Source organism: Erigeron canadensis, chromosome 9 (genome assembly GCF_010389155.1).
Source record: "Erigeron canadensis isolate Cc75 chromosome 9, C_canadensis_v1, whole genome shotgun sequence".
Classification (NCBI taxonomy): Eukaryota; Viridiplantae; Streptophyta; class Magnoliopsida; order Asterales; family Asteraceae; genus Erigeron; species Erigeron canadensis.
This window is the reverse complement of record NC_057769.1, coordinates 32108020-32179957: the sequence shown is the minus strand read 5'-3', so window position 1 is coordinate 32179957 and position 71938 is coordinate 32108020. Positions and strand designations below refer to the sequence as shown.

General features: G+C 32.9%; 8 protein-coding genes and 1 long non-coding RNA gene across 16 annotated transcripts; 4 read left to right on the top strand and 5 right to left on the bottom strand.

Moving 5' to 3' along the window:
* The first annotated feature begins 1996 nt into the window (after positions 1–1996).
* On the top strand, positions 1997–4734 carry LOC122582874 (protein CHROMOSOME TRANSMISSION FIDELITY 7). The gene is made up of 6 exons (XM_043755305.1): positions 1997–2319; positions 2779–3034; positions 3215–3310; positions 3415–3483; positions 3778–4130; positions 4490–4734. The coding sequence occupies exons 1-6, from the start codon at positions 2117–2119 to the stop codon at positions 4623–4625; spliced, it is 1113 nt and encodes a 370-aa protein (XP_043611240.1). The 5' UTR covers positions 1997–2116; the 3' UTR covers positions 4626–4734.
* On the bottom strand, positions 4692–5899 carry LOC122582875 (major allergen Pru ar 1-like). The gene is made up of 2 exons (XM_043755306.1): positions 5682–5899; positions 4692–5084 (listed from the first exon to the last, which is right to left on the bottom strand). Exons 1-2 carry the CDS (start codon positions 5863–5865, stop codon positions 4798–4800), a joined length of 471 nt encoding a protein of 156 aa, XP_043611241.1. The 5' UTR covers positions 5866–5899; the 3' UTR covers positions 4692–4797.
* A 1318-nt stretch (positions 5900–7217) lies between these two features.
* LOC122583862 (major allergen Pru ar 1-like) lies at positions 7218–8390 on the bottom strand. The gene is made up of 2 exons (XM_043756237.1): positions 8207–8390; positions 7218–7548 (listed from the first exon to the last, which is right to left on the bottom strand). Exons 1-2 carry the CDS (start codon positions 8388–8390, stop codon positions 7262–7264), a joined length of 471 nt encoding a protein of 156 aa, XP_043612172.1. The 3' UTR covers positions 7218–7261.
* A 9616-nt stretch (positions 8391–18006) lies between these two features.
* Positions 18007–21498, bottom strand: LOC122581789. Of its 7 annotated transcripts, XR_006321047.1 has the most exons (5): positions 21254–21498; positions 20152–20294; positions 19493–19618; positions 18610–19117; positions 18007–18335 (listed from the first exon to the last, which is right to left on the bottom strand). XR_006321047.1 is itself a non-coding variant. In XM_043754069.1 (2 exons), exons 1-2 carry the CDS (start codon positions 18886–18888, stop codon positions 18313–18315), a joined length of 324 nt encoding a protein of 107 aa, XP_043610004.1. In that variant the 5' UTR covers positions 18889–19478; the 3' UTR covers positions 18007–18312. The 7 variants fall into 7 exon arrangements, 1 of the variants encoding a protein (XP_043610004.1); XR_006321046.1 differs by lacking the exon at positions 18610–19117; XR_006321048.1 differs by lacking the exon at positions 18007–18335 and having other exon boundaries at positions 18410–19117; positions 19493–19614.
* Positions 21499–36907: 15409 nt separating this feature from the next.
* LOC122583596 (NDR1/HIN1-like protein 10) lies at positions 36908–37282 on the top strand. The gene has a single exon (XM_043755982.1). The coding sequence runs from the start codon at positions 36908–36910 to the stop codon at positions 37280–37282; it is 375 nt and encodes a 124-aa protein (XP_043611917.1).
* A 13277-nt stretch (positions 37283–50559) lies between these two features.
* LOC122582666 (NDR1/HIN1-like protein 3) lies at positions 50560–51626 on the top strand. The gene has a single exon (XM_043755091.1). The coding sequence runs from the start codon at positions 50648–50650 to the stop codon at positions 51383–51385; it is 738 nt and encodes a 245-aa protein (XP_043611026.1). The 5' UTR covers positions 50560–50647; the 3' UTR covers positions 51386–51626.
* A 532-nt stretch (positions 51627–52158) lies between these two features.
* LOC122583899 lies at positions 52159–53539 on the top strand. The gene is made up of 3 exons (XR_006321345.1): positions 52159–52293; positions 52941–53052; positions 53255–53539. It is a non-coding gene; the product is annotated as an uncharacterized LOC122583899 (long non-coding RNA).
* Positions 53540–60554: 7015 nt separating this feature from the next.
* LOC122580887 (2-Cys peroxiredoxin BAS1, chloroplastic-like) lies at positions 60555–65333 on the bottom strand. Its single transcript, XM_043753037.1, has 7 exons — positions 65065–65333; positions 64631–64702; positions 64433–64514; positions 64228–64307; positions 63555–63680; positions 62792–62905; positions 60555–60814 (listed from the first exon to the last, which is right to left on the bottom strand). The coding sequence occupies exons 1-7, from the start codon at positions 65269–65271 to the stop codon at positions 60698–60700; spliced, it is 798 nt and encodes a 265-aa protein (XP_043608972.1). The 5' UTR covers positions 65272–65333; the 3' UTR covers positions 60555–60697.
* Positions 65334–67595: 2262 nt separating this feature from the next.
* Positions 67596–71617, bottom strand: LOC122582512 (putative HVA22-like protein g). 2 transcript variants are annotated; one of them, XM_043754916.1, is made up of 7 exons: positions 71406–71617; positions 70914–70973; positions 70585–70683; positions 69910–69966; positions 69751–69814; positions 69458–69661; positions 67596–68028 (listed from the first exon to the last, which is right to left on the bottom strand). In XM_043754916.1, exons 2-7 carry the CDS (start codon positions 70943–70945, stop codon positions 67756–67758), a joined length of 729 nt encoding a protein of 242 aa, XP_043610851.1. In that variant the 5' UTR covers positions 70946–70973; positions 71406–71617; the 3' UTR covers positions 67596–67755. The 2 variants fall into 2 exon arrangements, with proteins under 2 accessions (XP_043610851.1, XP_043610852.1); XM_043754917.1 differs by lacking the exon at positions 70585–70683.
* Positions 71618–71938: the final 321 nt, after the last annotated feature.

The window sequence follows — 71938 nt, the reverse complement described above, 5'->3', positions numbered from 1 at the left end:
TGCATCCCCACTGCGGCGCATTCATCATATGTGTAGAAATTCTTCCTTTTGATCTTGAACTTGCTTAACTCACCGTTTCTTCAACTCGAATCAACTCTTAATATTATAAATCACTTATGGGCCAATAAGTATTCCGAAAATGCACCAAATGAACGCGTAATCTGTTTAGAGCCTGAAAACACTAACAAACACCATAAACGCGCCAAATGCATACGGAATCGACTTAAAACATATAGTAAAATGGCCAATAATAATGTGGGTAATGGGTATAAATTAGTCACATCACCGGTGATTTATTATTGAATTGTAGTCATCATACAACATAAAAATGAAAGAAGTCGGATATAGTATAGGTAAACTTTGTTAAGTTAAAAGTGATGTTTACAATGTAACATAAATCAATCTGTCAATTTAGAAATTCATATAGCATTTAATGATCGTTAAACCATTAGGGAAAAAGACCTAACTCTCTGTTAGAAAAAAAAAACCTTGAGTTGCAACAGTTTTTATAGCTCCCGTTAAACAGTCGAACAAAGCTTAACGACCGTTAGTTGAAGAGGATCTTGTAAGAATATTAAACCATAGGGGCATAAGTAGTAGATGGAAGAAAAGAAGTAAAAAAACATGCACGCAGATCGATTCATTCATTTTAGGATAGTTATAAGGGTGGACGTAGTGCATAGGCACTCAACCGGTACCAGTTTGCACACCATTCCAACCCTCCGGTACCAGTAGGGTGGGGAGTGGAAAGGAGATAGTGGTGTCAGTTTCACTGCCGATTGATGACCGTTTCTAATGTTTTTTAACTAAGTTGCCATTCCATATATATATATATATATATATATAAAGTTGTAGGGTGGGGAGGAGAAGACGCAGCCAAGATTCCAAATAGATAAAATTTTATATATATTTACATTTTACACCCTAAAGTTTTAAACTATTTATTAAATTAGATAAAAGGTTTTCTTTTTATTTTGTATAAAATTATTATTATTTCTTAATAAACTATTATTACTATTATTATTTTTATTATTATTTAAAGAAAAATAAATAACATAGAAAAGGGTGGGGAGGGGCAAGGAGGAGTGACAAAGTATTCCGTGCAATTAGGGAGCGAACAGGTACCTATTGAAAAATCAGGGAGGGCGTGGAGGGGTTGCGAGATACTCCCCCACCCTAATAGATAATGTAGTCGCACATAAGACTATAATTGAATACATGATATATAATACGTTATAACATGATACAAATTAACTTGACATTATTTTTATCATGGTATTAATTAATATATAACATCTTTTATTTATATTTGCCAATTTATGATATCATAACATGATCATGTCAATAAGTATATGTCTACTCGCGTATTACGCGGGATAATACTTTAATCGGTTTTATATACTAATGTTTATCATTACAAGTATGTTGTTATTTTCATATCAAGTTATAATGTATCGACAATAATTTTATATATCTATATCTATATACTAGCCTTGTACCCGCGCGATGCAGCGGGACATTGGAAAAAACGTTGGTTAAGTAGCGGTACCATGTTATTACGTGAATGTATGATTCAACTAAAGTGTTTCTTAGTCCGGCTGAAAGTGCAAACCGTCGTCGTTGTTTTAGAGCGAACGTTTTTTTATGTTGATTGATTATTAAATTCAGTAACGTATGTGTGTTATTTTGGTATACTATGTGAGCAACTTCAGGGAAGGGAAGGACACGCGTAAGATTTTTTTTTAAGGGTAGTTTTGAAATTTCAGGGATGAAGTGTTTGATGGTAGTATAAATTAAAAGGGTAAATTAAAGATTTTAAAGGTAGAGTGTTAAATTTTTAGGGGTAATTTGTTTATATAGATAGTATAGATATAGATTTTTTGGTTTTAGTTTTTTAATTAAGTGAGCCTGGTTGAATCCGGTTACGGAAAATGTAAATTGAGGCATAATAATTCCCGCTATAAAGTTCTTTTTCTTCAAAATTCAATTTCTAACATAAACCCTACCCCCCTTTTCCCCTCCCCAAACACAACAACCACGCATCATCTATCAAATCGTAACTACATTCAGTAATTTTTTAATTAAATATATATTTCTTATGAATCAATAGTTATAAATGCAATCCAAGATTAATTCGTTCTTCAAACCCTGTTCTACTTCTTCTTTTTCGGCCTCACGAAAGAAATCCGTAGATTTGCCGGATCTTTTCGCCCATAATTTACCTCCTGCTGATGATGATGTTGAAAAAGAAGAAGAAGATTTCAGTAGAGAACCCGAAGTTCCGATTTTATACACCCGACGAGCTCCAGACACTTATAGGTATGTATTTGTTGTTTTTAAATCGGAGTTTTTTTATTTTTAGATTCTAAAAGTGGGCCCTCACAATGTGCAGTATTGGATGAGTTTTTAGAAAATGAGAAATTTCGGTTTGAATTAAATTCAAAAATAAGATTTTTGTAAACTTTAGTTACTATATGAAGCAAGTAGCGCTGGTCGTCGGTTATTAGGCCGTCTAACATACGAGAATATAATAATGGTGATTTTCGATAAATTTTGTAAATGGAAATGATTGGGTAGAATAGATATGGAAATATATAAATTTTACGATTTTTTATGTAGTGTAGAATATAGATTGTGTCAGAGAGAGTTTTCAACATCAAATGACATAATTTAGTTTCTATTGTACAATAGATGGAAGATTATGTGTTGTCAAACATTTTATGGAAATAGATGGCTAAAACAAGTCTGTGTTATCTTTATTCGGTTTTGGGTATGCAGGGATGATAATGACGGTGCAGTTGAACGGGGTGATGAAACCAAACTCGATTTTGGACAACAGTCAGTGGTAGCAGATTCTAACAGGGTTTTAAACAAGAAAAGAAAGTATGCACAGTTTCATTTGGATTTGGGTCAATCTGATTTTATGTTTCGTGATTGTAAAACTTGTGGATTCAAGTTTGTGCCTGGAGACGAAGAAGATGGCAAGCTTCACAAAGAATTTCACAAGAATTACACTCATGGTATCCGATTGAAGGTATATATGTTTATGTTTTAACTTGTTGCAGACTTGCAGTATACGAGATTTGGTTATATAATGCTTTTAGATTGTCGACATCTCTTTTGTGACGTAATAGTAGTAATTAAAAATGTTTTACTTTTGCTGTTTTCTTGAATGTTGTTTACTTGATCAAAATTCATGTATTTCATACTTCAGGGTTGGCGTAATGAAAGACTTGTCAATACGGACTCATTAGAAAGCGGACGTGTGATTTTGGTATTGAATGATGATCCCCCTGCTCATGTTAACAAGGTACAATCAACTTATGTTAACTGATGAAATACTTGGCTGATGCTAGAAATAACTTTGTAAGGACATTTGTTCCAAACTCTTCCCTAATGAACTTGTGATGGCAGGTTCAGGAGGTTATCAAGATGATGGAAATGGAGCTTGGTGATGGATGGATTTTCCATAAACACTGCAAGGTAGCTATTTCAATAAACCCCATCTCACCTCTTCTTGATTTTGTTCGTTGACTTACGTTCCACATAGGTGTTCTATTTCACAGCCAACTTCCAGTTAACAAGTGGCGATATGAATAGCTATTGTTGATGTTTCTCGACTTTTAACTGTTATGCTATTGTTGATGTTTCTCGACTTTTAACTGTAAAAACCAGTGTGCTTATCAAAACCCTACTTGAAAATCAAACCTAATAAGGTTCAGTGATTTTAGACCAAAACTTCAAGAGAAATTTGATTCATTGTTTTCATACCTGTAGGTTTATCTTTTTATATCTTCCCAGAGGGTTGCCGGCTGTCTAGTTGCTGAGCCAATAAAGAAAGCTTATCGGCTAGTTACCAACTCAAATGCCAAGTCTGATGTAACAACCATCGCTAGAAGGGATGGAAAATTGACTTCAACTACCCTCCAATTCGGGGGTATTAGTTTCCATAGAGAAATTTTGAGAACAAAACTGTCATCTGAAAGTGAAAATAAATCTGATGATGCCCTCCTTGGAGCTATTATTTGCGAAAAAGATGCAGTGCCTGCTCTCTGTGGCATTCGTGCAATATGGGTCACACCCTCCAACAGAAGAAAGCATGTTGCCACTCATCTACTTGAGGCCACAAGGTAACCTTTTACAAATCATCACCTATTCCTCAAGTTATTTTGTAGAGATATGGTGGGTTGGGTATTAGGTCAAAACCATACACAATTTGTACTGGTTGTTCCAAAACTCCATTTGTCCAATTTTTTTTTACCTTTTTATGATCTACTGTATGAATGATTATATCTATTGAAATAATACTCTTTAATATATTCAACCCACGCCCACTTTACTCATTTAATCCATTTCACTTTTAACTATTATAAACATTACTATTTTGACCCATTAAGGTAGAACATAACCAGTGAATGGGTAAAATAGCCACCTTTGCTATCAGGCAAATTCTGTATTCTTAAAGTTCTAGCATTTTGCATGAATGTAGGAAAAGTTTCTGCTCGGGATTGGTCCTTGAACAATCTCAGTTAGCATTCTCTCAGCCAACGAATGCCGGGAAGTTATTAGCATCCAGTTACACCAAGAATGAATCTTTCTTGGTCTACACAACTAATTCATTGTAAGCCATTAACTTTCCAAGTTTTGAATTCATGACTCTTAATTATATCAAATTATAAAAAAACCTGTTTTAGTTATAATATATTGATGATGTGATGATCATTTATTGATAAATGATAACACTTGGAACCTTGAAATTGCCAATATGGCTACAACACAATTTTAAAGTGAGAATCATTAAACATATGCATCAGGGTTTTTAATTAGGTAGGCTTCCACAACCTTGTAAAGCCCCAAGACCTTATCTTTGCCTGCTTTTAGTTCTTCTTCCTTGATCTCAAAGTCGCCTTGGGTGTAAATAGTCGTGGTCATCTTGGAAATAGTGCCACCATCAGGTGAACTCTCAAACCTAATATCATAGGACACCTTTTCAATTTTGTCTGATATGCCGTTTCCTTCAATCAAAGTATATTTGTATGTGAATGTCTTCTCATTGAGTTCATCTATTTGGTGTTTAACATAACCTGCATACAAGATTTGAATCAGACAAGACCAAGGAAAGTAGTTTTCACCCATTTACATATTAATAAGATAGTTTAACCCAAACATATCAAATGAACAAGTCAAGCTGGAAGAGGAACAATTCACTGTTGTCCCAAAGTCTGAATTAATGCTTATCACTTTATAAATTGTTCTATTTTATTATATCTTTAACACCCGTGATAATTTTGTTTTCAGATCATATTTTGCTGGTTTTGACTTCTCATTCATACTGAAAACGGACATGTTTCAAAACCCAAATTCTTATTTGGTATTAGACTTGCATGACCCGTCCAGCTTCACTTTGTAGTCCGGGTTGTGGGGTGACCTATGTAATTAAGTATTTCTAGTTCACCACTTCACCTTCTAAGCAACCTAAGTATTTAAGCTCGTAACCAGATTAACAAGTAGCAAACAGGTAGATACCAAAGAAACATATAACAGATAACCAGTTCGGCTTTCAAGCAATAAACACAATAAGGCTAAATTCCATCTTGCCACCTCTATATTGAGGTAGCCATCATGGTTAACTGAACCAGTGAATCCAATATAAATACAAAGTTGGTTAGATATTAGTTTACCTCCAGCCAAGTTAATCTGTTTCACACTTCCCTCCCCACCATCGCCTTTGATAAACGTGATGCTTTTAATAGCATCCGGCAGCAGTTTTGGCATCAGATTGTGTGAGTCGAGGATCGCAGCCTTGAATATTCTTTCCGGGAGGACCAGAGAAGTGTGGTTATCGGTATATGTCAAGACACCCATGATTTGCTAGGCTAAAATAGATGGCTTAATAGGTTAGCTGGTGAATGTTTTTGAATATGGACATCCAAGGTTTATGTGCATTATATTTATAGGCTAAAACTACAAGATCTGATGTACATTCCATTGGTGGGATTAAAGACATTCTGTTTTTTGTCCACATTTGATATGCAGCGTAACCACAATGCACCATTTGATTCAAACGAAATCAAGAATAAGTTCACTTATTTTAGTTCTAATGTTTGTTAATGTCATACATCCTTTTTATTGGCTGCTTACCTAATTTGTTGTTTTTTCTAAGTGGGGAATGGGGATAACCTTTAAAAAGACACTTTTAGGTCATGTATTAATAGTATGAAATATACAACTAGTGTCTAAATTTAAAACATTGGTTAGATTACTTCAAATACTTCCACCATTTGTTCAGGTTTAAGTTAATTATAACTTAATTGAAGAAACACGCTCATCTGCTTTGACTCTTGGCCCTGAAAGCAAGTCAGCTCTTGGGATTAGTCTGCTCGCAAAGCGAGTAGGATACCTATGGTTACAAATTTTTTTTGAAGATATATCTAACGTCTAAGTGCATGAAGCAAAGAGTGTACTACTATTGAAACATATAATTATTTTGAAGAGGTGGTAAAACGGGCGGGTTGGGTAGTAGGTCAAAACATATAATTTGTGTTCTAGAATGTCTTTTGTCCAAATGTTTACTTTTTTTGTGAACTACTATATGAAAGATAATTATGGATTGAAATAATACTGACATATTCAACCCACGTCCACTTAACTCATTCAATCCGTTCTCTTAATCATCTTAAATTTTATTATTTTGTCCCATTACTGTAGAGCATTATCATGATTGGGTATGATAGCCACCTTTCACCTTTGCAATCTGGCAACTTCTGTATTCTTAAGTTCTAGCATTTATTCTCGAGCATAGGATTGGTAATTGAGAGATTGAACTAGCCTCTTTTCTATGGGGAATCAATGCTCCGGGCCGAAGAGCTTACTTATGGCACCGGGCTTTCTCTGGTTCATGTTAGCTTAGCTGCGGTTAATATGGCCTTTGCCTTTCTCTCTGGCAGCCTCCATACCTTACCCCCACACATGAATGTAGGAAAAGTTTCTGCTTAGATTTGGTCCTTGAACAATCTCAACTAACATTGTCTCAGCCAACAAATGCCAGGAAGTTATTAGCATCTAGTTACACCAAGAATGAATCTTTCTTGGTCTACAATACCAATTCATTGTAAGTCATCAATTTTCCAAATTTTGATTTCAAGACTTGTTATAGCAAGAAACACTTTAGTTAATTATTATTGATGATTTTATTTAAAGATAACACTTGGAACCTTATAATTGCCAATATGGCTACAACTGAATTTTAAAATGAGAATCATTAAACATATGCATCAGGGTTTGCAATGAGGTAGGCTTCCGCGACCTTGTAAAGCCCCAAGACCTTTTCTTTGCCCGCTTTTAGTTCTTCTTCCTTGATCTCAAAGTCGCCTTGGGTGTAAATAGTTGTGGTCATTTTGGAAATAGTACCACCATCAGGTGAACTCCCAAGCTTAATATCATAGGACACCTTTTCAATCTTGTCCGATATGCCGTTTCCTTCAATCAAAGTATACTTGTAAGTGAATGTCTTCTCGTCGAGTTCATCTATTTGGTGCTTCACATAACCTGTATACAAGATTTGAATCAAACAAGCTCAAAGGAAAGTAGTTTTCACCCATTTACATATTAGGATTATTAGTAAAAACAGTTTAGCCCAAATAGCTCAATTCAGCTAATCAAGCTAGAAGAGGAACATATTTAACGTTTTCCAAAGTCTGAATTAATGCTTTCGACTTTATCTATTCTTTTTATTTTTATGTGTTATACCCGTAATAAGCTTGTTTTCAGATCATAGTTTGTAAATTTGTACTTAAGTACTTAACAGTTAACACTACAATACTAGATTAAATATGGACAAAAAGTTCTGGTGTGTAACCCCCACATGACCCTCATCTCTTATGAATTACTGGTTTTGACTTCTGATTCATACTGAAAACTGACATGTTCTTGATATCCGACTTGCAATTTGCATGACTCGCTCTGAGTTGTGGGGTGACCAATATGATTAAATATTTCTAGTTCACCTTCCAAGCAACCTAAGTATCTAAGCCCCTAATCTCTTAACCAGATTAACAAGTAGCAAACAGGTGGATACCGAATAAACTAAACTTATAACAGATGACCAATTCAGCTTTTAAGCAATTAATGCCACCTCTATGTTGAGGTAGCCATCATGGTGAACTGAATCCCATATAGAGACAAAGGTGATTAGATATTAATATACCTCTAGCAAAGTTAATCTGTTTAACACTTCCCGCCCCACCGTCACCTTTGATAATCTCGATGCTTTTAATAGCATCCGGCAGCAGTTTTGGCATTAGATTATGCGAGTCGAGAATTGCAGCCTTGAAGATTCTTTCAGGCGGGACTGGGGAAGTGTGGTCATCGGTATATGTCAAGACACCCATGATCTTCAAGGCTAAAAAAGATTGTTTAATTGGTTAGCTGGTGAATGTCTTAGATTATGGAGATTGAAGGTTGATGTGGGTTATATTTATAGGCGAAAACTACAAAACTGCTGTACCTCCTTGCACTTATGGGATTATACACATTCTGTTTTTGGTTCACATTTGAAATGGGGCTTAACCACAAAGCACCAATTGATTAAGACAAAATTAAGAATAAGTCACTTATCTAGTTTTAATGTTTGTTGTTATCATATATCCTTTTTATTGGCTGCTTACCTAGGTTATTGTTATCTTCAAACGGAACATTCTTTAGAAAGACACTTTTAGGTCATGATTTTTTTATTTTTTATTTTTTTAGAACGGCAGAAATTTTATTAACTAAATAACAACTAACAAGGTGCTAGTTGCTTAAAAGTATACATACAATAAACAAGTCTGGATATAAACCAATACAACAATTCTAGACTCATACCAACACATTAACTGCGAGGACTACAAAAGGAGTGAAAAAACTCGTGCCGATTATGGTGACCCAAGACACGAGAAAAACTCCCAACCAACGAAGGCCACGCCACCGGTTTTCACTTCGTGGTGTTTTTGATGTAATCCCAACACCATGGGCAATAAACCCGGCGACTTTGATTCAGAACTGACTTTACAAAAATGTTCCTTGGCAAGTTGGGAGTTCGTAATATTTACCCTCCAACTTGAGGGGGAGAATGTTGAAAAAGAAAAAATACCATGTCTGAAGGCAGTATCTCAAATACCATGTCTGAAGGCGGTATATCAAACAAATTGTGAGACTACCATGTTGAAGACGGTATCTCAAATCAAAGACTACCATGTCTGAAGAAGGCGGTAGCCTAAATTAAAAACTACCATGTCTGAAGAAGACGGTAGCTCACACAACCACAACCAAAAATCGAAACCAATTCAAGTTGAATTTCGGTAATCCCGCTATTCAATTTGAGGGGGAGTGTTAGACAATGGGATAAGATCACAAGACTTGTAGCACACACCAAGGAATTAGAGTCGATCAAGGAATTGGAGTCGATTAAAGGAATTAGAGTCGGTTTACAAAACCATGACTTTGTTACCATAATTAGATTTTTATTCTTGTATAAATAGAGGTCATATCCTCATATTGTAATCAATAAAAAAAATCAATCAATAAAAACAAGTTTAATTATACTATGAAATATACAATTTGTATCTAAGTTTAAGATATTGATTAGATTAAATAGTTTTAACCATTTGTAGAGGTCAAAGTTAATCATAACAAAAATGAAGATGCATCAAAATATCTGACGATGAAAAGACATAAACGTTGATGAAGAAAAGAGTGGAGGATCATTGAAACATAAACTCTGGCGAAAAAAGACAACCTTTAAAACTATAAGAGTGGTACCATGAATTTAAAATTGTCTTTTCATCCTCGACATTAAGTGAGAATGATACTATTGTCGTTGACGATCTTACTTCTCAAACTAACTTATAACTTTGGTACTCACAACACAAATCTTGTTCAAAATTTTCTAAGATGAATTATATAATTTTAAGGGTGATCAAACAAGTGAGTGGAGGACAAAAAAAGTTACAGAGTGAAAACTGGTGACTCTGCCTCTGTTAATGGGCATTTTTCTCGTTTCTTGCGTAAATGGCATGAATTTTTCATCCCTTATGTAATCTTTGCAGTCAAAGTCCTAAGAAGGTTCTAGTCTTTGTACATGTTGTAGGTCTAGAATTTCTTTTGCTTTTGTAATGTTTCAGTTTCATGTATCTGTACCCTTCTGTAATTAGTGTCTTGCTAGTCGCCTTTACATATTGATATATTTCTGCCATTCTATAAAGAAAGGTAAAACAAGTCAAATTTGGGTCGTTGATGAGGTAGGTGGGCCACAAGTGTGAGTCAAGAGAGGGAAAGAGAGTTGGTGTATTAAACGATCATGGATAAATAGTAGTTGTCAGTGACGTGTCATTCTCAATATTATTTGCAAATATGATAAGTAGGCCGCTCGTAATGTATCAATCATGCATACATTTCGTTAAGGGATAAGTGGTTGCGAGCAACAAATATATTGTCAGTATAAAAAGGAGAATTTTAACTTGAGGTGACCATCGACCCAAAGCTGTGGACTTGTGGGTCAAATGGTTGTGTTGACGCTTTTTAGTTTGACCTTGCTAAAGTGGTTCAGAGATCAAATAGGTGTAGTAAAGTTAACATCTAGTTATTTTTACAAAATATCTCATCTGGCTAAGTAAAATTTTGGAGTTGGTCAGGAAAATATTAAGAAACCATCATGGAATGCACCATTTAGACCATCTGACCTTGTACATTTAGTCAAAATTGATAATTTTTTAATAAAAACATGAAAAAGAAAAGAACCTGGATTATAAATAATGCTGGATTAGTCGAGACTAATATTATGGAAACCTTTGACATTGATGACCCCAAATACTACTATTTTTAGGAATAAAAGATGAGAGATTAAAAGAGATGAGTGATGAGTTGATTGAACAGTTAAAGAATGTGGGCATGAACTTAGGGCATCCGATGAGAAAAAGCTTTTAAAAGCTTTTTCTTTTTCCAATCAACCAATCTATTAATTGAAAATAAGAAAAAATCATTCACTCCACTGGAAAAACTTTTTCTAAAGATTTTTTTGTGTGTGAATTGAAAAAAAGCTTTTCTTCAAAAGGTTGAAGATTATCAACCTTTTGATAAAAAAAAAAGCTTTTGTACCCAATTGTATCAAGCTTTTCAAAGGCTTTTTTTTCTTCAAAAAAAGTTTTTCATCAACTTCCATTGGAGGTGCTCTTAGACGACGGAAGGAAAGTGAATCACCAACCCCTTTCTTTTAAACTTTTTTAGTGTCAATTTTACTGTTTTTTATGTTACCAATTTACCATGCATTGATCAATGTAAACTGTAAAGCATATATTATTTTTATAAAAAAAAACCAAGCGTTAGTTACCTAACAGTAAAAAAGAAAAAAAAAAGTTATTTTACTTTTATTCCTAATCAGTATAAAAAAAAATTATTTTTTTTACAGTTAATATTCAAATAAAAACAACTCTCGGTCAATGCTAGGTTCTAACTCGACAATAATTTGATGTCTAAAGTCTAAACCAAAATTAACTATTATGAGCCGATCAACGATGCCAAAGGAAAAATTTCACTATTTTCACTTTAGCATCTAAGATTATTAAGTATGGATTTATAATTGACAAGATTCCAATATTTTGCCTCACGTCTCACCACTTCAACCATGGACTCTTGATCCTATAAATACACTATTAATTCATCTATTTTAATCAATCTTTTATATTTATGTTTTTTTTTTAAAAAAAATAAATGGTTTTATTTTAATGTGTTTTTATTTTAAATATTAATAAGATATCTTATCTTTAATTGAAATGTAAAAATGATAAATTACAAGTTAATAGGAAAAGAGAAAGTAATGATGATGAGAAGGTTGTGTTTGATAAAAAAGAATCGAAAATGATTGTCTTAAATTTTGAGAACTCATAAAAAAAAAAACAACAAAAACCGCGAGAGAAATTTTGCTGACCACACATTTAGTCCCATTTTCTCTATTCAATAAAATACGTAAATTCATTCAAAATTTTTATCTTACAAACCGTAAAGGGGGTGATCGGTGATGAGAGATCTATCTAACGGGCTACGCCTTTAGCCGCTATATATGGCTCCGCCATGGACTGACGGGCTCCACCCTTGGCCACCATGACTCAGCAATGGATTGACGGGCTCCGCTCTTAACCTTCATTGTTGTTTACAAATGGTCATTTAATAATTTACATGTGAAAACAAAGATCCTACACATGTGTAGGTATACAAGTGCAATGGAAAAAAAAACGAAATTCAAAAATTCGTCAAAAGTATATCGAATTGCATCTTTAATGAAAAATGACGAAATTTTAAGACCAATACTTTTTATTTTTTTTACATCTAATGATTTATGGTTTATGGATGAATTATAATTTATTATCAAAAAGAGAGAAAAGTAAGGAAGAATGTGTGATCATAATTATTCTCGTTTTTTTTTTTCTTTGTGAGTTTTCGAATAATCCTTCATTTTAAGTTACAACTTATTAGTATATATTACATGTAATATTAATGGTTTAGAAACAATTCGTTAACATTTGTTTCTAACCCAAAGTGTATAAATTACACGAAATTACATCTCACTTGAATACCAATTTCCACAAACTTTCTCAAACAATACAAGCTTAATTCCCGGGCTTCCGGCTATTTCCCATTTAACACATATACGATAAATAAGGGCACATTTAAATCACAACAAAAAAACTCCCCCATAAACATAATTACATTTAAATAATCACAATTTATTATTAATTAAATCAAATTCGCAGTCAAATAAGCCTAACAACGTACCAAGTGTACCACCCTTAAGCCCCAAGCAACTCAACCTTCGAAATTACTAAAACACCCCCCACCGTCATATCAAATCACACACCTCGCCGCCTTATATACCTACAAATACAAAACCTCTGTATCTATCTCACGCGCTCTCTAGAACCTTTCCTCTCAAATTAACTCAATCTAGCAAATAAAATGACGGAAGACGACGGCGATATGGCGGTTACTTCAGCGGCTACTATTTTTCCGGTGGTTTTGTACGACGGCGAGCGAGAGATGAACGTCGGAAACATGAAGATACATACAGATCTCACTTTCAAGCAGTTTCAGTTAAATTTGAGCCAAATGATCGGTATTTCTTATAATAATTTAACTAGCTATTTAGTTGATAATAAGAATCAGAAGCCGGCGGTTAATTCGATTGACCGGCGGAAGATTCTGATCACCGGAAAAGTCAATTTCGCGGTAATTTGTAGACAAGCTAACTGTCACTTTTTAGTTGTGTTGAAACGCTCTAGAAGAGATCGCCGGAGGAAAATTATTCCGGCGGATGATTTGTCACGGTACAGTCAGCAGTTGAATTTCAATGATCATCAAACGACGTCGTTTAGTCCATATCATTATAATAATAATAATAATAATAATAATTCTTATTATTATAATGATGAGGATATATATATTGATAGATACAGGAATGATAGGGATTATGTTAATATGATGATGATGAATTTGAACATGAATATGAATTTTCCGGCGATTGAAGAAGTGTACGGACGGCCGAATAGGCCGAATGTTAGGGTTTTTGATCGGAGTTTATGTAGGGAATGTAAAGCAGTGGAGAAACAAGGGATTAAAGATGAGTTTCATTGTTGTGTTTATGATGAGGTGGTTGTAGGTTTTCTCCGGTCACCGGCCGGACCGATAGCTCGGCCGGTGAAGCCGAAGGTAGAAGGTTCTTGAATGCTCATGTAGAAAATGGGGGTAATTCACATTTGTTTGTTAATGGATTTTGCTAATGATAGTGTTTAAGCCTAACACGCAAACATTAGTGGTATAATTAGTACGGGTACTTCAGTTGATAGTACATCTTATATATTAGATGGATGGATAATTGTGTAAAGATCTCACATTTTGAGATTTTATATATGATGATGATGAAATGATATTTTTAGAATTACTTAATACATTCATTGTTTTTCTTTTTCCTTCCTTTCTTTCTTTCTTTTTTTTTTTTTCTAAATTTTGTTTTTACGTTTTTTTTTTTTTTTTTTTTTTTGAATTCTATAAATGTTTATGTATATTCGTTTCTTTGTTATTTGGAAAGGTTGACAAAAAGGAGAATCTTGGATAGACAAAGTATTGGTTTAATTATTGTTAGATATAGATTTTTTATGTATAAATATGTGCTTGTTTGTATTGTTCTATTTATATTGAAAAGTGGAGGCATGTTTTGTTGGGAAAAAAAAAATATCACTTTCAAAAAATTATGGTTTTCAAGTCTTGTGTTGGCCCAATCTCTTCCACTAGCCATTATCCGTGCCCAAAAGTCGGTTTCGGGCCAAACCGTCCAACCGAAACCGGGTTGGTGAACCGGAACAAATCAGTTTTGACCAAAAATAGCCATTTGCGTGATCATTAGTGAAGCTAATATTTGGTTTGTGAATTGAGTTTATAAATAGTTTATGTCATTGATCAATTTTACAGTCAACATATTTCCTCTATCTGCGTTTGTAACTTTCTATGTCGTATCATTACTTTTGGCCACTATATGTATATGGAACCAAATCTGTATATTTACCACATCCAAATGACAAATACTTCCCCACCATTTTATGTATATTTGTACATTGAAACTTTAGTACCGGAATATTAAACATCTAGAACAAAGTTTACAATCAAACATCTAGAACAAACTTTGTCAAAACAAGAGAAAGTACCTGCGCATTGTGGCGGTAAGATGGTAGGGTGATAGGTCATAGAGTGTGATAGCCAAATGATTTAACCATATGGGCTCCTCCCCCGGATTTAAAAAATTCGTCGAAAGTATATCGAATGACATCTCTAATGAAAGAACATGAAATTTTAAGAATACCCATATAATTTTTATAATTTATCGATGTACAATTTTTGAGATAAAAGATTTATGGAGAAGTGAGAAAAATGAGTAGTTGAGATGTATCGTACATTATGCATTAGTAGGTGTACATTGTTAAAAAGTTGAAAAAATTTGAAGGGAACAAATGCTTTATAATGTAGTAGAGATATAAGTGATGCTTGTATGGAATAATAACCGGTCTTCACGTTAATTTATTGTCGGTTTTGTTGTTTCTAGTTTTAATGTCACGACCATTTGCCTTTTCAAGCAACCCCAAGTAGTCCCCTACTAATTCAATTCTGCTCGACTCCATCCGTTTCAGTTTAATTTTCTCTATATTTCTCCATTGCATATATAAGTGTTTGTGCATCTTTTTAAGTGCTTCCAAAACGACGTGGAAAACTTGTATTCGGTCTAGTAAAAGTGTGATTTACCTGCATCAATCAGGTTCCGACTATATTTTACATGAAATCGAACTAAATGGTCTATTGGTTATATAGAGTTCGATTCTCACTTTCTACATTTAAAAAATTGGATTATTGAGAGAGTTTTTCGAGAGTATTAAGTTCTATCTTAATCATTCGTGTAATTTAAAAGTAGGGAAGTTTGCCGTTTTAAAAAAAGCAACTATTACATTTTAAAAAATATAGAAAAAACATTTCATAACATTATTATATAATAAAGTATAATAAAGTGTTTTCTCTATTTTTAATTAGTAGTTAAGATTTTTATTGAATATTTAAAGGGGAACTTTTATAAAATATTAAAAACTTGTAATATCATAATCAAAGAGAAAGCTTTTTAGAGGAAAATATTGACTTTCACATTATATTATTTCTAAAAGTGGTTGTGAAAACAATTCTGCTTTATTTATTATAAAGATAAAGATATAGAAAATGGTTAAAAAATTTACTAAATTTTTTAATTTAAATATCTAGTCAAAAAGGCCATAATTGGAAAAGAAAGTTAGGATTTTTATACATATATTCATCTTTATCTCGTTCAACCATTTAAAATTATTTTTTCCCATTTAATTCTGAACGAGATACGTTACCCGGGCGTTGTCTCGGGAGACATTATATTTATTGTGTTCCGTACTATTTAAAAAATTATTACATGCTTTTAGATACATTATATAACTCAAAACCTGAGTTGATATTGATTTTTTAATGAGTAAGCAATTTTAAATTAATAAAAATTGACAGTATAATTTTATAACAGATTTATATATTATATAAATATAAATTTTAAAAGATATAAGTATGAAAGTAGAATATTTAAAATAAAAATACAAAATAATAATACAAACATAATTAAAGCTAATTTCTCAAATCATTGAAAATAAAAAGTGAAACAAAATAATCCATAATAATATAATATCAACCGAAATAACATTGAAACTAATAAGTATTGAAAACAAATTTTTCGGAGATGGTTAGGTGTATATATACACCCTACTGTTATGTGTATATATACTATGTAATAGTTCACTTTTAATAAGATAAGATAATCTTAAATATGTTACAAACTTAAAAAATAATAATATGCAAGTGATCTTGGAAGCAATTTAAAATATCAAAACATAAATTGCCAAACCCAAAATTAAGAATATAAGATGGGTCCAAAAGAAAATGAAGTTGACCCATTAAGAAAATAAAAACGGGTCCAAAAAAATAAAATCGCCCATTATTATTCTTTACACGCATTTACGTACCTTTGTTTTTAATATATATATTAATATTTGTACGGATATGACACAAATGGAGGGATGTGGTGTTTACACAAACTTTTTTTTGAAATTTTGTAAAACTACGAAGACACCTGTATAATACCAGCCTTGTCTACCTCACTTGAAAGTCGATGTCTTCAGCATTAGTCTTAGCCTATATGTGTCGTGTGAGTTTGTCTTTTTTTTTTCTTATCAAATATGTCTTTGTTACCAGTCTTCAAGTCTTTTGTATCAAAGCAATGTCTTTGTATCAAGTCTTTTGTACTCGTCTTCAAGTCTTTTGTCGGACGAATATTTGAATATTCACTCGGGTTAATGGGGGATTTGCTAGATAAACATTAATGAATAACTTTTTTTGATGAGAGATAGGTGTTTTTTTGTACTATGTGAAGTTTTTAAAAAATAAGTGGTTTTTTTCTAACGAGAGTTGGTGTTCGCGCGTTGCAGTGGTTAAACGGTGATGACAATACAAATCAATGGGGGGGGGGAATTAATATGCGTGTGGGTAACTAGGAAAGAGAGATTTACTGTGTGTTAGATCATGCTAGAGTGTTTGTCTGATTATGTTTAGAGATAAAAAATTAGAGATAATGTGTGAATTAGGGGCAATATGAGAATATTGAAAAAGTGCTTAAATGACTTAAAATAGAGTTTCAATATGTTTTATAAGGATTTATAGATAAAGGATTAACGATAAAAAAAAATTAAAATTATAAAACTTAAAAACATTTAAATTTTTATTGACTATGCAACGTATCTCTACTCTATAATAAAGCAAAACCCCCTATTAAATATTTCTGTATTTGAAATACCTTATTTGCCCTTGGACTTTTTTGTTTTTTTTTTTCTTTACGTAACTACCCAAAATCCCTAATAAAACAGACCGTATTCCCCACTACTATTGTCGAATTGCACAGATACCATACTCGTACTCTTAAAATGGTCCCACACGTCAACATAGTTTCCGAGCCCATTACACAATTGTATATAGACATTTGGGGCAGCTAACTCTCGTTCTCTGGAGGATTTGTACTAATAAGTGTTACATCATAGAAAAAAAACTATCCGAAGGCAAATCTCCTAATTAAAACCAATTTTATATCAAAACTAGTTTTGTATCCACTTTTTATTTAATTATACACTCACAAAATTTAGGAAAAAAAAAAAGTTTAACAACTCTCCCCTAAGGGAACAAGTGACGGAGAACAAATCCAAAGACGATTCGAACTTATTGGTGTTCGCTCGTCCTTAAATGTAAGACGAATGAATGAATGATCTCGTCCTTTGGCACAAGGCACGTTCTTATATACAACTAGGTGAAACCCGTGCGTTGCACCGGGCTATTTAGTTTTCAACACGATTCTTATTAAAGGAAATGCAACAAATATTATAACGAAAAATGAATAAATATTATATATACGGGGTAATATAATAGATGTTCATATAAATTGTACAATAAAAAAAAATTCAGATTTGTAAATATTCACAAAATGATGTACTAAAATTTTATTAAATAGGAAAATTTTGACTCGAATTACTTTCAAAACTACTTTTAACAGATTGGCGGAGCCGATACTTGCGGTTACCATTCAATGTTCTACAAAAACAGAAATCAGAAGCTTCGACTTGTTTCCAATACATTGCGAATTCTAGCTGCAACAACAAAATCCAATTTAAAGCCCCAACTTGCAGCAAATTACCAAGACAGAAACCTTAGATCTGCAAAATGCATAAAAGAAATATATCAACATAGGGATGAAAAGAACAGGTAATGTAAAAATGACAAGCAGATATTACTTGTAAGCATAGGATGATTATCATTTTATATAAGTGTAGGTTCATTATCATTTAATATTCAGAGCTTTTTGTTTAGTGAAAACGTTAATGCAAGCTGAGGTAATTGAATTTTTGATAAGCTTAGCCTAACTTCGACTTTTGAAAATCATAAGCTTTAAGGTCGTAAGCTATTACAAGATACATGCGAAACACACACTTTGATATTCAGAAAATCTTGATTATCAACAGCACCATCATCTGAAAGTCCTATAGTTTCCCAAAAATAATGTTTTGCTCCTGGTTCTTCTAAAACATCCACTCTCGAGCTTGAGCTGGTTTTGACACCCATCTGACCACAAAGCCTTTCATCTCGCGATGTGAGAAATAACTTGAAACCCTTTGGCAACGGACTTGCTAGTTCAATATCTTTGAGGTCAATGACGTTCCAAAGATCGTCCAATGTAGTCCAAACTTTTTTCTTGCCATCTTCGGACATACCCAAAAATTTATCCTTAAGATGATTAGCCCTCGCTTCTTTAGTTGATTGTGGAACAGATTTCCTCCAGCGTACTATGCAATAGCTTCTTGGCTTGCAATTGGATCAATACTATTCCCGATAACCACCCTTACAACCCGATTAAACAGGTTCCTATTCGTTACAACCTACTTCAGTTCTTCCATCATTGTAGTCTTCCCTATACCACCGATACCACATAGAGCACCTTCTGCGTTGTATTGTCTAGTTCATATTAATTTAACACGAATGTATGGAGCATATAACTTTTAGATTATAGAATATTGGAAACCAAAACCCCAATACCTTTTATAGTTATTTTACGGCTTATCTAATTGCAATGTTTATTTTGAAAAGGTCAATAATACAAACCAGTAGTATCTGAGTTCAGAACCTAAAGGCCGCTTAGTACATTAGGAACAATTAAATACCATAAGTATACACATCCTACTTAATTTTGTTAAAGGCAATTGGCATTAATCATATATGTATATAATACATAATGATGTTGGTTATGAGAAACTCCCTATGGTCACAACAGTGTATTGGTCTCTAGCAGAGATAAAGGAATAAAGAATTGACAAACCTGAGGAACCAAGTCACTACCAGAGATAGTGGGATAAATCTCACCCAATAGTCCTATTTTCTTCGGTGAACCCTTCAGTATGAGCCTCAGCAAACGAACTCGAGCCCCTCCTTAACCCTATTCTTTCTTCAACAAATACATGAGTAGATGCATCAGCTAAAAGGCTTTTGAATAAATTGTTATTGACATGAACAATAACATAAAATCAAAGTATATGTAGAAAGACAAGTTGACTACAATATGAGATTTCGCTCTACAAGTGAATACTTTAGATTTCGAGCTTGAGCTTAAGCCTAAACACGGGGAAAGAATCACCAACACGAAAATAGGAAACAACCATATCTAACAATATATAATACATCATTAGTAATTAATCACAACAAATATATTATATCAAAAACCTAAGATCCCCAACCGATACTACCAATCTGCAAAATAGCTTTTCTTTGAATGCATCAGTCAACAAATAAAACATATCTCTTCCACCTCTCAATGTTCAATAGTACGTTTTTAGTGTTGGGTCAATGTCAGAGATAAGTAGCAACACAGTCTTCCTTGTCTATAGTCAACTATTTATATGCAAAAGTTCAGTTTTATTGTTGTCTATTAGTCAGGATATACATATAAGTGATGATGAATAATGGACGTTAAATACCCACCCAATCCTGTGTAGAGCGATCATATAATGGTAACTAATCATCCTTCAAGTAAATCAAATGCTTTATAGGCTTCACATTATCAATATGTGTACTCTTCATCACATAAATAATCTTTGTGTAAGCTTCATTCTTCTTCATCTCATCTGTCATCAGTTTCAAATTGTGAATCGTCAATCAATAAATTATATACATCTACCTTCAGTAAACAGCAAGTATTAATCACATTTAACATTCTTAATCTTACTAATGTGGTTATAGCAGAGGTCTAACTGATCCCTGTGGTGATCATGAATATTACTGATTTGATGGACCAAACTGAATATCTCCCTCGTTGTGGTGGTCATTGTCAGATGCCTATATCAAAAGATCTTATATGCATATGTTATACTAATGGGTGAAATATGGCACGAAGAAATAAGTCAATTTGATAACATACTCATTTCCCGATCAAACTAAGGCCGATCACTACAGATAGACAACCCACAATGCTTTGGATGGTCCAATAAACCGTAGTGGAATAAATTATTATACTATGCTAATACATGATAGATGCAATTGTCTTAAATGAACCAAGAACTTATGATAATAACAACATTCTAAAATAGAAAATAAAAAATGCTACAAACTTCAAGCCAAATTCCATAATGGAAATATAAAACGAATGATATAGCAGCATACAGCATGATAACGCTCTTTATCGCATTTCAGTTTATCTATATATGATAACATAAAACATTATACCCAATTATAAAACCCAATTCTAATCAACCAAAGAACGCTATAGTTATGGTTGCTATATGTTATGACTGCTTAAAGTAAATTACTGTTTGTTCAGACACGAACAAAAAAATTTCCAGGTAAAAAAACACCACCACATACATCGATCCTGCAAAACATGTCTATATATATAAATCACACAAGAACTCGGCCAAAATTATGATTTATATCTCCAAAAATCCATTTTAATCAAATATGATTTATATTTTCAAAACCCATTCCAAAACCCCTATATACATATAACAATTTTCATGATTTCTATTCACAAACATTCAAACAAAGATTGACTAAACTAAAATATAGTGAAAGAATCGAAAAATATTACCTGGAATAGTTGATTTCGTGATGTCGTTAGTGCGTATTAAAAATAAAACCTTGCGTTGATAGAAGAGAAAAGAACCATGCGTTGATATGATCTCTATAAGGTCGATTTAGCTATTATTTGAAAACCCATAAATCCCTAAAATCTAGGGATATGAGTTATCTTTAAGATGGAGAAATTGAAAATAAGAAAAGGATTTAGGAGTTGTCATCGATGAGATCTGGGAAACATCTGTTTTAAAATAAAGTTCGATCTGAATCATGTTTATTAATGGTGAGTTTGACTCTTATAAACAAAAACCTTGTTGGTTGCACTGGTAAACACGCGTTGCGAATGAGTAGAAATTGATGATGTGGCTGTATACGTGGCATGCAGATCGTTCTGGTGACGCCATATCAGAAATTGCTGACATGGCAGGCTCAGAGAGCGCCACTCAAACGCTTTCTGATAGGCTTTTATATATATACTAGATTTAATCCCGTATAAAACACGGGTGGATTAAAGATATAAGTGATAATTCGTCTTTGAAATTGAAATAATGGTTGAAATTTGATCATCAAACTATATAAAAATTTAAGATTGTAAATGTATTTTTTATTATTGAAAAATATACATATTTATTATGTGGCCCATTATGATAATTGTTTTAGCCTAATTATAGGAATTATATTGGGCCAACAAATAGAAATCTAAATTTTAATGTAGCCCAATTATCAGAATTGGTTTAGCCCAGATTTGATTTATATATAAAGTTGTAATTCAAAACAAAATATAGTTCATACATAAAAATAATATTATAATTCATACTTGATACATAATATAGTTCATACATAAAAGTATGTTGCTGCAAAATAAAATTCAAAACCAGCATTCATACTTACTAATTCTCATTTTTCTAAGTTGTCATATTACTAAACCCATAGAGTACTAATTGTTCAAAAATAAATCACAATAACTTCCATGTTAACATAATTAACAAACATCAAGATGGAGTGTTTGAATTTCCACATTGTCATCAGGGTGGTATTGAAACCTCAAGCTATCATCTTCCTCGATTCTAGTCTGCAACAAGAAATAGCTCCAATCCATGATCATATGCAAGTCAACAACATCTCTAGTAAAATGAAATGGGAAGATCATTTGATCGAAATGAAGGATTCTTGAATTGTAGTTGAACAACTTGTGCTTACGAACAAAGGTATTTGGCAAAGTCTACACGAAATGAAAGCTAATCTTAATAAGTTTTGTACATGCAAAAGCTGTTCAGTATGACTCAAATTTAATGAATACAATGAATCAAACAATAAATTTATATAATGATTGCAGAAAACATAGTTTTTTTTACCATTTGATTCATTTGAATATTACGATGGCGAATAGTCTGAAAGCAGTGTGAGGCATCAGTTGAATGGGCAGCGTGAGTATAACTACATTTGTGATATTTGGTTTCAAGAATCTCCTTATCATCTGAAGAAGATGAACAAAAGTTGATCTCCTTGCTATGATTAAACTTTCTATCTCCATTCTCATACAATACACCTTTCTTTTAAATTTTAATTTTTAAATAGATATAAACATATATAAAAAAATCAAAATATTATAAACACCATAAAATGCTCTAAAAACAGTGAAGACCAACTATCTAAAAATCATTGTTCTCGATATTTGTTTATATATATATATATATATAAGGTAACATTCCAGTGAGAACAGTCTTAAAATAAGAACGGTGAGAATACTTAAAAAATATCATTTTGATGCATTAAAAGTCCATAAAACTAACATAGTGCTTAACTAATTATCATTATTTAAGTGTTTAACAACACATTGATCTGTCAAAATCGAGAAAATCACATTTTTTGTTTTGTGCATCCATCTTGGATGCATATTCATCAAAATGATGCATCCAACAAAAAACGTGAGTTTTTCACTTTTGACGGATCAATGTGTTGTTAAACACTTAAATAATGATAATTAGTTAAGCACTATGTTAGTTTTATGGATTTTTAATGCATCAAAATGATGTTTTTTAAGTGTTCTCACCGTTCTTATTTTAAAACTGTTCTTATTTGATTGCTCCCCTATATATATATATTAAAAATAAAGGATGATAACGGCTCAAAATCATCTTCTAAATCAACAAATTAATTACCCAACAAAGTGGGGTTGCACTTTAGAATCCTTATATTGACCCTATATATGCTGGTATTATTTATTTAGCTTCCCGTTGCAACTCTCTTGTGTGTAATGCCTACAAACTTAATGTGAACACTTATCCAAATCCAAACATATATGCAATAGGTTATCACGACTTACATAAGCAAGAAAGATTGGTGGACTATTTGTTAAAAACTTAACTATTACCACATTTAGAAAGTGCCAATGTATAAAACTTCTTTATTGAAATTTATTTTTACTAGAAACATATATATCCATTTTGACGCCGTAAGCTCAATTTCAAACCGTTAGATTTGACACAACCGATTCTTGTGATCACTTACTCCTCTGATCATGTTTTGAAAGGCTTTGTGGTTTTAAGAGTGACAATGTAATCTTTCTAGCAATTCAGAATGCAAGAGTTATAATTAATTCATTTTTTCAACATCTCATGTAATTTAGAGATACTTAGCTAGAAATTGAGACACTACAATTCCATAGCAGATTTTTGTACATACAGCAAGAGATCTTAGTGACAATGAGAGTATTTAAAAACAAAGATGAAGCCACCAAAATCAACCTCGCGACCCAAACCAAACATGTCAAGCCACATCCGTCCACGGCAAAGTCATCACATAAGCCAAACGCCCCTCACCAAAACCATCCATTTCATCTCCCAAAGTTCTCCACTCAACGCTAGCAAAAAGACCCACAGTAACAGGTGGTAAAGAAAACGATGTACATAGCATATACATATCAGCTACAAAAGATGTATCGACTAAAAACGGTATTCAATGGCATCCTTATACATAAATGATAAGTAAAACAAAAACATATCAGGTTTTAAAATATCGATCAACAAACCTTTAAGAAGTAGGTCGGCTCAACCATAAACCGGCCAGTTTCAGCCCATAGCCCCATACTAAAGTTACAGGTTTAGATCCATGACCCAACCCACCCATTATGCCAACACAAACCTCAAGAAGTAGGCCATGCGTTGCTGAAATTCCAAGCTTCCTGCATGGAGAAAAAGCCATGCTTAAGCTTTATATGCCTCTTCCACTAACAATAAATACTTAATTATTTTCATCTCCAAAAAGCCCATTGAGGATTATAATAAATTGAAAGCGTCCTGCAGTTAGGATATAGATACACGACCCTAAACCCTTCTCCCTAAACAATACCCCACAATGGTAAAAAAAACCTTAACTCGAGCAAGAATATCAATTTTCATGGTATTGACTCTTTTAATCACTGAAACTTAGGGCCTTAAGTGCAATAGTCTGTAAGCAACCCATTTATTAAGAGAGTACTTAATTTTTTTATTATCAAAACCATCTAACTAAACTATTTTTACAACCTAATGAACATGAACCAATATGGGAACCAAAGAAACAAAAACAAAAAGATAGAGTCAGGACATTATTACCCATATGGGAACCAAGGTTGTCTAAAGATTTAATAGCCAAAGCAGAAAACAAAAACTTAAACATGGACACTATTACCTCTTTGAGAACCTGCACCCTTTTCTTCCTTGCTATTTAATTCGACAAAAACCCCAAGAACTCCACTGATTGTGGTTTGTTACTTGCCGACCATCAAGTTCATCCATCAAGTTCTATAGTTCATCCTTCAACTTTTGAACTAATGAACTAAGAGAGGAACTCACTTACAAATAATTTAGGTTTACAACCAACTTTGAGCTAATGAACCCAATGTTTCTATGGGACCGTATAATTCATCATATATTTATTCGGCCCAGACATGCTCAAGTAAGAGTAATGATTCAACATGGCTGCATCAAAGAAAGTTGTCATGTGACAACAATCACATTCACACCTCAAATGCCATGCGAAGGAACACATAAACTTAAGTTTGTTAGAATCAATACACATCATCATAGTCAAGAAAAAGGGACAATTATCATCAGTGGCTTTGTTTCGGTCTATGAGAAAGATATGAAAAGTTAGAACACCTAATCAATTATCATCAAATAGCAAGTGTTCAAGAAGCAAGAAAACGTAATCGGATCCATTTGCCACCAAGGAATCAATCACAAAAATGTGACCAAATTCAACCAGCATCAAAGGTTCCAATCAAATTGCAATTTTTCTCAAACGAAAAATAAACCAAAAACACTAATCATATTGAACTCCAACTCAGAAGCCACGTCAAGGGCTTCAGCCCGACCCACAAATTTCACATCACCCCTGCAATTTGTAAGTCAAATTTGTAAGTACCGAAAACAACTTGATTTCCCAACTAAAAATCCATTTCCCCAAAAAAACATAATTTTTGAATATATGATGAATTATTACAAACAACCTGTCACAAAACTTTTCACAAACACTTGGTGTGCACCCACATAAATTCAACAAAAAGAAATAAAATTTTGTAAAAAAAAAAAGAAAACTCGATTCACATATAAATAACACTAATAACATCATAACCAACAATGATTCAAAAAACAAAACTGTGAAATCTATGAAAAAGATTAAACCCAAAGATGAAGGAGATGGTATGAAATTAAATATAAAAACCCAAAGATGAATACAAATATATATGTCAAAAACAAAAAATACCTCAGGATGAAAACCGTATCTCATATCAGCAGCATCTGATCCACATACACAACTCAGTCGGTATCTCCATACATAAAAAGGTAATAGATATAGATATACAACCGAAAAAGAAAGGGAAATGTGAGAAAGAGGGGCACATGAAAGAAAGTGAGAGTTGGAGAATGAGGGGCAGATGAAAGAAAGTGTGAAAGAAAAATAGATCTGACACTTATTTCTCTCTCCATTCTCCCTCCATACACTTTTCTTTCTACTTTCAAAATTCAAACGCCCGCCCAAAATGTATACAAAAATATATACGAATACACATAATATAAACACCATCAAATACCTAGCAATTTCATCACCCCATGACATCAAAATCCTATGTGGACTATCCCTCTAGTTGACAGCAGCTATTTTGTGACATCAGCCGAACTCCTCCTCTAGTAGAGGAGGAGATAGATAGATTGTATAAACATTATACAATTGTGATAGTAAACAATACAAGTAACACACAATAATATACCTTCCATTTACTTCCTTTGATCACATATTTTCTCTTGTCTTCTCCATTATATATAAAAAAAAATGAAGTTTGGTGTTTTGACTACTATAATAGTGCTATTCATCCTAAAAATGTCCGATCACTTTCCTGACTGCTACCAAAACAAAATATGGCTTAATAATGTATTCTCTGACCAAATTAATCTCGTAAGGCATACGCCCTTTGCTTTCGACGGTTACAACTACTCGATTAATCCTTCTGTCATCAATGGTCATGTCGCGGATCATCACAATCTTGTACTGTTTTCTGAAAGTGTATATTAATTTATCTAACTTATAAACGGACTAGTTTATAAAGTGTATATATATACATCTCTAAATATATATATAAAAGAGAAACCTTAATTCCAAAATAGAAAAGATTGAACCCTTAATTAGATGAAAATCAGCTTTTAATTAAAACCATTAGATCAAAACGTTGATGTCATATACCTTTTATAACTTTTTTAGATTTAACTTTAATTTAATAAATTTATATATGGTTACTAATTATTGAAAGTAATTTCCAATATTTTATAATTATAAAAAGTAATTAAATTAATGATATGAAATAATTCCTAAACTTTATATTTTATTTTAAAACAACTTTTTGATTTTTTTTAGTTGTCAAATTATAATTTTATATATATTTTTATCATATAACGTAATAAATATTGGTAAATATTTTTTTACATCATTGATATTTTATAATATTGAAATAAAAGATATTTCTAATATGTATATGATGTCTACAATAATAACAAAATTAAAAAAATATATAAAATGACAATATCTCCGTTTTTCAACATCTTTTATTTTGTTAAACTAATAAATGATACAAATATAATATGAAGATTATGTATGTGGAGATATGATCACTTAAATCTCTGTTTTTTTTTTTGTTTATATATATTTACATCATGCAATTCTTTCCTTACATATATTTTTAATTTAACTCATTTAATGATATGTAAACAAATATCGCATTATTGTTTTTCAATATGACAATACCTTTTATTTACAATTTTTTAATATAAAATATAATGAAAAATTAATAAATATTTTATTAGTTATATATGTTTATCCGCGTATTACGCATGATATAATCTAGTTCACAACACATGACAATTCAATTTTTATATATTACTAGCTAATCAATCCGGGTTCAACCCAGGTTCAGTCTATTATAACGAAAAAATAAGGTGATTAAAACTTACATAATAATGTGGATATTTAATAAAAATCTATAGTAATGATATATATTTAAGAAAAAGATATTTTGAATTTTAAATAAAAAAAGTATGATGATGTCATAATTAAATTAAAAGGATGCGTAGTAATACAATTTTAAAAAAATCTTAATCAACCTTGATGCAATCCCGAAAGTTGCAAATATATTTCGTTATAATAAATACAAAAATAAAATTTGTCATAAGAGGCAGACATTGATCTTAACATTATCAAACATTGAATTCAATAATGAACAAAATATAATAACTATAAATTTGTAATTAATAAAAATTGTTATAGGTGTTGACATTAATTAGACTATACAAGCTTCAAAGTATAATAATATTAACATCATCATTACTATGTAATAATAATATAGCCTACAACCTATAAAAACAAAACATAATTTACGTATTTATAACCATAAACTCAATACACCAGCGAGGTAAACTAATAGACATGTAGTTATGCATTTTAATTTCAAAATAAATTATTACTTGGAGATAGATATATTGAAGATATCCTTAATTTTAATTTATAAATATTTTATCAAGATTTAAGTGAAAATTCTAAACTATGATCACTAAATAAAGAAAATGTTAAATTAGAATAATTATATTTTTGTAATGTAACATCATCTTTAATTATATAGAATATAGGAAAGAATTACAATATGACACATAAGATGTAAAGTTTGTTTACACTACAAATATGATACTTCTTATTTTTAAATATTGGGTTCAGGTTAATGTCTTTAAGAAATCACCAGTCGGACCAATGGGCGGGATTGGGGTGTTCAATTCTTACCTGTTTATCCGAAAAAGAATCGTGATATTAAAGGTGATGATCTATATAACATCAGGTTTTATTCTGTTAAAACTATTCAATATTGATATTTTTTATATTAAATTTAATAGAGTAGTAAACATATATATCAATATATCATATGAAATGATTATCAATATATATATATATATATATGAAATGAATTATCACAATGGCCCAGCCCGCCCCAATCCTTTTTTTTTGGTACAAAAATTATAATCTCAATCGATCGTCATTTATAAGTGACAAGTGCATGCCAATAAATCCAAATAAAATACAATACATCATAAAAAGTGTAAATGTAATACACTCTAATTCTTTTTACAACTAATAAAAAAGACATCTAATTGCCGTTCAAAATTTACACTTTTTACAACTACTATACTAAAGCGTTTCTTTATATCTATTATCTATTATTATCATTAAAAGAAAAAAGAAACATTACCTAGCCAATATAGTTTGATAGTAGTATTAATATTAACTAAAAATATCACGAGAGCCTTAATTAACTTGATCGGTCTATTTTTAGTAAGATATTATGCTATGTTTGGAGCAAAGTAAATTAAATGAAAGATAAACTACACGTAAATATATGGGAAGCGATCTCTACAGGAAACAGTACCATGTATATATAAGGGTCATATTATGGGTTGTTGTTAATGTGTATAAAACGATTTTGATTTTACTATATATAAAATTATTTAGAAATGAGGCTTTTATAAAAAAAAAGTATAATTGTTTTATTTAAACGTATGACAACCCCTAATACAGTAGTTATGATTTACCTATTTATAGTAGTATGATTACTTTTTAAACCATAATAATAGCATTACTTTAGGGTCATTGCTAATGACAACTATATTAAGTCGGGAATTCTTGACTAGGACAGTACCTGCGCAATGTGGTAGTGGTTGTGGCGATAATGGTATGGTGGTGGGGGTGATTGTTGGTGGTGCAGGCGGAGTCGAGTAGTATAGACATTTAATGTAAAGGTAATTAATGTAAAAAGCTAATAGAGATATTTTGGATAAATGACTGATATTATAACTTAATTATTAATGGTATTTTAGATAATTATTCCATAACTTTTAAAGAGAGAGCTTTTTTATTTATTAAATAGTATATAAAAATATAGACTAGGTGTATAGGGGAATTATGATTAAGAAATAAGGGTATTTTAAATTTAAAAAATACTGAATTTCCTAAAATAGAAGAGATCGATAAGTTTTATAAGGGGTTTAGATATGAATGTTATAATTCTTTATCCACGTCAAAAACAATCTTTAAGATTATAGTTGATATTTTTCTATTTATAGCATGCTTGCTTAATTTTTACACCATAATATCATTATACTTTAGCATTTAGTATCTGTACATACCATCATTATATGGATTTTTCTAATGACGGTTTTAAATATTATCAAAACTTACCCATCGCCTAAATTTTATAATAAAAATAAGGGAAATGTTAAATATAGCCCTAAGGGCTGTATTTAACGTACATAAAAAAACTTGTATCTTTCATATTAAAAGTCCGTCTCCTGATTTTCATGATAAATGTACAAACAATTTATGCACTTTAAACACAGCCCTAAGGGCTGTATTTAGCAAACCCCTAAAAATAAAACTAAATTATATACGTTATTAGAAAAACCTTTGTTATATTTTGAAAATTATATTTTGTGGGGATTTTATCATATATATCCTTTTTAACTTTCAAAATCTCAAATTTACCCACCTAAAAGAGATAATATCACAAATACCTATTCTAAATACTTAAACTCATCATATTTATCCATTTAATTAATTCTATTATTAAATAAACCTCAAAAACATTATTATATATAAATTAAAAATTATTTGACGATCATGCCCTTCTCTTTCGTTATGAGCAAGAGATAATCCTTAATTTTGCTTCTTTTTTTCTCACTAGCGCATATATAGTGATGATAACGTCCAAGATGAATCTGATTTCCTCTACCATCATAAAAGGCCTTTCAAGGTATGAATACATAATTGTTATTTTTTATTTATTATGATACTTAGTTGTATATACGTTTGCATAATAACTGAGTAAGATCAATACTAAAAGATTTATATTTGGCTTTATATGTAATCTTTTGACTGCAGACCCATTTTACACTTTTGAGATAGGTTGGATCTTTACAAAAGTTTTATCAAAAAGTATTAATTTATGTTTCATTTTTTTTTCTTTTTTTTTTTTTTTTTTTTTTTTTTTGTGTCAAAGTTCATTCCTTTATTTGTGTGTGGTCTTAAAGGATGCAGGTATGAATAACTGATAATTAATTTGATTTATTTGTCACAGTTAACTGAGTAATTATATATGTAGTACTGTTATTGTAAGTGCTTTATAATAATTATTATTTATGGGTACATTTTTTTTTATACAATCTCAGTTCTTTGGCCACTCAAGTGTGTACGTTTATGGATATTTTTAAACACTCTCAAGTCTTTAAAACAATTACTTCCTATCATTTTTTCAACTTTAAGTAGTTGGTAACCTTAATCTCATTAATTCATCAATTTAAATATCTCCACATAATATATCTATAATACTCTTAATAAAGTTATTTACAACATATCGTATATCATTTTCCTTCAACTGTGAAAATGCTTACACTACATTTTCAATTTTATATCAATTACTTTTATATTAATAATCACCTACCACCGCCGCCACCATCACTGTTGTCACCGCCTCCACTACCACCACACTGCTGCATCGCGTATGCATTTCTCTAGTCTATCATCATATATTTATTACATGTAATTAGCAAAATGAATAAATGTCTCGCCTAGCTACTGTGAAAATTAAAAGAACACATATGAACATGATATATTAATTTTAAACTGCAAATGATCGATGATCGATAGCTCAAAGAGAAAATTAAAATACAGTTGATTTAATTTACACATACATTTGAATTTCTTGGCATTTTTAGAAACTTAATAATATGTGTCTCAACTCACAAAACCCGCCGAACACAAAATATACATATTATAAAATATAATATAGCAAAGCATAACGACTAATTAAGTTATCCATCAGCAATGGTCAACCATAACAATACTGCAATACTAAAAAAAGGACTTACGTACAAACGATAATCTTTCTTTTAATTATTAGAGAAGCTAGAGAGAATCCTAATATTACTATAACTCGTCATTCAAACCCATTAATTTACGTTGGTATATCATATATATATCTAACTCCAAGTACAATTACTACAATTCTTATACAATATTATGCCCAATCATATATCGACAATGTAACTATATATCTATATATATATACCCGGTCTGCTAGCTATCTATGTTTGATTTAATTTAATTCAAAAGTAAACCCTAATTAACGTGTTCAACTCCATCGATTCTCATAATAATAATAATAATAATAATAATAATAATAATAATAATAATAATAATAATAATGTCATATCCGCTAGAACTAGAACAAACAACCACAACCTCTTACTATCCCACCTGCCATAGGTTTACGCGCATCTGCGAAATACTTGTTTGGGTACTTGTCATCTTCTTCTTGATAAGCGTAGAGATTCTCGGCGCAATTTTTATTACCGGTCCCAAATTTCACGTCGATAATGTCACCCTCACTCAATTCACACTCTCACCTACAAACAACACGCTGTACTACAATCTAGCCGTCAACATGACGTTTAGAAACCCTAGTCACCGTGCAGGGAGCAATTACCATAACATTGAAGCCCATGCGACGTACCATGGTCATCGATTTGGAATTACGGAGATCCAAGGGTTTTACTTAGGGCATAAGATCGAGCGAGAATAATAACGTGAGCACCGTGTTCAAAGGAGAGTACTTGGTGGTGCTTAAAGATTTGGATGAGAAGTTGAGATATAATCAGGAGCAAGAGATCGGTATTTATGAAATCGCTTTGTATTTGAATTTTAAGATGAAGCATAAGTTCCCTTTGGAGAATACCAATAAATACAAAGTGAGATGCCATCTAGAGGTTCCTTTAATTCCTTCATCATCTGCCAAATTTGAAAGAACCAAGTGTAAGTTAATTTGATGTGGAATAGTATATGATATTTATTAAACTTATGTCATTGAACCAAGTGTAAATTAAATCAATTAGGTTGATTTATCATTATCCAAACACAAATTAGAAGAACGTTATTTTTCAACAATCGTACTTGGGCCTGATTTCGGTTTCTATCATCAGAGGTTGAGAGAGATTGGGCCGGGCCAACAACAACGGGTGTAAAACGATTTGGGTCGTGGGGTGGAAGGCCAACATTGGTGTGTCGAAGCCTAGACAAGATAATTTGTCGTTTTAAAAGAAGTTGCAACTACGAATAAATTAAGTCACACGTCCATTTTAACCATGTAACTTGATTGTACATCACTAGCCATACCAGGCGTGTTTTTAGCCTTTTATATGGACGTATATGCATAGAACTTTATGCAACAAATTAATCCTTTATATGCAATTTTTTTCTATGCATATTTAAAAAGAGTGTAAACCTTTGTAAAGTTGTCCAGTTTTAAATGGTTAAATGACATTAATTAATAATGCGAACAAATTTACAAATTTCACATTAAAATTGTGAAGATAAGATCACATTAATACGTTGTGTACAAATTTTAAATTTATACTTGTATGCACTCTAAACTATGAAGATCAATTCTTCACACATGAAGAGTGTGTTGGTTGAATTAGCTGTAGCATTTCATCAAGCTGTTAGCTATGAGTTTTAATTTTTTGAAGTTTTTGGTATGATAACTATAACTTCTACTTGAAAATATAAAATGAAATAAAAATACAAATGAAAAATTGAGTTAGATTTGCATCATGTATGGCTAGACTCTTTACAATATTATAACCTATTGATAATGAGAACATCAACATGGAATATCTAAATGTCGATCAGTAAACTATTTGGTTGCTTCATACAACTAACTGAACCATTAACACAAAACAAATAAAGGTTCTTTACATCTTGGGTTTTTCATGATAATAAAACACCACTTTAATCTCAAAGCCATTCAATAATAATAGAAAATCACATACTAATTAAAGGGCAATAATAATTTTACAGTAAGCATTAAAGGAACTTGAAAAATCAAAATTAAGAATATAAATAAACAATCATCAAATCATATACAAATATTATATATAAAATATCATTAAAGGGCGTCACTATAAATAGTGTCTTGCCTTTTAAATTTGCGTCATGTGTCATCAATCAAAAGCCATCACGTGACACTGTTCTTATTGGTTTATCTTACATCCCACATTGTTATTTATATTTTGTCATATCAGATTCTGTTTTAGTTTTCTTTCTTTCAATTTTTTTTGTTTTTTTTGCACAATTTTGTGTTTTTGTGTTCTCGACTAATATATGCGGTGATGACACTGTTCTATTGGCCCATCTTACATCTCGCATCACAATTCGTTTTGCAATCTCGGATCCCATTTGAGTTTTTTTTAATTCGTTTTTTCTTGATTTTTTTCACAGTGTTTTTTGCTTTTATGTTCTCGATTGATACTTGGTAAATATTTATTCAACATTTCAATTTTTTTTTGTCATAATTTTTGGTTTTCTTGCACAAAAACTAAATTTATGTGTTTGATATTTTTTTCATAACTAATTATAGTTATTTTGCTCCTTTAAATCTTTACTTTAAAACTTTAAATATATAAACATTGAGCTATTGGTCTCAGGTTTGAATCTTCATTTCATCAACTTTGAGATATAGGTAAACCTTCTATGAGGGCTTGACTTGGGTATACCTAGGTTCAAGTCTGAGGGGGCATGGTTTACCCCTATTAATCGTCGTGTCTTCAGGAGGATTGATAGAGAGTTTTCCCCCAATTGGGTATTTGATATAAGCATTTCTATTTCGAGTGAGCTCTCTAGTGCGGACCCCGTTAATACAACGTATGCTATACCTGTCGCTGTCAAATCGCGACACGAAATTTTAAGTGAAATTCACCTCTTAAAAAATTATAAAACTTAAAAAAAAAAATTCTATTAATCTTTGCATTAATTACAAAAATAAGTGAAAGTCTATTTTATGTTACAAAAAGTTTTGACTTGACCAGTAGTAGTTAAATATCAAAGATGTATAAAGTGAAAAGAACTAGCATATATATATATAGAGGGAGAAAGGAATATGATGTTGTTAAGCACCTAAGTTGGGTGAAAAACCCCTCACATACATTTTTTTAAACCATAAAAATCATGGGGGGCTAAACATTTATTCAAAATATTAAAATATTGGTATGTGAGGGGTTTTTCACCCAAGTTGGGTGCATAACAGCCTCATACTCATTTTTCTTATATATATATATATATATAGGGGGAAGTGAGTATGGGGTTGTCCCCCATCTAAGCTTAGATGGGGAACCCCTCACAATTTGGTTTTTTAATCCATAAATATCATGGGGTTCCCCATAATTTGTTTAAAATACAAATATTATTAAAATATTTGTGTGTGAGGGGTTCCCCATCTAAGCTTAGATGGGGGACAACCCCATACTCACTTTTTCCATATATATATATATATATATATACGATAAGGTTCATGTGAGAAGTAATTGAATTGAAAGAATCATAAGAACCTTTAATTTATAATCTGATGTTCATGTGTGAATTGTATATATGAACAAATTCATTCACATATGAACTGATCAAATTTATAACCTTTAATTCATTCATACACACACACACACACACACACACATATATATATAAGAGAGAGATCAAATAAGAAGGTGTTTTAAGGAGAGAAGGGAGAGAAGGTCTTATGAACCAATCCGAACGTGACATGTGGATTTAAAAAAAAACACGGTGGCATTTTTGTAAATAAATCAAACTTTTGTCAGTCTGGTTCTGGGTCAGCTTGGGTCTGGGTCAGCTTCGGTTATGATCAGCTTGGTCAGCCTAGGTTATGGGTCAGCTTGGTCAGCCTGAAATCTGGGTCAGCTTGGGATCTACATTTGTGTAGATTATGTGTAGTTTTGTGTCAAGCTGACCCAACCCAAGCTAACCTAACCTGGCCCAGACCCCAAACTGACCCAACCCAACCCCAAGCTGACCCAACCCGACCCCAAGCTGACCCAAAACCCATAATCTATAATTGTGTAGATTGTGTCAAGCTGACCCAACCCAAGCTAACCAAGCTGACCCAACCTGAACCAGACCCCAAGCTGACCCAACCTGACCAAAACCCATAATCTACATTTGTGTAGATTAATCTACATTTGTGTAGATTGTGTCAAGCTGACCCAACCTGAACCAGACCCCAAACTGACCCAAAACCCACAATCTACATTTGTGTAGATTATGTCAAGCTGACCCAACCCAAGCTAACCAAGCTGACCCAACCCTAATCTAACCGAACCTGACCCAACCCCAATCTAACCGAATCTGACCCAATCTGACCCCAAGCTGACCAAACTGATCATGCTGACCAACAAAGCTAATCAGAACCCAAGCTGACCCAGACCAAGCTGACCAACCAAGCTAACCCAGAACCCAAGCTGACCAAACCAAGCTGAAGCTGACCTACCAAACTGACCTAGAACCCAGGCTGACCAAGCTTCAAAAAAGTTTGATTTATTTACCAAAATGCCACCGCGCATTTTTTTTCATTTTGACACATGTCGCGTTCTAATTGGCCTATATGACCTTCTCTCCCTTCTCTCTTTAAGATCTTTCATGATCTCTACCCTATATATATATATATATGAGGCTAGTAATAAGTAATAACTACTATGAAAATGTGAAGGGAAAAAAAGGTTTTTCTTGACGACTCACAAGTCACGAGAGTCGCATCTATGAGGGTCAGGGTTAAGTTTAGAAGTGGGCTAATCGGGGGAAACCAAATAAATATGATGGGCTTATATAGAAGTATAGAACTATATACCACATAACTTGGCCATTAATTAAGGAGGGCCATGTAACATGTACACGAGGAATAATTCATGAAGTCTTTATTTATATATACATATATCCGGTCTTCTATCTCTAGCTAGCTTGAGTTTAATTAAAAACCCTAACGTGTTCACATCTTGATCGATTCTCATGATATGATGGTGTATCCGCTAGAACTAGAACAACCAGGCACAACCACCCCAGCCGCTGGTCTATCTGCATCTGCCAAACATTTTTTTAATTACTTCCGGTAATCTTCGTCTGTACGCTAATCTCATGGATTCTCTCCGCGATTTTTTATACCAGCTATCCCAAATTTTATGTTGATAATGTCACCCTCACTCAATTCACACTCTCACCTACAAACGACACGCTATACTACAATCTAGCGGTCAACATGACGTTTAGAAACCCCAGTCGCCGTGTGGGGAGCAATTACCATAATATTGAAGCCCATGCGCGGTATCATGGCAATGAATTTGCGACTACGGAGATCCAAGGGTTTTATTTAGGGCATAAGAGCAAGAATAATAACGTGAACACCGTGTTTAAAGGGGAGCAGCAGGGGGTGGTAAGTGATTTGGAGGATAAGTTGAGATATAATCAGGAGCACGAGGTTGGTATTTATGCAATCGTTTTGCATTTGAATTTTAAGATGAGGTATAAGGTTTTTTGGGAGAGAACGGGTGAATACGAAGTGAGATGCTATCTAGAGGTTCCTTTGATTTCATCATCTGCCAAATTTGAACGAACCCAATGTGACTTAATTTGATGTGGAATCGTATATTATTATATGAATTCATTTTTGGTATTAGTTTTTCTTGTTTCAATTCTGAGTTGTAATCGATCTTGAATATGATTATTAAACTTATTTCATTGAATTATTTTATGTATATTTGCATAAGGTAGCCCATTTATATAAAAGGTGTACGTATGAATTATTTGCTTAGCTACGAATTAAGAAAGAACCAAGTGTAATTATCATTCGAATTGGTCATTAATTGATACTACAGTGCTAATTATCATTACTAGCATATGAATTGATTTTTGGTATTGGTTTTTCTTGTTTCTAAGTTTGTAATCTTGAATATGATTAGTAACCTTATGTCATTGAATTATTTTAAGAATTTTGGTATGATTTTTGCATAAGCTAGCTAGATAGCCATTTATATAAAGATGTATAAGAGATTTTAGGCGCAATAGAAAGGAATGTTGTAACCGGGGTGGGTGAACCCTCATAGATATCCGGTGCCTACATATATAGAGTCAAAAGAGATATGGAATCCGAAGGGGAGGGGGTTTTTCTTCGGGGCTCGAGAGATGCAATAGATAGGGCCCCACAAGTTTTGAATTTGCCGCTGGTCTATCGAGGAGGAACGAGGAATTCTCAACGAAAAAAGTGCTCTCTGAACCGAACGTGAAAGTCGTTTTCCATCAAACGGCTGTTCCCGTAACTCAACTATTCGGAGAAAGAAGAAGCATGGCATGAGATAGGCGGCGGAAGAATTTCCGATAGCGATTATTTGCTTAGTTACGAATTATTAATAAATAAAACTTTTTCCATATTATCCAACAGGAATAGGGATCTAATGATACATTATTGTGTGTGTTATACATCTGATTATAAACGGTGATATTGTCTAAAATTATTAGACCTATTGATATCTGAGTTAACAAACAATAGATTGTGATTATCAAACGTGTAGTTGTTGTTGTTGATTAATTTTTGGGGTAACTTAACAAACAATATGAATTTCAATCTCATGGCTTCTTTTTCTTTTAAAAGTACAACAAAACTAAAAAAACATTATTTTCACCAATGGGGCTTGGGCGAGCGTAGTGGCTAATGCCTAATTGGGGAAGACCAAATATATATATTGGGCTGATAAAGCTATCAACATAACTTGGGCCATTTACCTGTGAGGGCCCACTCAGCTACTACTAGATTTCTAGTACTAGTCATGTTATTTTAGTGGAGAGATATGTCGATGATCCACGGATCGAGTGCGCGACACTTGAGATTTACCTGTGAGGCGAGGATTGGAACAAGAAGATTCACTACTACTTTGGTTTGAATGAGCCCAACTCTCATATGGTCAATGGTGGAGCCAACTTTTTTATCTTGGGGTCGCTGAACAGTTTTCATGATATCAATAAGTGTAAAATTAAACCATAAAATTCAATTACTCAAGTCTGGGGTTGCCAATTACCTTAAAACTGATTAAATACTTAGAAATAACACTAGAAATATAGAGTTTTATAAAAATTGTGGGGCTGTTATGGCCACTCGTGGCCACCACATAGCTCCTCCACTGCATATGGTGAGGGGGCTTGGAATTTGACATCTATTTAAGAAAAGTGGAGGGCCTACTAGCATGTGTATACATGAGTTGGATATTGTTAAGCAAGTATCTTTACTATTTTATAAAGTAAAAGGCCTATTTTTATTTTTAGAAAGTTCTGTCTTTGAATTACCGAAATTGTCCTTGGACATTTTAAGCTTTTAATGAATTAATTTACACTTCAACTCTTATCTTTTAAAATATTTTTACTATCACATTTACATCAACCTAGAGTCCTACACCAATTGACACCGCCACTGCCACCAATAATACCATCACCGACACCACAAGACCACCGTCCCCGCTAACGTCGCCGCATTGCGCGGGTACCATCCTCGTTAAATTAAAACAAATAAGACAAAATCTTGAGCCTTAGATAATGGTCAATATGCATGCACGAAGATTCACGAAGCAATTGATGCACGATAATTTTCATGATGCACGTTAATTTTTACTGAAAAAAAACGTATTATTTTATTTAATCTACTTTAATACTTGGTTTATTTTACCTAAACTGTTTTCATGTTATATTTTAATGTAAAAAACAGGGGTATAAGAATTTTAATGTAAAAAACATGGGGTATATAACTATATAAGGATATGGTAAAATATTAGTATTTGTATTTGCATGTCTACTTAATAATTCAAATTGATCAATTTCTGTCTAAAATAGGAATCTACCAATAAAGAAGATCGATACGTGGCTTAATATTTAAGTGATACGTGTCTTTTTTTTATATGATAAAATTTAAGAAAATAAAGTTCCATATATATACGAGGTAGTTTCCTTATCCTATTATAATTAGTATAAATAATATTATATGTTATGTTATGTATCTATCTATTTACCATATATAATAATATATTTTTATCAAACACTTATAAATATCCTAATCGTAAATTAAGTATACATATGAAAAATATATTTAGTTTTTTTAATTGTATAACTATACTCAGTGTTGTAAATAAAGGTTTTAAAGGCCGTTATAAAGGCGTTATAATGCTTAAAAGCGGTCTGCCGTTACGTAGTGTGTCTTGTAGGGTAGATTTAAAGGTTGAATTAAAAAAGAGTCAAATAACGAACTTAACTAGGTTGAGGTCATGGATAATAAATAGATACATATATTTAACTTAATGATTTTGTGTTTATTAGGCTAATTTTAGCTTTGAAACCATTACTAATAACTTATGAAATAACACGATGACTTGGTTTACATAAAACCACCAATATTTTTCGGTAGATACATTATTATTGTAAATTTTAAATAACTAAAAAATTCATATAAAAATAAGTATAGGTATTTTATGTTATACTTTTTAGTTTTTTATGGTTATTGAATTATTTTGTATACATATTGTTAATATATATCCTTTAAAATGGAAATTCCTTTGTAATTTATAGTCTCCGTTATAACACCGATATATCTCCGCGAAATGAGATTTATTCTTAAAGGTGGTCGGCCGTCAAGTGACCGCCGACCATTATTTACAACCTTGACTATACCTACTTCATCAATAATATAATATTTCTAATTATATTTATTAAGTTAATTTCTTAATATTATTATTTATATAAAAATAAGAACTCTAACAAAATATCCAACATAAATACTAAGATAATGTAATTATATGTATAGATACAAAAGAATTATGTTCTTTTATGGCTTATATCGCACAATACATGCATTTAATCCGTACATCGTACGAGTATTAGTACTAAAACCACAATGTATTTCATACTCATGAATCATGTATGAGACGTATTTGAATTTTTTTACAATACAACCGTTATTAGGGCTAGTAAATAAATAAATTGTTTCTTTCATATCAAATTGATCGCAATCCTAACATAAGCACCAATCCCAATCCAATTATTGAATCTATCTATACGAAGCAAAACTATAAAACAATTCGAACAAAAATATAACTCTATCAAAACCATAAGATTATATATCTAATTAAATTACATACAGAAATCGCATCTCAACGTACTCCTGCGCGAGCGATTCTCATAATAATAATGGCATATCCGCTAGAAGTAGAACAACCAAGCACAACCTCTTACAACGACCATCGCAGCCGCAGGTCTATCTGCACCTGCGGAATATTTGTTTTCTTTTTTTTGGTCGTCTTGCCAATCTTAGGGATTCTCGGCGCGATTTTTGATACCAGCTTATTGAAAGTGACCCAAAGTCCACACCACATGAAGGTGACACGTGAGCAGGAGGTTTTTGAGAATCAGTCTTTGTCAGTTATTGTTTTTCCTATTTACTAGTCCACGTTTGTCAAGTCCATGTTTACCAGTCCACGTTTGTCAGTTATTATCTAGTCCACGTTTTAGTCTTTTGAATAATGGCTGTGTGTTTGTGATTGATATCATAAACCAAGTCTATAGGGTAGTGGCTTACTTTTCGTACTTTTCCTTATTATTTATAGTGGCTGATTCTCCTCATTATGTATGCAAGTTTTCATTATTAAAAAAAAAACATTTCAAGTCTTTGTATCATCATTCTCTAAAACCTGTGTAATTGTGTCTCTAATACTATCAGTGGTATCAGAGCACACTTAACGCTCTTGTGCTGTTAGTCCTTATAAACCCATGGCGGATCAAGCAAGCACACTACCCACTGCGCCTACCCCAATCCCTATTTTCAAGGGAGAAGGGTATGACTATTGGAGCATACGTATGAAAACTATTCTCAGATCGCGAGATCTCTGGGAATGCGTAGAAAATGAATTGAATGAAGCGGAGACGGATCAAACCCGATTGAAGGCAGCAAAGAAACGGGATGCTCATGCAATGGCTCTTATTCAACAAGCCACACATGATCATCTTTTCTCCAGAATTGCATCTGCAAAGACAGCAAAAGAAAGTTGGGAGATTTTAAAAATGGAATACGAAGGAGATACTCAAGTCAAGGCTGTAAAACTTCAGGGGTTGCGAAGGGAGTTCGAAAACTTGTCTATGAAAGAAGGAGAAGTGGTGGGTGATTACTTCTCCAGAGTAATGACTATAGTCAGTCAAAAATGTGCTTATGGTGAACAAGTAAGCGACCGAAGCATAGTAGAGAAGATACTATGCAGCCTGACTCCAAAGTTCGATTTTGTAGTTTTCTCGATTGAAGTTACTGCAGACCTTGATAAGTTGATCCCCACGAAACTTATGGGGTCTCTTCAATCTCAAGCAGAAAGAATAAATAGTCGATCAAATGGAAAGCAAGAGAGGAACGAAGAGCAAGCACTTCAGGTCTTTGAAAACACTGGTAGGTTGAACTTATATGGTGATCAGGCAAGCGGTTCACGCGGTAGAGGTCGAGGCACTGCAAGAGGTCGTGGTCCTACAAGAGGTCGTGGAAGAGGACGAACTGGAGGTCGAGGAAATGTACCACAATGCTATATATGTAAGAAATATGGTCACGTCCAAAAGGTTTGCTGGTACAATGAAGATAATGAAGTAAATGTTGTGGCTGAAACTCCTGAACAAGAAGAGAACACCGAAGAAGAGCATTTGTTTATGACATTAGTACCAGATGAGGATTCACTTGTTCTCATGAATGGTGCCTCTAACCATGCAACAAACAGCCTGTGGTTTATTGACTCGGGATGCTCACACCATATGACCGGGTGTAAAGGCATGTTCACTTACCTTGATAAGACTTTTAAAGTGGAAGTGCGAATGGGAGATAAAAAGAAGTTAGGAGTTGATGGGAAAGGCAGTGTAAAAATCCCCATTGGCAAAAACTCATATAAGATTCTGGATGATGTGTATTATGCTCCAAAACTCGAGTATAATCTTCTTAGTGTGGGACAACTGATGAAGAATGGTTATACACTTCACTTTGAAGCAAGAAATTGTTTTATCAAGACCAAAAAGAAAACTGTGATGAAGATTCCAGTCTCCAGCAACAATATGTTCTTACTTGACATTTCCAAAGTTGAAGAAGTGACACCCGATGACAAAGTTAACACAAGTCAGTTATGGCATCACAGGTTTGGACACTTAAACTATTCTAGTTTGAAAACCATGCATGATACACACATGGTTTATGGTCTCCCTTTAATTAACACCAATGAATTGTGTGAAAGTTGTGTAATGGGAAAACAAAGTCGACTTCCCTTTCCTCAACGCTCTTCAAGAGTCGCACAAAAACTTGGATTGATCCATGCTGATATATGTGGGCCTATGCAAACTCCGAGTCTCGGTGGTAGTCTATACTATTTGTTATTTATCGATGACTACTCGCGTATGTGTTGGGTATATTTTATTGCAAATAAGTCTGAAGCCTTTCAAAAATTCAAAGTTTTCAAAGTTTTTGTTGAAAAACAATGTGAAAAAATGATTAAAACTCTTCGCACTGACAGGGGAGGAGAGTTTTGTTCAAATGAGTTCAATGCATTTTGTGAAACTCATGGAATCAAAAGAGAAATGACTGTTCCATTTACACCACAACAAAATGGTGTTGTGGAAAGAAAAAACCGCATTGTCATGGGGATGACAAGGAGCATGTTGAAAGAAAAAGAATTACCAAACTCACTATGGGCCGAAGCTGTGGCCTCCGTTGTGCACAACATCAACATCTCGCCTACAAGTGGTTTGCTATACAAAACTCCTACTGAATTATGGTTTGGTAGAAAACCAAATGTGTCTTATTTAAGGACATTTGGGTGTGTAGCTTATGCACAAACTCCTGCTGAAAGAAGACAAAAGTTGGATGAAAAGTCAGAAAAAGGAGTCTTTATTGGTTACTCTACCAAAAGTAGGGGGTATAGACTTTATCTTCCAGAAAGTAAAAAATTCATTGTGAGAAGGGATGTACTTTTCTTGGAAGACAAAAAGTGGACTTGGAAAGGTGAAGATGGCAACAATCTGACTTATGTTTATGATGATCCATTTTCATCAATTGAAAGTGACAACACACAAAGTGACAACACACAAGGACTAGTACCATGCCACCCTCTAATGCTTCCATTTTTTCAGACCTTGCAAATCTTGAATCAACTATCATTACCAATCCAACAAATATCACACCAACTCACCCAACTAATCCCTCATACCCCACTACCAACTCACTACCTATACAAAACTCATTCATTGATTCTTCTGCTGCTGGTACCTCACGTAGGTCAACCAGACCTCCTTCATGGATGAATGATTATCTCTCTGGGGAAGGGTTATCTGATGATGAGCTTCAAAACAATGAATGCCACTTTGCTCTCAATATGTCGATAGCTCCCACTACTTACTCTGAAGCCTCCAACAAGCAAGAATGGCTTCATGCAATGAAAGAAGAATTGATGGCAATTAAGAAAAATGAAACATGGCAACTAGTAACTCTTCCAGAAGGTAAAAATGTAGTTCGGTTAAAGTGGTTGTACAAGACCAAACTGGGACCGGATGGAGAAGTATTAAGGCACAAGGCAAGGTTGGTGGCAAAAGGGTACTCTCAACTCAAGGGTATAGACTATGAGGAAACGTTTGCTCCGGTGGCTCGTTTTGAGACAATCAAAATTGTGATGGCTGTTGCTGCTCATAAAGGTTGGAAGCTTCATCAACTCGATGTTAAAACAGCTTTTCTAAATGGTGACTTGACTGAAGAAATTTATGTTCATCAACCAGAAGGCTTCGAGATTTCAGGGGAGGAAGAAAAAGTTTGCAGGCTAAAAAAAGCTCTATACGGATTGAAACAAGCACCTCGTGCTTGGTATGCTAAAATAGATGGATATCTCATCAGCAATGGATACTCTCGAAGCCAGAATGAGCCAACACTATATGTTAAACGGGCTGATACAGGTGATATTATCTATGTTTGTATTTATGTAGATGATATTATTTGTACTAACTCTTGTTCTAATCTGATAAGTGAGTTCAAGAGGGTAATGAAAGAAAAGTTTGAAATGACTGACTTGGGGTTGCTAAAGTTGTTCTTGGGGATTGAGGTTAAGCAATCCGAAAGTGGGGTATTTATCTAGTCAAGAGAAATATGCTATTATATTGTTGGAAAAATTTGGCTTTAAAGGTTGCAAGGCAGAAGTGACACCAATGAACTCCTTTGACAAGTTGGTTCGAGAAGATGGAGAAGACAAAGTCGATGAAACTCTCTATCGTAGTTTGGTTGGGAGTCTCATTTACTTAACTCATACTCGGCCGGACTTGTCCTACTCTGTCGGGGTTCTATCAAGATTTATGCAATCTCCATCAAAGAATCACTATGGAGCAGCCAAACGTGTATTGAGATACATAAGTGGTACAGTTGGCTATGGTCTAAATTTTACAAAGAAAGGTGGAATGGATCTGGTTTGTTTTACTGACAGTGATTGGGCAGCTTGTGTAGATGATCGAAAGAGTGTATCAGCTAACATCTTCTCTTTAGGAGGAAGTGTAAGTACATGGAACTCAAAGAAACAAAATTCGGTGGCCTTATCAAGTACAAAAGCAGAATACGTTTCAGCTACAAATGCTACTTGTCAAGCTATGTGGCTGCAACGAATATTGGAAGACCTTGATGTGCATAAGTTCAAGCCTGTTACCATTTACTGTGATAGTCACTCAGCAATCAACCTCTCCAAAAATCCAGTCATGCATGGTAGAACAAAGCATATAGAATTAAAGTACCATTTTATTCGTGAAATGGTTGAGCAAGGAAAGGTTCTTTTAGAGTACTGTAACACAAAAGAACAATTGGCAGATGTGTTAACCAAGGCCTTGTCAAAAGAAAAATTTGTCTATTTCCGATACAAGCTTGGAGTGATGGAATTTGGATCAAGGGGAGGTATTGAAAGTGACCCAAAGTCCACACCACATGAAGGTGACACGTGAGCAGGAGGTTTTTGAGAATCAGTCTTTGTCAGTTATTGTTTTTCCTATTTACTAGTCCACGTTTGTCAAGTCCATGTTTACCAGTCCACGTTTGTCAGTTATTATCTAGTCCACGTTTTAGTCTTTTGAATAATGGCTGTGTGTTTGTGATTGATATCATAAACCAAGTCTATAGGGTAGTGGCTTACTTTTCGTACTTTTCCTTATTATTTATAGTGGCTTATTCTCCTCATTATGTATGCAAGTTTTCATTATTAAAAAAAAAACATTTCAAGTCTTTGTATCATCATTCTCTAAAACCTGTGTAATTGTGTCTCTAATACTATCACAGCTATCCCAAATTTCATGTTGATAATGTCACCCTCACTCAATTCACACTCTCACCTACAAACGACACGCTATACTACAATCTAGCGGTCAACATGACGTTTAGAAACCCTAGTCTCCGTGTGGGGAGCAATTACCGTAAGATTGAAGCCCATGCGTTGTATCATGGCAATGAGTTTGCGACTACGGAGATCCAAGGGTTTTATTTAGGGCATAAGAGCGAGAATAATAACGTGAACACCGTGTTTAAAGGGGAGCAGCAGGGGGTGGTAAGTGACTTGGAGGATAAGTTGAGATATAATCAGGAGCACGAGGTTGGTATTTATGCAATCGTTTTGCATTTGAATTTTAAGATGAGGTATAACTGGTTTTTAGAGACGACGGATAATTACAAAGTGAGGTGCCATCTAGAGGTTCCTTTGATTTCATCATCATCTGCCAAATTTGAACGAACCCAGTGTCATTATAATGTGGAATCGTGGCTAGAGTCTATTTTTGGTATTATTTAGTTTTTTCGATCTTGTTTCTGTAATCGAATATGATTAAACTCATGTCAATGAATATATTATTTGAAGAATTAATTTTTGTATGATTAATTAGTTTTTTCTTGTTTTTGTAATCGATTAAGGATCTACTGATGCATTAATTGTGTGTGAGTGTGTGTTATATATTTTTCAAAGTATTGATGATTGATACCAAGTTTAAAAAAAAAAAAAAAAAAAAACATTATTTTCACCAATAGGGCTTGGGCTTTTTTTCTTTCTGCATAAAAATACAAATTACAAGAACATTGTTAATTTTTCAACAATGATTCGGCCTGATTTCAGTTTCTAGCTGAGCCTGAGCGGTTAGAAGTTCAAAGTATTTGTATCTCGAGAGGGATTGGGGTCGGGCCAACGACAACGGGATGGTGGTGTAGAAAGGCTAATTAATGTTGGTGTGTCGATGCCTAGATAAGATAAGTTTGTCGCTTTAGAAAAGTTGCAATTAATTTATAAGAGTAGAGAATGAAGAAATTAAGTCATCACATGTCCATTATAAGTTTGTAATCTAGCGGTTAACATGACGTTTAGAAATCCTAGTCGCCATGTGCGCAACAATTACCATACTATTGAAGCCCATACGTCGTATCGTGGTAATCGATTCGCAAGATTCGGAGATTCAGGGGTTTTATTTAGGGCTTAAGAGCGAAAATAATAATGTGAACACGGTGTTTAAGGGTGAGCGCGCGCTTGGTGGTGCTTAGCGAGGATGATAAGCCGAAGTATAAGTTGGAGAATACGAATGATGTTTATGAAATCGATGTGCATATGAAGTTTGATTTGACGTCTAAGTGGTTTTGGGGATCAAGGGAGTCTCACAAAGTGAGATGCCATTTGAAGGTTCCTTTGATTTCATCATCCGCGAAATTTGAAAGAACCAAGTGTAGATATTGGTGAAGAAGGTACGTGATGGCGAACTCATCAAAGAGATCATCCATCTAAGAGATATATACAGTAGTACTGGTTATCATGACTAGCATATATATAGATTGTTATATGGTATTGGTTTTTCTTGTTTCTGAGTTGTATCGATCTTGAATATGATTATGAAACTTATGTCATTGATTATTTGAAGAATTTATGTATGATTTTAATTTGCATAAGCTAGCTAGGTAGTCCATTTATATTATTTCTTGTGACGAATTACGAATATAATGAATATATAGCCTCATTACATACTAACTACTATGCAATCTTGAATTTGTGTACTGGGCCGGGCTTAAAATTAACCAGATTGTTGCGAAAAGACAATTAAGCTTGCAATTTATTGTATATCAATGGTTTTAGCCTGTTTGACAAAAAACTTTGAGATATATAAAGTTACAAAGCAAATTGGTGAATCTCGGCATCTGTAACAGGAGCTAGCAATTCATGGCGTTAGTTCGTTAGCTATAACTGCTTTTATTTTATAAGTAATATTTTGACCATATAATAGATAGCGGAGAGATGAACAAACGTAACTTAGTTTTACCATCTCCATAGTTGAGCCAATTAACACTAGCGAGTGAATGAAATCTATAAGGGTTAATTTAAGAGGTGGGCTAATTGCGGGAGACCAAATACATATATTGGGATAACAAAACTATCAACATAACTTGGGCCATTGGGGAGGGCCGAGTATTCCGCTACTACTAGTCATGGTATTTTAGTGGAGAGAGATGTCAATGATCCACGGATTGAGCGTGGGAGTTGGGACACTAGGGCACGTTTAGTTGGAGAAAATGTTTTTAAGTTTTCCATTTCTAGTTTTCTAGAAGATGAAAAGGTTTTTCATTTCTAAAAAAACTTTGAAAATTTTGAAAACGCGTTCAAAATAAAGGATGGTGTTTTCATTTTTCCATTTTAGAAAACTAGAAAACATGTTCAAATTCACTTGTTTTCTAATTTTAGGTTTATAAAAGGTTTAGAAAATAGAAAAGTGAAAACAAAAACTGAAAAAAACAGTTTTCTAATTTTAGTGCAAGTTGGAAAAGAGAATTTTCATTTTCTAGGAAAACTTTTCTAAAAAATTACAATTTGAACGCGTTTCCTGTTTTCCTTGTTTTTTTGGAAAATGAAAATGAAAAACAAGAGAGTTTTCTTAAACTAAACGCACCTTAGAGTTTTACTTTTACCTATGGGAAGTGATCATAATAATTGTACTATTTATTTTGATGCTTTTATCAATAATGCATAGTTTTACTGATTTATACAATATTTGTTTTGATGCTTTTACCAATAATGTCATCTACAACAAATGTATAATTTTTACTGCACAGTATACAGCTGTATAAAGCAGACATTGTTGTAAATAATTAAAAATAGTTGTAGCTTTTATCACTTCACATTAAAAAAATGTACTAATATCAATTCTTTCTAACTCAAGGATTCCAACATGGTTCAGTTAAGATAGCCAAATAACCAATTACCTTGGTTTGAATGCCTACCTCTCGTTTTAAGATAGCGAGGGGGCTTTGGAAATTCACATTTGTTTAAAGGAAAAGTGAATATATGGTTGTTATGTACCCGAGTTTAGATTTATCAGTTTTTTTAATATTTGTTGTAATATAAATAAGTTACATAGCTCCTACAAATTTTATGGTTTAAAAAAATGACATATGAAAGGTTATATATCCAAGTTTAACTCAATAATTCAAATTAACTAAACTAACCAACCTGTATGAAAAAATTTGTTTTTTTGGGTTTAAAATAAAAATAAATTAATCAATTATCCAACAATCCTAGCATAAGCACAAATCCAATTATTCGAACTTATACGGAGTATAACTATAAAACATTTTGAACAATAATACAACTCTATCAACTACCATTAGATTATCTAAATTACATACATAACGTATATCTATACCGTAAAAAGATAAAACGAGAACCAACAAAATGTCAAAAACTGCGAGAACTTTTTCTGATCAGGATAATTTTGTACGTTAATAAACATATGAATATAAATAATGATTTAATTAATTGAATCTCTTAAATGTCTTCATAATTAATGTTTGACCCATTTTTCTCTATGATTACAAGCTTAGTCAGTTTGTACGTAAATTTTATTCTTATTATTCAAAAAGATTTAGTTTAATTATAATGTAATATTTATGCTAATAAAAATAATTGTTACGTGTTCTTGTTGTAAATGAGTCGTGATACTATAATCCTAAAACATAAAATGCTAAAACTAAATTGAAAATTTGACACTTTATGTCCATAACAATAATTTTAATAGATTAAGCAGTTACCTCATTGTTTATTAAATTTTAATAAATTTATTAGTTATATTTTAAAGTTTTAAACATAAATTACATTAATAATTTATTAAATTGTGTAAATTATAAAAGATTTTTACATGTATATATATCATCATACACATATGTAAATAGAAGTTGTTTACATGTGAACATCATTGTCCACATGTGTATATAAAAGTTGCTTACACGTGAACATCATCGTCCACATATGTATATAAAAGTTGTTTAGATGTGAACATCATATACACATGTGTTAATAAAAATTGTTCACATATAAACGCAATTCATGCATAAATGTTTTCAAATACACTTGGGAACTTTGTAAAAAAAAATATGTACTTACATGTTAATTATGTTAACGTTTCAAAAAATAGAAAAATTATGTGTATTAAAAAGAATCTTTATAAATATTATAAAATTTTGAAATCAAATACGTAACTATTTGAATCATCAAATTGTATGTGCCGAATTTATTGGAGACGTGGAAGATACGGATTTTTTAGTCAAATTTTAATTCCATATTTACCCTTTTACAATTTTTAATCATTTATTTATTATTTTAAATACATATTATTTACTAACCATTGATTAATATTATTTAATGGTTTAAAATAATTCTCGCAGTTTTTGATAAATATTTAATTCTCGTAATAACTTGACTCTATCTATACCAAATATATGATATCTATCCCAATATTACAACTATACTTGCACAACTTACAACTCTAATGCCCATACGAAAAGTTAATATAAAGCATCCTCAACATTCCCCACTCTCCACACCCGTTACAAATACATACACAAATTCCTATAACTATATGTTCAAAACCCTAACCCCAACTCACAATAATCTCTCAATTCCCAACAATGTCACCATCGACAGCCCAACCCCAACTCAACGGCGCCTTCTACGGTCCACCGGTAACCAAATCATCCCACCGTCCTTCCGGCCGTCGCCGCGGCGGCGGCGGTGGCTGCAACCCACTAACCTGCTTATTCAGCTGCATCTGCAGCTGCATATTCAACCTCATATTCCAAATCTTGATCACTATCGCCATCTTCGTAGCAATCGTGGGTCTGATTTTATATTTTATTTTCCGGCCAAACGTACCGAAATTCCACGTCGATGACGTCACCATGACGAAATTCACTCTGTCACCAACAAACAATACCTTGTATTACAATGTTGGTGTCAACATGACTTTTAGAAACCCCAACAAAAGACTAGGGGTGTATTATGATTTTATAGAAGTCAACGGGATGTATCATGGTCAACGGTTTGATACTAAAGAAATTGATGGGTTTTATTTGGGTCATAAGAAGGAAAATAATAATGTTGGTTTTGTGTTTAAAGGTGAGAAATTAGTTGTGCTTAATGGAGATGAAAAAGTTAAGTATGATGATGAAAGTAATGATGGGGTTTATAAAATTGATTTGAAGTTGAAATTGAAGATTAGGTTTAAAGTTTGGTGGCTGAAAACAGGTAAGTTTAAGCCAAAGTTGGATTGTGAATTGAAGGTTCCTTTTACTGGTGGTGATAATGGTAAAAAAGTTAAAAGTGATGGTGTGAAATTTGAGAGGACTAAATGTGATTTTGATTGGTAAAAAAAGATGAATTTGAAGATGGTTTTTAAAGAATTGATTGATGATGATGGTATATCAATTTTATTTTTATTTTATTTTGTTAGTTTTTGATGCTATGCTATTTTTTTGTGAAAGATTAGGAGATATATGAGATACTAGTGAATATGATTATGTTATGAATTAGACTATGGTTATTTTTATGTTTTTAATTGATCAATTGTTTATGGTTTTTTGATCATGTATAACAATATGTTGATTACTTTATTAGATTTCATTAGAATTTTGATTTGTTTATAAGGGGGTGTTTAGGAATTGTTACTAATGAAGTAACGTTTATCCAAATAGAATTTCAGATTATTTGTGTTTGCAGATGATGATGCCAAACTCAAAGATTGTTGTTTAAGATATGAATTTAGAATTAGAATTTGAAATTTCAAGTTATTTGATTGCTTTTTGAATTGTAACGTTAAAGATATCAAAAAGTGGGACCCAAGGAATCATATAGTGGCTTATCTTAACAACGCTTTTATTTTTCTTTTCCATATTGTGATAAAAAGATGTATTTTATGCGTAGTACATAAAAATCATAATATGATAAGTCGTGTAGAATTCTTTTTGCATTAGGATAACTTTCTTATCGTGTAGAATTCTTTTTGCATTAGGATAACTTTCTTTTAGTGTAAAAAGTATTGTAATTTGAGTAAATCACCTACTTTGATATGATATATGATTCATAACAAAGATAATATTTTTTGTTCGGGTTATCAATGATATGACTAAACTTTTGAATTTACATACATGATCTAATCTGGTTTTTTTTAGAATTGTTTTTCACAAATTTCATGACCATCTTAAAATGTTTACATAGGTTAGTTTCCAGCCTTAAATATGTTTTAAGGGAACAAGACGGCATTTTCATACTTAATAAGGTAACTACTTTATGCTACATTTGAATTTATAAGATTTTAAAGTGGTGGTCTTTCACCTCTATAGCTTTATGAATAGCACATATAGCACTGAATATACTTGCAAACAAATAAAGTGGTGTTACATTTAAATAAGCCAAGCTTTTGATAGCTTTTGGAAATTTAATTTTATTAAAAGTCTAAAAAGTAATGTATAGTCTTTAGAAAAAGCTAAAGTGATAACTTTGGCTAGGTTCGTATTGACCTGAACCCGTTTGGACCTATGAAAAAAAAAGATGTTTCAAATCTAAAGTTGTTATCGTGTATTTTTTTTAGAACAAAAAAAATACATGATAACAACTTTAGAGGATCTTTCACCTCTATAGCTTTATGCTACATTTGAATTTATAAGATTTTAAAGTGGCTAGTTTTGATTAAAAGGTGAATGATGTTCAATCAAATCTAAAGTTGTTATCGTGTATTATTTACCCAATCCAGTCTAACCCGTCACTTTTTGTCACATGTTCAAGAGGTCAACTCGTTTCATATCAAGTCTAAATATGATTGAACATCATTCACCTTTTAATCCAAACTATCATTGTTTCTCTGTTGCTATAATTTCAAAAGCCGTCACATGGTCTGATTTATCTTCTTTTCTGCCCGATATATAGTTCGTACAAGTGCAACCACAAGTATGACTCTTGGCACAACCCATACGGGGCAAAAAGATCCGACCACTTGTCATTGTATCTTCGAGCTTTTGTACATTGAGCTTTAATACAGGTAACTACTAACTTGTGCTGCTGTGCGTACGTCGGTAGCTGCCACATGAGCTTAGTACTTTTGGAAGTGCCAAAAATTGCCAGAACGAAGCCACAATGGGTTTCCTTTCATGTTTCCAGCCAGACGGTGTATAAGAAAATTCCATTTAAAAATTTACTTCTTTTTTTATACTAAACATTGTATTTGCTGACCTTTCATATAGGTGCCTCAAATCGCCAAAATGGAGCCACTGTGGGTCGCTGTCCGTTCCTTCCTCCAAATGGTTTAAAACTGTATCAGCCACTGTGGGTCGCTGACCTTACATACCTATTGTTTGATTGCAGAGAACACGGCAAATATAATAGTATCTTGAAGAAGAATCATGCACATCACCGCATTATCTTAGTCGCTTCGGAATTCACTTTGTGCCACATTTTATGACTGAACCTTTTATCACTTCCTGTTACGAGTCATCAGTGACAAACTTGTTTATATCTTATGCTACCAATTAGAAGCTGCAAAATGGACGTGCGCAAGGTATCTGGTCAAAACATGTAAAGACTAATTGGGTCATGTTTGTTGAGCCACTATATATATTACCACTAGTCTACTAGCTAGAAGTATATTCCTGATATATAACCACAACTAAAGATAATGGAAGCAAACGCTTTAGACAAAACCTCAACTTGGAGTAAAAAAAAGATGAAAATATCCCTTAATATAAGTTTTAGTAGTTCCTGAACGGAGAAATATCACATTACATGTATTTTCCCTTGTTTTGAAACCGAACCAGGTGCACTTTGGTCCCTGATTATTCATGGGCCGGCCTCTTGGTGGACTAGACCGTTTGCCCACAAAAGCTTAGCATCGCCGCGTTCATAGGTGGGAAAGAATTGTTAAACTTGATAACAACCTTAAGCACAACATTAAAATGGATAGCCTCTTCAAATTGGCCAATTGGGAAGTTAGACAATTGCATTAGTAAGCTTTTTGGCACTATGATTGGCTCCTCATTGGTCTCCGCTCAATCAATGCAACACAAACTTCAATTTCTTTGTGTCACGTAGAATACGCTGACCAACACACTGAACCACTTTTATCTCCAACCCAACATACTGGAAACCCATGTTTTGGTTCCATATAATAAAAAAGGGAGCAAGGCAAAAAAAAACCCAATAAGTCGGACGCTCACTGTGCCACCCAACAAACTAAAACAACACGCTGAGGGATCCAAACAGCAACACTTGACCACCTGTGTTGTGAAGGGTCCAAGCTTGCAGTCGGAGTGGATGGTTTTGTGGATTTCTTCAAAGCTGATAATATATATCTGCTTCAATATGTTTCTGATCATGATGGAACGGGCTCTTTAGACTCCATTACATAGCAATAGACTGCTTAATGGCGAATTGGCCAATTGCCATGGATGGTTCTGAGGGTACCTTCAAAACGGATAACATATCAGCTGGGTTCACTCTGTATATAATACGTGATTATTTGAACATTATTTGGTGCTGCACGTCTTTCTCTGCTCCAGATTTCTCTAGAACACCCTCGTCTTTGTCTCAGGCGCACCCCTTTTCTTAAAAAAGGCTTGTAGTAGCAACAGAGATAATTTGAGTTCTTGCATTGTTTTTTGTTATAGTCGGGATACTATATCAGAGGAAAAAATAAAGGGTAAAATTGAATATCAGTCTAGCACCTTTTGGAGACCACCCCAACTCCTTCCGTCACTTGAGAAGCGTTGTCTTTCTGCATATTTTGCAAACCTGAACTAAGAGAAGTTGAGTAGCTATCATGCCTCTCTTATCAAAACTTACACGCAGTTTAAAAAGTGAAACTTTGATGGCGAAAGTGAGAAGAAAAAACATGGATTTATGCTCAGGGAAGTTTCCATATATCTATAACTTCATATAATCGTGTTTTTCCATTACTTATGTTAACTTGTTTAGTTTTTTTGTGTTTTATCTGCTGCAATGAAGTTCCTTTGCGTATTTTGTACTTGAAGTATGTATGTTAGAACCATAAGATTGAGGGGGGATATTAACAACGTACGAGTCAAATTCAATCTTTTGGTTTCACGTACTATTAATATGGCTTAATCTTATAGAAATATGGCTTAATCTTTTGTAGGAGTCAAATTCAATATGGCTTTCATGTTCAATACATATTTCTGTTGATCCTGACTACTGCCTTATTTCCATGTAAAATGTTAGTGCTAATGTTTTTGATTTGTCGAAATCTGGTATCAAAACATTTCGAGTATTAGCTAGATTGTATTTTAAGTTATTCCAAAAAATTAACAAAGCAACCCTTTAACCCATAAAAATAGCAATGCAATCGACCAGAAGAGATTATAATGCGAATAATGAAAAGTACCTTAATTCGTTTACTTTTCTATCTTCCTCAACAGAACTTTGGTCACCTAAAAAGTATTCATTAAACCAGGCCAATGTCTAACATCTTTCATCTATTTTAGAATTTTGACATACACATTAATTACGTTCTTTGTATGGTCACATTCAATCAATCAACACATCAATGTTGCCACACATGCAGTCGATATTTTTATTCTGTTCGTATATAAAGTATAACACCATGAATCTGTTTAACAATAGGAGTTTCTTTTAGAGTTAAATGAATATAATAAAAAAAAATTGTTAACACCTCTTCTGTCTAAATCTCTTATCAATTAACGTACACTCTATTCATAGAGATAAATAATGGCTTTCCTTGAAACATTTGTGCTCGAAGTCCCGTGTGGTTTGTGGGTCTTAATTCGTATTCATTTGGATGATTTGGCGGTCATGTTTAAGGTCTATCATCCGATTGTTGGCACATTATATGTAACAAAATAATTGTACTTTTAGACATATATATGTATGGGTTTAGTATCTTCACTGGAGATGTACCCATCATGGGTACGTTCTCTCACATGAGGAAGATTTATTGGATGCATCTTATAAAATTCAAGGGGTTGAAGGTATAAATTTACGTTAAAAATCTGCAGTACAGATGATTACCCGTATATATATATATATGTAACTTTTTTATGCTCGTTTTCTTAAATATAAATATACATTCATTAAACTAGCACGATTTTCGCGCAATACAGTGGTGGTTGTGGCGGCAACGGTGTGGTGGAGGCGTCGTCGAGTGATGTAGATAATTGATGGAAAGGTAATTGATGTAAAATGTTAATGGATATATTTTGGATAAAAAAAAACTGATATTGTAATTTAATCATTAATGGTATTTTAAATAATTTTTCAATAACTTTTAAAGAAAGGGTTGTTTTATTTATTAAATAGTATAAAAAATATTAATTAAGTGTATATGAAAATTAAGATTAAAAAATAAGTGTATTTTAGGTATAAAAATTGTTGAATTTATTAATATAGGAAGGGTTATAAATTAAAAAATAGCAAATAGTCAAATATTATATGATGGGACCCATAGGCATCAATTTCTATCTAGCTACTGGTGAGTACGAGTGTACGACAATTGACAATATTGAATGCAAATTGCAAACTTGTGTGTTGCGAGCAGAATTGGTCGATATCGACGTTCTGCCAAAGCCCAATTAGCTAGTAGCTACCCCTATTTTCAAGTTATATAGTGTGTCATAACATAATTCTTGAAAATGCAAAGTTATATAGTAGTGCTTCATAATTATTTTCAAGAGGAGTTTTTTTTTTGTTTTACGACTTTTACTATATTAACCAATTTAACCTATGCATTTTCACACGTGTGCAGTTATAATTATATATAAGTACAAACCATTTACACTTCAATTCTTTTAGCTACAGAAACTGATCATGATATTGACCAACTAGTTACACCCTCTCACCCATTTAAATTGATCAAATCTCTTGCAATTATATATGTAGGAACTCAACACATATAGCAATTTAGGGGTGATCAACGTACGTGCGCCCCTTCGTCCTCTACTCGCCTGTGAGGTAGCTTCGGCTATATGGATTGGCATCACAAAGGCCTCGTTATCACGTTACAACTTACATGCATAAAACTTCGCTATTGCGTGAACACCACCATCAAATTAAGTGATCAAATGATATTGCGATACCAGTACAAGTCCACAAACTATTAGAAGTAAATAAAATCAGAAAAAGATAATGAGTCAGTTATCCATTTAATACCTACGTACGGACAGAATATAAAACATTCATTTCAAAGTAGCTAATTAACATGCTTAATTACTATGTTAAACATATATAGTACAAAAACTAGTCTATCTTTTTACCCGCCATATATATATGTGCTACCTTAAACATACATTTCAAAGTAGCTAATTAATTACAAGGACTGTTTCTGTAATTTGCACGAAATTACATCTTTCGTTCTCACCTTTTCAAAATTACACAACCCGTCCCTAAAGTTTGCAACTTTTAGTGACACCAATGTTTCCATTCGTCACAGGAGAAACATATTCCCAGTCATCCCTTGACGGAGACCCAACCGGAGTAAAAAACAACGGCGAATCATACGGAGACACGTCACCAACTCTCTTCAAAACAACTTTTTCCGCCGCCGCTTCCGCCTCAAGAAATTCTTGCAACGACACATTTTTGGTCACTATTGACACTTTTTCAGTCACTAATGATGACCTGCTTGAATCCAGTTCTTCTCTATCGTCTTCTTTTATAGTACAAAGAATATTCCGTCCGTTATTAGTACTTTCCAACATCTTGAAAACATCTATAACGTGATGATCATTAGTAGTTAAAGATCCATCTGGGTTTTGTTCTGGAGGTCCGGATGGGTCGACCCGGGTTTGAGTTTGGAAAGAACGACGGCGGTAGATGACGTAAAGTAGTTCGGCGGCGAGGATGATGACGGAGATGGCGAAGATTATGGTTAGAGCTATGGCAAGCTTGCCTATGCTCATTTTGTTTTGTTGGTATTATGTTAAAAATGGAATGTGTAAAAAAAAAGTTTGGTTTTGTAGTAGTATGGTGGGAAATGGGTTACCGGATTGTAACCGGCTGCTATTATTGTCTTTTTGGAGGTTTTGATTTTTGAATATTGTTTGGCGGATAATATATATGATCCCAAAAAGTTTATTAATCAAAAGGTATAGTGAAGTGCTATTAATAATATTGACCTTTTTGTATTGTGCAAATGCAAACTATACCTTTGGTGTCCGCTTTTGCTTTGGTCAAATTATATCTTAGATATTTGAATTTATGTGTTACTATTTGATGTTAATGACTTTCATAATACGTGCCCTAATTAAGATGCATGATGGCATAATATTAATTGAGTTAGAGTTGTAGATAATATATCATTTAATTCGTATAACTTATTTTTTCTATCACGGAAATAACAATTTTACATGTTGTATATCATCCTCTCCTTATACATGACGAAGTAGGCAACGTGGAAAGGACTAGGATTCTCCCGTATCGAATTTCAAACGTTTAGATTTGCAAAATGGCTGGTGGGAACACCTTGATCTCATATACCTTTTGGGTACTTTAATTCGTATAACTTATTTTTTTTGTCCCATATAAATATATAATGACACTTTTTAGTTTTTATAGCAAAAGGTGACTGTTTTGGCGGCAGAGGATACAGTTGGGGAGCTGCCATGAATCATAAATGTGGCTAGGGTTGTTCAATCAGTCGCAATCGGACTGGAATTACATTACCAAAAACATGGAAAATGAAAAGGATTTTAAACTATTACGATTACGAACAACTTCTACAAAAATGTTTATAAACATATATAGCAAATACGTACGACTATACGATCAGTAACATGCATGTCTACAAAGACTCCTCACCTTTGACATGTCTTATATAAGTAATTTATGAAAGATTTTTCAACAATAACAATATAATACGTACAGTAGTAAAGAAATCCATTTTAATTAATTCCTCATAATTCAGTATAGAAATTAACGGATTTTGAATGGAGCATACGAACTCGATGTTTTCTATTATGAAAAGTGTAAATTGTATTACTAATACAATTCCCAAATGATGATATACTCAACTGCTTGTCAATTTTGCCACATTTGCCTAACCCGAACACTTTTAAAGTAATTTTCAAAGTGACACTGTCAATAGTATCTCATATTTATTTTTTTATTATCCTACCAATTATTAAAACTAAGAAGAAAATAACTAACGGTGGATCTGAAATGGAGATCCACTCCTCTTTGGCTTGTCGGTTTAGCGAACAATGGAAGTGATTCATTAAAACGACTATACACTAACTATGGCATCAATTGTTGATAAGCAACAAGTAAACTGACAGAGCCCATTGGGAACGTTCTAAAGTCATCTTCAAGACTTAAACCATATATCTTTCTAAAAAAGATTTTTAGGTTAGATTAGTTAGAAGGATTAATCATTTTTTATATATATGGAGGGAATGGTGTTTTTGTATCTTACTCTATATTTACTTTATGCATGTCTTATTACTTCATTTGCTTATAATAAATTAATAAATTATTATATAATGATAAATTAATTTTAGATGATGAATAGTAATCTTCTATAGAAAGATGGTTTTCTTAAAAAAGAAAAAACATTTAGATATAAATTTGGAGTGACTTTTTGGTCTTCTTTCAATAAAAAAAAAATTTTAAGCATCCATGGAGATGGCCACTAAGTGTTTTTGAATTTGCTACATATTTCTTATTTTGTAGAGAGCTCCTTTTATTCAATTTTTTTTTATACTGTGGATTCTATTGGACACTCTATATGCGCTATTAAAAGTAGCTCCTTTAGAAAAAAGATAAGAGTAAAGCTATGATGGAGATATATGAGGAGAGGGCCTCATCTTATTTAATGAAAGAAATTGAAAGGGGGTAGGGGCCTGCCTTATAGTTAAGCTAAATTTAGAGCAACACACTTTAATTAATAAAGCTTATTAAATTACTTGTTATAACCTGAAATGACCCAAAACCACTTCCAAAAGACCACAGCTACTCATGCAGAACAAACTTTTTTGTAGTCAGCAAGACTGCAACCCATCCACATACCGCAGAATGTCTGAGAGATCGAGATGATAACAAGATAAATGGCTCATACACAATGGAAAGAGCACAATTATGTGCGAGAGCATTGAGAGTGTGTTTATCAACCTTGGCTTACACAGGTAGGCACATATTATAGCCTGGTACTTGACTAAAGGAATTATACAACCACAAAGGTCGAGAGAAAGGTGTTGCAAGGCATTCCTTGGCCCTCTCTAAATACCAAACCTTCATCGGCACACAATACATGACATATCTTAACCTACAATAGATATTTAACTTGTTTTCAACATTGCAAATATTGTGGTGTAAAATGAGTTTGGGGTAGTTGCCGCAAGGCAATCCTGAAAGAATTACGGAGTACATTCTAAACCACAAACTTTCCTTGGCCAACTATAGATACAGAACCTTATCACCACACAACACAAAACATATCTCAACCTACACTAAATAACTTGTATTCATCGTCTCTCGGATCTGGTGACGTGAAACAAGCTCTAGACTGTTTCCTCGAGGCAATTCACAAAAAGTTTATTCTGAAACACAACTTTAACAGCAGAATACATTCGTAGTAAGTTTTATTAGTCCGGGAAAAAAACAGCTCTGATAATCCAATATCATACATTCAATGAAACTCTGTGTTCACAAGAGTTTTGGATAAATTACACTGCTGCGAAGTACTCCTTGCTGAGTTTTGGATCTGGCTTCATTGACTTCTCCCCAGGCTTCCATCCAGCTGGGCATACTTCATCAGGGTTCTCTTGGACAAATTGCAATGCCTACATACAAAAACCATTAACAAGTAGTACTATACTAATAGTACTATACACCTGCCAAACAAGCTTGACCATACTAAGCAGTGTCATACACCAGATACAATTTAGAGATGCATATTTTTCTGGTGGATTGTCCAGAATAAAAGACCCCACATTTACTACAACATTTCATTATAAACTAATGACCTTGACTTGTATTGACAGATATTGATATCATCTTAGTACAGGAAATTTCACCGTCAAAACAATGCCCGTCATATTCCATCAAGTCGGAGACCGAATTTGATCACAACCATGTTTTGGATGAACACAGACACTCTGTCACTCAATACACAGTTTCTTTTTCTTACAATCAATCTGCCATTTCAAACACCGGTTTCAAAGGAACACACAAATATTTACTAGCTCTTTGACAAACATACGTATACCAAAACAAAACTCATCATTAGGATACAAGCAAAATCATCATAAGAACTACATTACAATATAAAACTCATTAGTTGTCAATACCATCAAAAGGCTCATCAACTAGACAACCAAAATTTGATAGGAAAGTTCTTTAAACGAATAAATAGAAAAAGCATAATAGCAGACATACGTGTGGAAACTAACGTATAAACCCAGCTAAATCCCTAGAGTCCAACATTTTCGGCGACAACCAGTCTTTGAGCGACATGAATGTCAAGACGGCAAGCCAACTCCATCAGCATATTCTCATGATACGGTTCTTTTCAACCTTCAAATAACCGGCACAACTTCATATAACGAAGAAATAGTTGTCCGCAGAGATGGTAGACTTTAAATAGCTGATCAAGGTTACACGTAAATTCCACATGTATGTATGCTTTTACGTTTGTTTGTTTTGATCCATTTTAAATCTAGGTTATCTAACTTCAATGTGATTGTCTAGTTGATGAGTATTTTGAAACCCATTCACAACTGGAGTTTCATTTTGCAATATAACTTGTGATGATAGTTTTCATTTATCATAATGAGTTTTATATGGTATATGCGTAGGAATGTAGTGTGTGTGATGTGACCCAGAGTTAACGAACTAGTAGATAGTTGTGGGTGCCTCTTTCCTACTATATGTCTGAATTGGCATTTGGCAGTGAGTTGGACAAAAAGAAACGCAGTGTATGAGTGTGACACAGAATGCTGGTGATCTTCAAAACATCGTCGTTTTGATGGAAGTCAATCTCCAATTTGATTGACTATTACAATGTCGTTTTGACGGTGAGGCGTCTGATTAAACGAACAAAGACAACGTCTTCAAAGGGGAATATAAAAGGAAGCCATTAACTTATAACAAATCTAATGCAAATGCTAAGAACCAGTGTTGTCAAAGGCGAGCGCCTCTTGCGCCTAGGCGCAAAAGGCAGGCGAGGCGCACCTCCAGCGCCTGAAACCCTAGGCCCAAGTCGACCATGAAAAAGGCGGTCAACGACGGTCAACTGTGGTTGTCAACGGCGGTCAAAAAGGTCAAATGGGTCAAGATTCGACCAAATCATTCAAGATCCGGCCAAATCATGGCTAGATCTAATGTTTTCCGGCCAAAATGAGTGACCATAGTCTGTTTAAGAAGATGAAAGAGTGAAAATATAAAATGGGGGGAAGAAAAATTATGATATTTTTTATATATGTTTATAATAATTTGAAGTTTTTGGTTGAAAAGTTTATATTTTTTGAAAGATATTTGGCATTATAACTGACATCTGATTTTTTTACTATTATTTTTCACTATATATAAATATTTTATATTTATTTACTTAGTGCGCTTTTTTTTCCGGGCCTGCGCTTTTTTTGCGTCTCTCGCCTTTGCCCTATTTGGGGTCTTTGCGCTTTGAGGTCGCCTTCGCTTTTGACAACTATGCTAAGAACCCATATAATAGACAAAATTCTTACATTCGATCAAAAACTGCCAAAAATGAAATGTTGCAACTTTTGTTGGATGAAGCGAGTAAAGTGATAGTTAACTACCTGAAGCGTTCTCATGGTTTCATCCACACTTCTACCGATTGCAAGATTGTTAATCGTGGAGTGTTGAATCACCCCTTCCTTGTCAATAATGAAAAGCCCTCTCAATGCTATTCCCTAAAATTTAGAGACCACAAAACGATATAACTTTTATCAATTGCAGTTAGGCTACAAACTTAATAATGCAACAATTATCATTCCTGTAATCTGCCAACATTTTGCTTAGTGCAGATAATAGTCGTGGTTATTCACATCAAATTCCAACATTTGAAAGTATCTTTAATTGATATCAACAGTCTTTCTATATGACACATTCTCAAATACTAAAAACATATAAATTATTAAAACCGGTATCGAAGATGATAATGTAGTCCATAAGTACATATAAAGAAAACTACCAGATGTGAAAAATTGGACAACTTGGGTTAGAAGGCAAAATTTTAGCTATTGGTCAAGTTAGGTTAACCCCAAATTTAATTATTTTTGTGTCAAAGATAACTATGCCATGGAATAAATTTGGTTACAACTTATCTATTTTGATAAGTGATACAAAAGGATTTAAGCACAAAAGATACAGTTTGGCGGCAACCCTTAACTCGTTCCTTTTTTAAAAAAATTATAATCTAAACCCGTTGGTTATAAAACAGAACCAGAACTGAACCCTTCTTAAGTAAATGGTAAAAAAATGCAACCTATAATCACAATTTTAGCAGACACATTAGCGTTTGAATGTTCCAAAAACTAGCAACTAACATCAAAAGCATACCTGGTCTTCGATCAACACGTTAAAAGCTTTTGAAATTGATTTGGTCACATCAGAAACCAGCGGATAATTCAGATCACCAAGACCCCCAGACTTTCTGTCTGTTTGAACCCACGCAAGATGGGAGAACTACAAAAAAGTAAACACTTATGTCATTATCGTATTCATCCATCAACAAAGTACATCAAAGCTATAGTGAAAACCTTTATACCCTAAAGCCACAAAACTAGCATGTATAATAATTAACTTGCCAAAGATCAGATTTTTAAGTATAATTCTGTATCTATCTCAGCATAAGAGGCTTTATTAATTACCAGAAATTAAGTCACTAGTATCTTCTATGTTAAGTAGTGTGTTTCCCATCACATGCTTCATCATGAAAAATTACAAGAAAATCTGACAAATGTTGAGGTTTCACGAACTGGTCACAAAAGGTTACTGCTCATCTTTCGTAAAGTAAGACTAACAACACCTAAGGCCATATGCAATCAGATCATATGACAGACCAACAATCATTTGACAAGATTAAAAGATACAATATATAGAACATCGATGAAAAATACGGTTTAAAGACACAACATAATAATAGCACAAATGGGGAGTTGATACAAATGACAGAAAATAATAGCATCAACGAAGAGGTTGATAAATTGTAATGCATCATCAGGAAGCATACCACACTGTCTACAGAAACCCCCAGTATTTCAGTGTTCAGCTTCTCAAATTCAGCATGACGATCACTGAAAGCAGTGATCTCTGCATATCAGAAATAAAAATTAATTAAGAATTTCTTTTAGCATGCGAATACTAATAGCTTAGGAGAGAAAGAAAGAACATTCGGCAACTAAATCGCTCTTGAAACATTAGAAGAAAGAAGTCACCAGTTGGGCAAACGAAAGTGAAGTCCAGAGGGTAGAAGAAGAGAATCACATATTTCTTCCCAATATAATCAGAGAGCTTAACCTGCAACAACAAACCTTATAAAGTTACAGAAATTCTCGATGTCTTCAAATACGCAAAAACGACTGTGACTACACTACCAAGATATCTAAAGAAAAGATAGAAATCATTTCAATTACATTGATGAACTCTTGATCAAAGACAGCTTCTGCTTCAAAGTCTGGTGCTTTATTTCCAACTAGTGGTAGTCCCTACATAGATATTAAAAAAATAAAATAAAATTAAGAAACTAGTACATTTTCATGACATAAGCATTTTAAACAAATATTTTTGTTCATGAAATAGTTTTCTTATCCTGAATATGGGCATAGTAAAACTGCTTATAAAACTCATTTTATACAAACATTTTCGATCACCTACTTTTTTTATTATTTTTTTTACACAGAAAATGTTAGTTGCTATTATAAATTTTTTTTTTTTTTTTTTTTTTGTAAATTTATCGGTTCTCGAGCACCTACTTACACTACAACTTAAACAATTATCAATCAACAATCGTGAATAACAAGTCAACAAACTTAAGTCAAAGTGTGTAAAAATAAAGTGAACTACTTACAGCTTTGACAACAAAGGCGTTGCGGCGCGAGGCGGCGGAGCGGACGGAGACGGCGGAGCGGAGAGATTTGGATCGGAAAGTGATGGAAGAAGAGCTGGAAAAACTTAGGGTTTGAGAGAGAGTTGATTTGGGGGAAATGTAAGAGGAGATTTTGGAAGTAGGGTTTGAGGAAGAAATAAGAGCAGCAGCTGAACAAGCAGTAGCCATTATTATTGTTTGGGTTTTTGTGTGGTGGAGAATTGTATATCTATATCTATCTCTATATCTGTAGATTGGTTGAAAGGGGATATGATATAAAATGTTGTAGTTGGTCGATCAGAGTGACTGTGACTCAAAATGGATAAATTGTTTGACTTTTTAAATTGAATTTCGATGGTCAACTTCCATATTTTAATTTTTTTTTTCTTTGTGGGAAGGCTACTCCAATATAAAAACGTCCTTAGGCGTTCTTGAACTGTCACATCATATCCTTACAAATTTTTATATATCCTTATAAATCCTTAAAATCTCATAATTTTATCTTCAACCATACAAATATCCTTACATATCCTTATATATCCTTTAACTCTACTAGAAACAAAATAAATATAAGTAAGGACACCTAAGGGCATGCATCAAAAAATTTTTAGTTTTGGACAAGCTTTAACCGCAAATGATATCCAAAGGCATCTAAGGGCACCCAAAGGCGCCCAAAAACATCCCCATTGGAGATAGTCTAACAGAATAACACTTTTTTGAACCAAAAATAATAAATGCTATTAATTTGGTAGATATATAGATATGCATGATAATTTATGTCTTGCAAATTAATTTAGTTAAAATCAAGAGAATAAACACAAGCTATTCCAAAAGAAAAGAAAAAAAAGTGGAATCCGTACATTAGCGTTACTCTTTGAGATTGTTTAGAACATAAGTTTCGAATATTGAAGATGATTTTTTAACTTTTGGTCAAATGTAACATTTGGAGTTTAAAGGCTTTAATGTTAAGTTTAGGTGAAGCAAAATTTTAAAAAGTTTTCTTCTTTTTGTGCTACTAATTTAATGCGTTTTTTTCTTATAAGTTCTGACAATTTTTTGGTTGCTACTCAAAAATGATAAATATTTTTTAGTGTTTTATCTATTATTTTACAACTTTTTATACATATAATTAGATTTTGAAAAATAAAACTAAGACCTCTTAGAGTATTAAGTTTAACCACTTTCTTAGTAGTGTCTCATTTGATATTTAAGTGGATTTAAAGAGAAAATATAAGAGATAAAAAGGGGAAAAGACATTTCGAGGATAAATAATACCATTCTTTAAGGGAATCAAAGGGGTAGAATTACATAGTGAGGACTGAGGAATTTGATTACAATTCTACCGTTAAAAATATCCATCCAAATATCCAACCGAAATAGATTTAGGTTTGTACAGGTAACCTTATTCGGGCTTTAAGGTGGTTTATTCGGGTGGGCCCAAACCAAAAATGTATTACTATATTATTTGTGGTATAGGTTGAATGTATAAAATTTTAGGTGACCCAGATAACCCATTTTTGATATTTTGGACATAATTGAGTGATTTCAATAATATCATTATACTAACTTTTGCCGATTTTATTGTTAGAAATGCCCGTATCAGGTCTAGATTATGCTTCTTACCTATTCCTTTGTTATGATCAATCAAATGCATGTTTCGGTTGTTGATGGGTTGATAGCCCAATGACAAAGGAAAGTTATTTTAATGAAGGTTTGGATTTAAGGAGACTTAGATTCGAAACCTAAAGAGACCTAAAGAGACAAGTTTACCCTTATTAATTGTTGTGTCTTCACGTGAAGTGATAGGAAGCTTTCCTCCTAATGAGTTTCGGGACTCTCTAACGTAAACCCAGTTAAGATAAGATAGTCTAGACCTCTGTTCGTAATATTTTATCCGTATCTGTAAAAAATTGTTTTTGCATGTTTCAGTTTCTTTTTCCTTATTTTGTTTGTTTCAACAATTCAACACGTACATGAGATATTGCGATGCGTGCGTTAATTTTTTTGTTCTACGAAATTGTTTATCCATTAACCTATCATAACCTTTTGGGCAGTCAATAGTACCCAATAATTAAAAGCCTATTTTATTTGGATTGAACTTGGATAGTCAAAAGTCAAAACTGTACCCAATTCAAAATAACCCGACCCTGGACTAGTTTGTAACTACTACAAAAAATGTTTGGACCTAATGGTCGCCCTCTTTTTGGCGCAGATACAATGATGATAGTAGTGAACTTTGAAGAAACCAAATCTTTATTGTTGATGTTGGAAATATGTGTAAGTATGTGGTTGATAAGTTTAAGTATATAGTGGAACATATGAAATCGGTTTAGTGTGAAATGGAGATCGAATGAGGTCTGATCGATGCTATTTAATAAAAGTTTGTTATATTTGTAGCCTTGTGGGGAGCAGTATTATACTCCATGAATGTCATATACAAGGTTGACAAATTTTTACACGACATGATAACTTCGTATCAGCTTTTTTTTTTTTTGGATAATGACAGTGACAAGTGCTAATTAATTTACGCATTATGTTATTGCATACTTAGTTATGAAAGTTAAATGACTTCATTGTTACTTGAACTATCAAAAACTAGATCCCTAATTATTAGTTTGACATAGATACAACAAAAATTACATGATTCTAGCTAGTGATGATTTAGTGAACAACTTATAGACCCCTCGATTTTTTGAACCTTAGCCAGACGGGTTCTCTTTGACCTGAATTTGATCTGGATCCACTTGGTGATTCCGGTACATGTAGCTCCTCGGGGTAGACCGGTTGGCGGTGACTAATGCTTGGCATTGGGGGAGCAGTTGGCACCCATGTATCTTCGACATGATCTTGTCGCGGTACTACTGGTGGGGTAGCCGGGGGAGGAGTAGGTGGTGGTGGCGGTGGAGGTGGTGGAGGGCGTCTTTCATTTTGATAATTATGCAACACCTATGCAAAATACAATATAATATCATGCATTAGCTTGAAATCTTTCAATTTAATTGTTCGAAGAATTTGGTCACAAATGAAATATTTTATTGAAATTAGTTATACATAATTAAAAGGGCTTAATTACATGTAACCCATAAAATGGTGGAAAATACTCCAATGCTGATGTATTTTTGATACAAAAGATGTGTATCCAACATGTCTTAGCAACAAAAGTATAGACAATTAGTTGGTAGGCCTTTTTTTTTCTTGTTAATTTATATAAATTGTCATGTCCTTTCAATAAGAATAAGATACTTCATTCGTCTCAATTAAATTGTTCAGATTTGTATTTAATTTCGTGTAGAAATGATGTTTAATTGGTAAATAGTGTAATGACGAAAACATACACGGATAATGAAAAGTTAAAAAGATAAATAATAAAAAAATTTCCATACAAATACAAACATAGTAAAAGAAACCGTTATTAGTAGGGCCAAAGTGGTAGCCCAAAAAAGGTCGACAAAAGTTATATGATGTGATGTTGATGATGAGAAATGAGAAACAACTAAATTCAGAAATCAATGATTTCAACATGATCCATTACTCATGACTTGCCATATTATTGTTTTTAAAAGAAGTATAAAATGATCTATTCCCATAATTCTCAATGGTTTTTTGTCCTAAATTACATCATATGATTGTAACATTTGTTATATGGCGTCGGGTCTTTTGGCAATTTAATCCATGAGACCCGAGTTCATAGACACACTAATTCGAACCAGGTATAGTCACACAATGACTTGTCATTTTTTTCCATATTCCGCTAACCAATCTGGAAGTACTAATTCGTTAGTACTTATCTCACTGGTTACTACCATCAACTTACAAAAAGCTTTAAATGGTGGGTGGCTTGCATGGCCTGTAACCTCACATCTGCGACAAATGGTCTAAAAGCTTTGTGTCAAAATAGGCCTTGAAGCAGAACCCTACGTGACTATGTCCCTATGAATCTTGGGTCGACTCTGTACCACTTGTGAAATCCTCGAGTAATATGACATACGATATACAATTTTTATTGGGATGAATTTCTAGCAGAAAATTAGCCAACAAAGACTTGTTACTTATTAGTGTTTGTTTGAATGATTCTTATTAGATCGGCTCTACTCATTTCCAAAACAAGCCAACTGCGGTTAGCAAATATCAAGTGGGGAAGTTCTACTGAAGGCTAAAATGAGCCGACTAAGATTGTAGCACCATGTTCTTTTTTTTCTGTAGACAATTTACGGATCCTTTGCAAGTAACTTTTCATTATATTTCAAAAGGTTAAAAAAGAACTATAGAAGTTCAATGTACAAAAGAAGCCTGCTTGAGAAACAGGGTATCACCATATCTTCTTTGGTTTTTGCTTAGCAGATTTTTTTGAAAACGAAAAGGAAAAAGATGGTACCTCAGATCTTGGTCTCGAAGGGTTTGAAGCCAATAACCGGAAGATTTCAAAAATTCTAGTCTGTCCCAACTCTGAGGAATTGTGCCAATAGTATATTGCCACATCCCACGCTTTTGCTCTCATTTCCCTTAAACTTCTTTCTATATCAGTCTCATGTCGAGCAATAAAAGGCCTCAACATGGCATTATATACATACCCTGTTCCCTGAAACACCGATAAACTTAACCTCTTTAAAAACAAAACAAAAAAAAAAACGGTGACATATCATAAAACTATTTACGTTCATCCTTTACCTTAGTTTTAGGATACCATAAGTAGATAATAAGGGCTAGCTTCAACTCTCCATACATTGGTACCCTGTAAACATTTGTCACATGATAAGTTATGGTGAATTCTCATCTAAAAACATCAGCTACTAGCCTACTAGTGTACACAGCTGTTCTGATACTTACCATGAAATGAATATATTGCCGATTCTTTCAAAAACTGTAAGAATTGCGATGATCACCCTATGAAAATATCATAACCAACTAAATCAAAATTCAATCATTGAACTACAAATTATTATCTAACAAACTGATAGCACATAAGAAGCAATTAACATATCCGCATTAACAATATCAGCGTATAAGTCACTAGCACATTACTACCTCAGATTGGACTATTTCTATAATTGAGAAAAGACATGACTCTTTCAAGAAAGTTTTGAAGTTTGAAAAGAAAAGAAAATTCTGCGGAATTAACGTGTCCTATTGGTTAGACCATATCATCAACTCAAATACGGATACAAAATCCAATACAATGTACAACTTTCACTATACAAATACATGTTATGAATTTATGATAGCCTTACTACTTCAAATTTGATGAAAAAAAGGGGTTTGACCTTTCAAAAGTCCAAGTTTGACCTTTCTTAGATAAGGATAATGTTTCTTTATCAGCATATTCCTAAGATTAAGACATCAACAAGTAACTCATACCCCATCTTGGCACATAAATGATAAATATCTCATTCAATAATCAAAACAAAATGAAGTTGATCTAAATATCTAATCCTAAAAACTAACTGACCAATAACAAACAGGTCAACTTTAATTCATAATTTTATGAAGAAAAAAAAAAGTTACCAATATTGACACCAAAATCTTAATTCTGAATTAGCTGCACTATGCTTCTCAATGGTCTTAAAACACTCAAATGCTGGATATGCATATCCAAGTATCAACCTGATAACAATATCATAATCAAACATAAACTTGTCTAAAAATCCGACAACAACAATACTCAATCCCTCATACAGAGAGACTGCTTCGACAAGGACCTCCATCTAAATCGACTAAAAACCCAAATTCCCCCAATAAAAATATAAATAAATATAAATTATATATATATATATATATATATATATATATATATATATATATAATTTGAGATTGATTAAAGGAAGGCTACTTACACAAGACTATTTATAAGGAGGTCACCCAACATCTTCTTCCACAATATTATACAAATTTAACTGCCAAAATAAATAAAAAAAACCAAAAGTTTGTCATTATTGATCACAAAATCTTGATGAAATTTACACACATTATTTTTTCTCAAAAAAAAAAAAAAAAAACTATAACTTGATTCATACCCAATTCAATTGACAACAATACAAGATGAAAGGAAGACAAATAATAGAAAAATGGATTAAATTTATTGAGCTATAATAACTTCATTTATACTTTTAGCTATATAAAAATGGGACTTAACCCAATTGAATCTGACTTTTTTTTATAAAGAAATTAACTAGCTTTAGTTGACTTCACATGATCAAATCCCTATACATATCATTTGATATAGATATAGAATAAGATTATATATATAATGCAAAAACAGAAACCCATTTGGGATCTGTAATGGAAGAATGATTGATGATATTTATAATGAGAAAGAAGAAGATTACCTTAAAAAGAAAAACAAAAGAAGGTAAGAAAGGAGAATTTGGGGGAAAAAAATCTATTGAAGATTGTTGCTATATGTATCTAAACATTTTGTTGGTGATATGTATGTATGTATGTATGTATCAATGTATGTATTGTGTGTGTGTGTGTGAGTGAGTGAAGTGTTGGGAGGTAAAAGGAGAGAGAAGGGTGGAGTGTGTATTTGGTTGGAAATGGTGATTACCATTTGTTTATGAATAAGATAAAGAATAAAATAGTGTTAATACTCTTCATGGTTGGTTGTTTTACGAAGCGAAGTTGTGATAACTTTTAAGAAGTTACATGATAAAATAATTACTATATGTAATTACAGCTGACATATCGTGTCCGACACGACACGATAAGACACGAACACGACACGATAGCTAATCGTGTATTTTTTCCAAACACAAACACGACACGATTTTTAACAGGTCACACGATAAGGGACCTGATAATGTATCTTATCGTGTTTTAACGTGTCTTATCGTGTCCTTAACGTGTCTTTAACAGGTCT

Bases quoted from the DNA above. Each gene is read 5' to 3' on its own strand.
- LOC122582874 (XM_043755305.1), top strand. From the start codon at position 2,117: ATGCAATCCAAGATTAATTCGTTCTTCAAACCCTGTTCTACTTCTTCT. The intron at 3,035-3,214 runs GTATATATGTTT...TTCATACTTCAG, and splicing joins CTCATGGTATCCGATTGAAG to GGTTGGCGTAATGAAAGACT. The intron at 4,131-4,489 runs GTAACCTTTTAC...GCATGAATGTAG, and splicing joins CATCTACTTGAGGCCACAAG to GAAAAGTTTCTGCTCGGGAT.
- LOC122582875 (XM_043755306.1), bottom strand. From the start codon at position 5,865: ATGGGTGTCTTGACATATACCGATAACCACACTTCTCTGGTCCTCCCG. The intron at 5,085-5,681 runs GTAAACTAATAT...TCTTGTATGCAG, and splicing joins ACAGATTAACTTGGCTGGAG to GTTATGTTAAACACCAAATA.
- LOC122583862 (XM_043756237.1), bottom strand. From the start codon at position 8,390: ATGGGTGTCTTGACATATACCGATGACCACACTTCCCCAGTCCCGCCT. The intron at 7,549-8,206 runs GTATATTAATAT...TCTTGTATACAG, and splicing joins ACAGATTAACTTTGCTAGAG to GTTATGTGAAGCACCAAATA.
- LOC122581789 (XM_043754069.1), bottom strand. From the start codon at position 18,888: ATGTCCGAAGATGGCAAGAAAAAAGTTTGGACTACATTGGACGATCTT. The intron at 18,336-18,587 runs GTAATAGCTTAC...TGCATTTTGCAG, and splicing joins GTGTGTTTCGCATGTATCTT to ATCTAAGGTTTCTGTCTTGG.
- LOC122583596 (XM_043755982.1), top strand. From the start codon at position 36,908: ATGACGTTTAGAAACCCCAGTCGCCGTGTGGGGAGCAATTACCATAAT.
- LOC122582666 (XM_043755091.1), top strand. From the start codon at position 50,648: ATGTCACCATCGACAGCCCAACCCCAACTCAACGGCGCCTTCTACGGT.
- LOC122580887 (XM_043753037.1), bottom strand. From the start codon at position 65,271: ATGGCTACTGCTTGTTCAGCTGCTGCTCTTATTTCTTCCTCAAACCCT. The intron at 64,515-64,630 runs GTAATTGAAATG...TTGTTGTTGCAG, and splicing joins TTGATCAAGAGTTCATCAAT to GTTAAGCTCTCTGATTATAT. The intron at 63,681-64,227 runs GTATGCTTCCTG...ACTTTTTTGTAG, and splicing joins GGGTTTCTGTAGACAGTGTG to TTCTCCCATCTTGCGTGGGT.
- LOC122582512 (XM_043754916.1), bottom strand. From the start codon at position 70,945: ATGTTGGGTGACCTCCTTATAAATAGTCTTGT. The intron at 69,815-69,909 runs GTAAGTATCAGA...AAATGTTTACAG, and splicing joins GGCAATATATTCATTTCATG to GGTACCAATGTATGGAGAGT. The intron at 69,662-69,750 runs GTAAAGGATGAA...TCGGTGTTTCAG, and splicing joins TATGGTATCCTAAAACTAAG to GGAACAGGGTATGTATATAA.